The sequence below is a fragment of the Sceloporus occidentalis genome, unplaced genomic scaffold (assembly GCF_023333645.1).
Source record: "Sceloporus occidentalis isolate IW3139 unplaced genomic scaffold, rSceOcc1.0.p SCAF_1, whole genome shotgun sequence".
In the NCBI taxonomy this organism is placed as follows: Eukaryota; Metazoa; Chordata; class Lepidosauria; order Squamata; family Phrynosomatidae; genus Sceloporus; species Sceloporus occidentalis.
The window spans coordinates 19,082,901-19,154,117 of NW_028316981.1; the positions used below are offsets into that span (position 1 = coordinate 19,082,901).

The following is a 71,217-nucleotide window of genomic DNA, read 5'->3' on the forward strand; positions in this document are numbered from 1 at the left end:
AGCAGCCTTTAGGGCCATGGCGGAGATGATGAATAAGAGCCAGTGGCTGTGGGAAAGAAGCAGCAGCAAAAAGGAGCTTTCAAATTTGGGACCCTGTTTAACCCTTGTGAGCTTTGCCAGGACTTGACTGGCATGCTGGAGCTGCAGCACTGCTCCTGCTTTCTTTCAGAGAGGCCACAAGAAGAGGTATAAAATAAACAATGTTTGTGGTGGGGGGTGACATCTCTATGGATGGAGGGGAGGAGTATCTGAGGTCAATTCTTTGAAAGAGTCCTTCACTTCTCTTGCTTCTCTCAGATTGAGAGTCCTTCCTCACCAGGTAGAAAAGGGGAAAGCCAGCTGTACCCCTCTCCATCCTGGCAAAGAAGCTTTTCCTTTTGCACTGTCACCTTGGGAGCAGCAACCGAACAGCCCATCAAGCAGTGAAAGAGAACCTTTTCACCCACATTGGCATTTGGCAGTTGTTTGGTTCCTGCTCCCAGGGTGACCAGATGCAAGTCAACCAGCAACCAAGAATCCTTTTGCCCACATCAATCTTTGTCACAAGGTACAGGTGAGAAACCTCTTGGTTAATGCACAGCTAGCTGCTCAGTTGCTGCTCCCAGGATGACCACATGCAAAGAAAGCAGTGACCAGCAGCCAGTCAAGCAGTGATTGAGAAGCCTCTCACCCATGTCAGCCTTTGCCACAAGGCTGGCATGAATGAGAGGCTTCTTGGTGGCTGCTCAGCCAGCTGCCCAGTTGCTGCTCCAAAGGTAACTGCTCAGTGGGTGCTTAACTGGGAAGGGCCTGGTTCCATTGCTGCTGTAGTGGATTGCAAGGCTCAGCACATCAGATTGCCAGGACTTCTATTGTCAGGGATTATCATCTACCACCTTCTTCTGGTTATCAAGTTGGGACAGAATGTTTGAAAATGAGAATCAGATCAAAACCGAAATTAAAAGGTCATTATTTCCCTAGTCAGAATCAGTTCCTAGGCTGTGTGTATTTATCTATATGTTATTTCTTGAGTTTATACTCTGCCTTTCTCCTGAGATAGGATCCAAGGCAGCTACCTCATATGCTATGCACCATGTGAGATGCGGCTTTCTATTCAGCAGGCATCCAAAATGGAAAACAAGAGGCTGGAGGTAGTAGTCCTTTGGTTCTGTGTGTGACCCGGTTCTGGGTTATTGTTTGGCTGCTTGGCAGAAAGCAGACGAGGGGTAGTACAGTAGTGACTTCTCACCAAATACTAGCCATCATGGGATATGTTGGTGACAAGTTGGCAGCCAGTGACCTATATGTAGGTGGGGAGCCTCTGGCCTCAGGACCACATCTGGATCTCTGCTGGATCTCATGCAGTCCTTGAACCAATTCCAGAACCCACTGCCTCAACTGAACCCTCAGGTCAAGCCTTCAGTGTAGTTCCTCCCATTGCCACTTCATTATTTTCCTTCAAGGGTAAAACACAGAGATTACCAAAATCATGTTTTCCCACATATGAAGAAGTTTCAGAGGAAAGTGGAGTGATATTCACATAAGCATAGATCGGGAGAGAGGGTTTAAACAACAAATTCCCACAGCACCATGATTCATTTTCTCCATTTGGCAGCCTCTATTAAACCTGCTTTAAAAGCAGTAATAAATCTGGCCATCTACCTTCAATTGCCACTTTTCACATGCAATGAGACATGGATTGGGCAACTGTGCACTTTCCAAAACAAACCTTTTTTTAACTGCTCCTCCCATAATCCTTCAGCACTATGCTTCCTAGGGTGGGAAGGAAACTATAACCTGCAAAAGCATCTAGGGGGATCACAGTTGTACAGATCCCCTCCTCAAACAAGTCATGTAGTTCTAAATTAACATGGTGGCATTTGCAAAATGCACCAGAGCACTCTGACAGAGAAGGGTAAATATCTCACAAAACTACAAATTCCAGAACTCCATAGGCAGCGGAGCCATGGCAGTTAAAGCTGTGTCAACCTTGATTATTTCTGAAGCATGGATGGTGCCCTAACTTGACTCCTACCAAAGCAGGGCTGGGAAAAGGACAGCCATAGGGGCTCGACATGTTAAGGAAAAAGCAACATGGGACATACAGTGATTGAAATAAAACATGTATGTGAGAGTCAGAGTGACTCAGCAGAAGCAATTGGGAACCACACAGGTGTAGAAGGTAATACAATTAACAAGTCCTGTATGCCAAGGACAGAAATGCAAAGTGGATAATTGAAAACACCTGAGAATTGTTAAGTAGTCAAGGCTGAGATGATGAAATCATTAATTCTGGGTAGAAACAAGAGAGCCAATGAGAATGGTTGTACACGCCCACTGGGTGGAAACTGACAAGAGTGGGTGGTATGATCCAAGGACTATAATAATGACTATGAATCCCAATGTATTTTGTGGGTAGTAGTTGGGTAGTAGTGGATAGTAGTGAGGAGTTGTATTGGATAGTTTTGGAGCTGTATATAGTAGAATAAAGTAGATCTTTTATATAAGACTACTGAGTTGTCTGGTGTCTTGGGTGAAGATACAAGAGCCAGCTGGATCCTGAAGAAGTGGGAAGACTTCTGTGGACGCAAGAGTGAGAAGGCTTGGAGAGTTTGTCAGGGTCTTCAGCCTATTCTCTGTAACTCTGCTGCTTTAGAGCAAAGCTTTATCCACTGGCCAAAACTGGTCAGCGTCGGTGCGCAACAAGGTGGTGAGTTCGAGCCAGAGGTGAACAGCTACAACTCCCATCATCCCTGACACGACAGACCGGCAGTTTATGCCAACCTACATACACGGTAGGGTTGCGGTGAGACAGAGCGTTCACACGCTCCAAGCCCTTCTTTCTCCGCCAGGGCGCCATTATGGAGTACACCTGTCCAGACAGCACGTACTATGATGATGTCCCTTGTGCGCAGCACCCAAACAGCATTGGACACAAGGGGCATCATAACGCCATGCCGCAGTGCTTATGATGCCCCTTCTACGGTGCAAAAAGGAACCTCTTTTTGGGGTTTCTTTTTGCTCTGTGCGCAGGCCGCGGCGTGTGGACGCTACAGCCTGCTTCCGGGGCAAGAAGAGGTGGCTGGATGCCACCAAACTGTATAGCCCTGTCCATATATAGACTCTTTTTATGGTTCCTGGATACATCTTAAACCCACCCGACAAAAACTGGTAAAAAAAAAAGATTGCAATACTCCTTTGAAAGATGAAGACCTTCATCACCTTTCTCATATAGAACTTTCAAGAGAAGGTGACTTTTGGTTCCATGTTTGGAGTCTGCAAGGATTTGAGAGGGTTGTTTGCATTTTGTGTGTTGGTAGGTCCCAGTTGAAGTAGGTCCAACACATTCCAATAGCAGCAGGGTAGGAAAGCCTGGCCTAGAGCTTTAGGAAAGGCTTGGCAGGGTGGGAACCTCGCACTGGAATAATTCACAAAACAAGAGAAAGACACACTGGGGGAAAGAAAAAAAAAAGTGTTTTTCAAGGCTTTTGGGTGTGGTCCAGGATTGACTGACTCAGTGAAAAGCCAAGTATTTCCCTTGTCACAGCATTTCTGATCTGTTCTTGACATTCTCATACACTTGTGGCTTGTATTCTGATTTGGAAACATCTGCAATAGATAGATACAGGAGCATTAGTATGTCTGTTTTCCACCTGAGTAAACGTTGGGCTGTAAAATCAACAATTCTTCACTGAGCCAACAAAAACTCTGCATTAGAACGATAGGGATTTCATGCCTCTCAACATTTCCCAGATGAAATATGGGATATGTGGGGCCAAGCAATATCAGTGTGTGATCACAATGGTAAAAGTTATTAATGAGGAAGAACAAACAACCTAGGAGAGGCTGCAGCAGTTTGCTTTTGCCTGTGCTTACTAGGAAGGGCAAAATTCCACCTTCTGTTCTTTTCATCTTGCTGAGTTAACTGAATATAAACTACTTTTGCAGTTTCAACTCAGTTTGCAGCAAAATAAACAAGAAGAGGACAAAGGGGGGGAGTGGAAGGAGGAGAGGGAAACTGAGACATTCTAAAAGCCACAAAAAAGATGGGATGACAGGATTAACTGGGACTCCAGATTGAGACATTTGGAGAGTATGGGCTTCTATAAACAGAATCAATGAGGCTTGATGTTTGCCTGTTTTGCAAATCGTTCTCACAGTGACCCAAAACATGCTGCAGAAATCATCCAGTTTGAGACCACTTTAACTACCCTGGCTCAACACTAGGGACTTGTGGGAACTGTAGTTTTGTGAGACATTAGCCTCCTGTATCAGAGAGCTCTGGTGCCACAATAAACAATTCCCAGGATTTGTAGCACTGAGACAGGGCAGTTAAAGCAATCTCAAATTGGATTATTTCTGCAGTGTGTTTTGGACCAGTGTGAGCCAAAAGGTCTCTGAATCTATATTACTGAATTTCCCATCATCTAAAGATACTTCCAGACAAAACACTGCCCTGCCGTCCTGTGTCATCGACAGAATTGTACAAGGAGTCCGGATGACAGTATATTTCACCTGCAAGCATTCAATGTCCCCACAATTCTTTTGCCTTTTTGTTTTTGTTTTTTCTTATCACAGAAAAAATAAATTGCAGGAAGTACAGAGGAAGGAAGGAAGGAAGGAAGGAAGGAAGGAAAACTTCAGTAGAGAAAAGAGACAATAGGAGCTGGGTTGATATTTTTAGTATCTTTGCACAGTCCCACACAGGTTCACTTTTCCTCACTGTTGAGTTGGGGAGGGGTGATCTTCGTGTGTCCTAGGGCTAGTCTACATGTAAGTGTGGCATGTTACAGACCACCTAAAAGCGGCGGCCTGCCGGCGGTGCCAATTGCTGCGTCCGGGAACTGCAGTGGTCAAACTCTGCGATTCCTGGGCGCATCCGAAAAGAAGCACCAAAATGGCGCTTCTTTTTGCGCCCCAGAAGTGATGCTGTGAGGCGCTAGTTGCGCACTCGCGGCGTCACTTCCGGGTTGTGACGTCTGGACGCTATGCGTCTGCGATGTCAAGATGGCGGCCCCCGTGTGGACAGGCGCCGCCATTTTGTACGGACCCAGTCCGTACTAAGGTTGAGGGGCGTCAGGAAGTGACGCCCCTTTATAACACTAATACGCCCCTTCCTAACCCTAACACGTGCTTTCGGCACGTGTGTAATGCGCCCCAATTAAGCAAACTGATGCAGGCTTTAGCACACTAACATTGACATGAAATTGTCTTCATTTTCCTGTGCAAATTCGCATCTACCCGCCTTCCCTCTGCAGAAAATGTACAGCCATGTGAATCCATGTGAAACAGACAGCCACATGTTGAATAATGTGCATCCTCACAGATATTTGTGGATACTTTGGTAAAAGTCAAAAAGTTTCTTGGGAGAGAGGGTGCAAAAAGCCCAAATTTCTCCTAACTGCATGTGGAGGGATCACATTCTATTTGAATAGAATGTGGATATCTAAATCCTATAGATAAGGCCTTAAGTTTTTTCTCTTCCCCCTGTCCTTCCATTGTGACAAATATGCTGATTCAGGAGGCTCTAATATTGCCCATCCTGGCTGAAGAGTCATTTCCTGCCCCTCGTGGGGCAAAGATGAGGGGACAACAAAACAGCAACAGTGGTGCTGTACTGCCTGAGCCCCCCTCATCTTTTCCAAAGAAGGGGCTCCAAATCCACCCTGTCAATCCTCACACTTCCACACCTGGTAGCACATCTAGCAGATCTGCATAAGTGATGCAAGTCTTTTAGTCCACGTCTCAAGTCAAATCTCAACTATCTACATTCAAATCTCAAGTCATGCCTCAAGTCCTTCCAAGATAATTTCAAGTCAAGTCTGGGAGCCTCGAGTCTGGGAGCCAACTTTTAACTAGCAAAAAGGAGGAGGGTGCATTTCTTTGAGGGAACAGCAAATGCATTAGGCAATAGACTTGAGGTGGGGGCTGAGGTCTACTTATTAGACTGTCCCTGCTGGACATCAGAGGAGCCTTCTAAAGCTTTTCGAAAGTTTTAGGAGAATCCTTCAGCCTCAAGCCCATTGCCTAACATATTTGCTCTTCCCTTCCAAGAAATGCACCCTGCACTTTGGGGACAGGTCTTGCCTGCTGCTTGAAGTGAATGGCACTAGTAAGTTAGTCACTAAAAATATACAAGTCTAAAGTCAAGTCAGTGTGTCATTTTTGTCAAGTCAAGCCCAAGTCAAGTCATTGAAGTGACTTGAATCTGACCTAAGTCTAAGTCAATTGACTCAAGTTTACATCACTGCAATGCACGCTCTTATTGCCTGCAGCTGGAGAGGACTTCTTCCATGACCCTGTCCTTGGTATCTCACTGATGCAAAAGGTCTTTTAATGGGTGGACAAGACACTAACATGTTGGTGTTGAAGACAAGAAGACACCAACAGAAGCAATAATGCAGCTCCTGGGAGACCAAAATCAAAAATGCAGCTGGTGTATTTTTGAAGGAAAAGGAAGTAAAGTGCCAGGAGAGTGGCAGTAGATGAAAGAGCCAGGAAAGTGCAGCATGAGCCACTGAGGGGCGCACATGGGAAAAGCTTGGGATTTGTATTGGGCCCATGTGCCACAGACTGGCTCTCCAAGTACTATAGTGTCCTAGCTCAGCTCCATATCTTCACAGCTACCTGCATGCAACACAATATCCAGAGCTTAGTAATTTTCTTTTTTAAAGTAATTGGTTACAGTTCCAATACCTAGTTGTTGTTATAGGTGTGTGTTTCAAAGGGTAACTCTTTATTTTCTCATTTTTCAAAAGGAGCCAAAATTGTTACCTTACCTAATATCTCTTTAAAATAAACGTCAGTGCTTTTTTCCAAATCAGCAGTATATGGCACAACACACAAGCCAGTAGCTGAATCATCTGATATTCTTTCTCTCATTTAGTGAGGCTACACCCCCAAACTATAAAACTAATGTTAAAAATTACATTGCAGCAGAACTGACATTATTCTTTTTAATTTTACAGTTGTAGAATAATGTAATCAGACCTTTCCAAAGGCATCAACGTGTTAGTCTGGAATATCAATATGCAAAGAGATCTTGTTGAACATTTCAGACTGAGGACCTTATCACACATGGGGGGGGGTGTTGCAGCTCAGATCTGCAGTCACTCCTGTTCTAGCAATGCAAAGTGTGATGTTTTTTTACACCAGATCCAGAGTCACTCCTCTCTAGCAATACAGATTGAGGTTAAAACGTCATGTTTTCCCACCCCTGGTTGCCTTTCTGTTGTCCTTCCGAAGTGAGGGGCAAGCGAAGTCAGTTCGATTTCAAGCAAGTCACGTGATGCGGACTCAAGCAAAGGGGAGTGAGTGCACATTGTATTACCACACCAGAGCATACTTTGAGGGTTCAACGATTCGAATCGGCACCCTTGGGCATGCTCAGTGGGGCTCTGGCCTCCTTCCCTGCCCCCTCCTTAGCTGTCATCCTTCACTGAAGTGAAGGAGGAAGCAGGGGATGATGGGATCGGTAGCAGGTTGAAGGAGAGGAGCAGATCGGGGTCTAGGAGCAGTCAGGGGATGATGGGATAGGTCGCTGGGGGTCCCTGGGGCCAGGATCAGGATGCAGTCAGGGGATGATGAGATAGGTCACTGGGGGTCCCTGGGGCCAGGATCGGGATGCAGGAGCAGTCAGGTGATCATGGGATTGGTGGCAGGGTGAAGGAGTGGAGCAGACCAGGGTCTAGGAGAAGGCAAGGATGATGGGATTGGTGGGAGGCTGAAGGAGGGGAGCAGATCGGGGTCTAGGAGGACGCAGAGGATGATGGGATCGACTGGTTGGCAGAGAGGAGGAGATGGCATGAAGGAGGAGGAGGGGAATGACGGAGCAGGACGCAGGGGCCAAGGAGGGTGGCATCAGAGTGCTTTTCCACACCAGACCAAATCGCAGTGCAATCGAAGGCAGCCTGGAAGCGAATTCTCTGGAGTCACTTTTTTCCGTTTTTACCAAAATGAGGGGTGACTTCAGAAACACTGCTGAAGCAATTCGCAAGGGGCTCCCATAGAAATCAATGGTGTCTTATAAAACAGTCAGTTTATGACATGAAACCGCATCATTGGAAGTGCAATCACTTCGGAAGTGAGCTGGAACTGAGCCACAACACCACCAAAAAGCTCCGTGCAATATACTCCTGAGAGAAAGTAAGAAGTTGGCTGGTAGCATACATTTAAGTAAACTAAGGGGCTGTGCACACCAGCCATTAAGGCTGGCCTGGGATGGAGTCGGGTCATGGCGTCCATATGACACACACCCCGACTCCGCCCCCAAGGCAGTGTGACACCACACGCTGCTCCAAATGGCATGCAGTGTCACGGCGCTCCTCTGGCGCTGTGTCCACATGATGCAGTGCCAAAGTGCAAAAAGGAGCTGCTTTTTGTGGCTCTTTTTTGCACCCTGGAAAGGCCAGATTGGGGCCATGGTGTGTGGTTGCTGTGGCCCCAATCTGGATCTAAAAGGGGTGGCTGCAGACTGCCCCTTAGCTGCATCTACACTGCAAAATTAATACACTGTTTTAACTGCCATAGCTCAAATCTGGGATTTGTAGTGTAGTGAGATATTTAACCTTCTCTGTCAGAGAGCTCTGGTGCCACAACAAACTGCAGATCCCAGGATTCCATAGTACAGAGCCATGGCAGTTAACACAGTAAAACTGCATTAATTATGCAATGTGGCAGCAGCCCAAGTCTACTTTCTCAGATGCACCTATGAAAGTTTATACTGCCAACTTTTTTCTTTTTCTCAGTTAGCCTCAAAGGTGCTACAAGATCACTTTGTGCAATTACACCTTGTTTCACTTTCTTTCAGGCCAGCCAAGCCCTACTGCATTTGGGAGCCCACCTTCCTTTTCGGCTATGGTGGTCTTGGAAGTATATCCTAAAATCGAGCCGTGATGCCATCACTGCCTGAGACACACCTGTTCCAACATGTTAGAGCACTGGGTTCTGTGCACCCAGAGAACCTCAGCACCCTAAAGACACCCCATCACATTTCCCTGCACACATCTGATGGAGCTAATTAGGATCAGACCGGGTGAATACCTGGATGGGAGATTACCAGATAATTCTAGGGATCACCATTTAGGGTTAGGAAAGAATCTTGCCTGAAATCCTGCACAGCCATTGCTGCAAACTAGAGTGGTGAATACAGGGCTAGATGAGCCAAGAGTCTGGATCAATATCAGGCATCTTCCTATGCAAGGCAATGAAAATCTGGGCACCTACCTTTCTGGAGCCTTTTAAGATGGTTTTCCTTCTTCTCCCTACAAAGAAAGTAAAAAAAGAATCACACAGAAGACAATAAAATTGCAAATGTTGTGTATGGTGCCCTCCACTGGTCAGTTAGATGATGTGAACATGCTGATGCCCTAAGGAAATTACTACAGTACATAAAGCTTTTAAACTGCAATTACAGTTGGAAAAAAAAAGTACCTTTGGCGATACCTATTGTATGATGTCGCCACTCCAAGGTGTGGTTTTTCATTGATAGAGGACACACACCAATAAGCTCCCAAACATGCTACAGTCCCACAGCAGTTCCAATACTAGCAGTCATATGGTGTTAGGGGCTCAACTGAGTGTCCCTGCAGCTGCCTCTTTTGTTGCTGGATCAGGGCTGTGACAACTACATGCTGCGGCCCTGATCTAGCATTTCTGCAGCACAAAAAGGAGCCGCAAAAAGCGGCCTTTGCCGCCACAGCGACACTTGCTGGTGCTCCTTTTAGTGCTCCATCATCTGGATGAAGCACCAAAGGAGTGCTATGACAGCATGACAGCAGCGTCAGGGCAGCTTTGGGGCGTGCATTATGTGGACGTCATGCCCCTACTCTGCCCCAAGGCTGGCATATAACACTGGTCTGTACAGCCTGTTAGTTGTCTTCTCTACTCATCCTATCCCCCATCCCACTATTCCCAAGAAGGCTGATTTTCTTTATTATGATGATTTTCCTATTTCTTTGCTTTTATTTAAGTTAAATCTCATTAGCATAATTAAAAAGCGAAAATAAAAATACCCAAAAGGCATGCTAAGTAGGGTGTAGAGTAGAGATATGGTGTGTTAAGGAGGAGTGCAGAAAAGAGCACAATGGCAGAAATAGCCGCAGTCGCATGACTGCAAAGGTGTGCTAATGGCTATTTACAAACTAGTATGTTTCCATTTTCATTAAGTAATGTGAATGTGATGAGAATGGAGCCCATGTGATAATGTCCTAAGTTGCTTTAAATATTGGGAAGATGGAGAATATTGAATTGTAATAAATCAAGGCCAGCCCTATTACTATGCAGAATAAGGCAACTGCCTGGAATAGCAGGTTTTTAGCGTTTTAAACGGGAGCAATTTGTCCGCTTTTGAATTTCTTGCCATTGTTTTTTTAGTGCAAGAGATGGGGGAAAGTGTTTTGGAATCTTCTGCCTCACCAAAAAAACTTGCCTGACTTTGGCTACTATGTACATTTACATGGGAATGGACAAGGGGTGTTTTGGTATATCACCTCAAGCTACCAAATATATATATTGAGCCATCCTTGCAATAAATACATGTACAGGTATCTCTGTTGGTGCATAAAGAGAGAGAGGAAGAGAACTTCTCCATCTAACCTAACCAAAGCAGGATGATCAGACATCCTTCTTTTCCAGGACATGTCCTACATTTCAACCTCCAGGAGAAATTCCAAAATGTCCTCCATTTGAAATATCACTAAGAAGCATATTTCTATGAGTGGTTTTCACTTTTATTTGGTCATATCCCACATTTTTTTCTTGAATGGCCTAGATTTTGTGGTGCCTTGTCCTCCTTTTGGGTTAGGATATCTGGTCACCATGAACCAATGGAAGAAGAGAAGAGCACTGTCATCACCCCTCCATTTGATGTTTTCATTCAGTACATGGAGAGTAACTTTCTAGAAAGGAGAGCTTTTTTTCCTATGGAGTCTTTCCAAGTGTATCCACTTTGTACAATTATAGCAGTTTAATACCAATTTTAACTGACATAGATGGTTCCATCCTATAGAATAGTGGGACCTTATCACACTAGATGAATCCCATTCAGAAAGGGGATTTAAAAGTAGAAAAACCCCACAAATCTGGGATGATTTTCAGATGACGTTTCTCCCAAACAGCAATAACGTGTTTTTGTCCACTTTCTGTTCGCTTTATTTTCACATTGTTGCTGTTAGGGAGAAACATGTCTGATTTATCTAGTGTGATAAGGCTCCTGGAAATGGTAGTTTTGTGAAGTCCTTAGCGCTCCCTAGAAGAGAATTCTAATCTTGCAGCCTCTCCTGAAGCTAGAGTTCTTCATTGGAGGAGTTTAAGTTCTTAACCAAACTACCAATCTCAGGAGTCCTTAGAATTGACCCAAGACAGTTAATGTAGTATCAGACTGCTATAGTTGTGTAACACAGGTACACTTACAGAGTTGGGAAAAGTAAAAAAAAAAAAAAAAAAAAGACCATCCACTCCCAACCTTACACCACTACAGAAACTGAATGTAACTTCATGGCTTCATCATAAAGAATTCTGGGATTTGTAGTTTGGTGAGGGACTCCTCCACTTATAGAGTTCTGATTATTTCCCCTGAATTGCACAAGCAGACAATTCTAAGCACCTTACCATACTATGTATCTGCTTATGAAGTTTTTTGTTCTTGGACGCAAGAGTGAAAGAGGAGATTTACTTCTTCATTCGCCACACACAAATTGTAGGAATATAACTTACCTACAAGTCCTTCTCCAGAGTATCAGCCCCAGAGCAAATATGATAAGAAACTGCAATGCAACACAAACAGCCAATGGGATCCATGCCTCTCCATTTCCTCTGCTTTCTGGACACTGAGACAGCAAGCAATCTCAAGAGATAAGAGAAAAAACATGACATTCTAGGTTCTGGTTTCTCTCTAATGCAATATTTGTCCCACATTTTGGATTTCCAAAATCTTGATACCAGGGCAAAATCAGGTGCATATCAGGATGGAAAGTTAACAGCAAATGCACTCTATGAAATCCTGCAGCTCTTGGCACACTGGCAACACATGATGAATTGTGTCCATCCTTGCTCAGTAGCAATCTCAGGTGGAGGAACTATGCAGTCAAAGGGAGGATGGGTGGGTTGAGAGCAGGGCACACTAAACAGGGCACAATGATAAGAATGTATTACCTAAAGTCAGACAACAATGGTGTCCAACTCTTGACCTCAACTCAAGTTATGTACTATCTAAAACAAGCTGGGTTATGTTGGCACAGAGGGGTGGATCCTATAACACGTCTCTTTTTACCTAGAATTTAAAATACAGTAAGTTTTTTTTAAATGCCACCTGTTAAATAGGATTGGCCTAGTGGCTTGAGCTTTAGACTACGGGTTCTGGAGACCAGAGTTTGAATCTTGGCTTGGCCATGTAAACCCACTAGGTGACCTTGAGCAAGTCACACTCTCTCAACCTCAGAGAATGGCAATGGCAAACTCCCTCTGATGAATCTTGCAAAACAACAACAACAACAACAACAACACTCTGGTAAGTCAGAAATGACTTGAAGGCACACAACACACATACACACACAGGAACATAAGATGCTGTCTTACACATCTTAGGAAATCGGGTCCACTATTGTCAACTCTGGCAGTAGCAGTAGATTTCCAGAGTTCTCCAGGCTGGCTGTACCTAAGGATCCACAACCTTAAAAAAAAAGTCCAGATGTCTGGAAAATACCTTACCCTGTGAAATAGGCAGCAAATGGCTAGCAAGACAGAAATCCTGTTTGTGTACATTTAAAGTGAAGGTGATCTCAGTCTTCTGAGTAAACTGACATGTCACTCTCCTTTCCTTGGTCTCTGCTCTTGAAGTCATCTTTTTCAAGCAAATGTGAAGCTGTGTTGCTCTTTGCCCTCTGAAGATGCTGTATCCTCCCTCTTTCTGTTCCTCCTGGAGTAGTTTTCCAGCTTCCCACCAGCTGCCCACATCCCTAAGTAGCTCATTGCCTGAGATGGAGCAGCTCAAGACATAGCATACTGTATTGGCCTCACTGCTCTCCAAAATTAGCTTTCTGCCTGAAAAGAGAAAGAGAGAAAGAGAGCAATTTCTGATAATCTACCACATTCTGGCACCAGGGAGCTGGAACTATCTGGTCTAGAGGCAGGAAGGTGCACAAGAGTGGAACATATGGGGCAGGACAGAGGCTTCTGTAGTGGTGGTGCCACATTGGAGTTTATCAGACAAGGGAAATTGGAAGTATAATCCAATGGCAATCCAAATGCAATCATGGGGTTTAACATTATTGCATGATAGTCTACCACACGCAATTTCGGGCAATGGGAAGTCGGTCCGGACGCAATCATGAGGTTTCACGTTATTGCGTGAGAAGTGATCGCATGCAATTTCAGGCAATGGCAAGCTATTTTAGGGCAATGGGAAGTCAGTTCGAAAGCAATTCAAATTCACATAAATTCGTTGAACTAAGGAATTCTCATGAATGCATTCTGGCCCCACTTTCTTTTCATTCAAAATTAAGAGAAATTCCTCCTGTGTGATAAACTCCTCTGACTACTACTGGCTTTCCAATTTCAGAGAGAGAGGGTTACCCAACATGCAGGCTTAATCTGTGGGCAGTTCTTACTAACCAGAGTATTAAAAATGTTGTGTGCCTTCAAGTCATTTTTGACTTATGGCAAGGCAAACTATCAAGGGGCTTTTCTTGGGCTGAGAGTATGAAACCCAGTGGGTTTCCATAGCAGAGTGAGACAAGGCTTTTGACTACAAAAATCCCCTGGGATTTGGACGGAGTATATTGGCCACTCAGAATTATTGTTTTCCTTTACAATGTCAGTCCTTGGTTTGGTTTGGTTTGATTTAACTTTGACAGGATTGCTCAAGTCACAGGTGTCCCTGAAAACAACATATGCAATGAAAAGGAGCCCTGGTGGCACAGTGGTTAAATGCCTGTACAGCAGTCACTCACTCACAAGCCACAAGGTTGTGAGTTCAATACCAGCCAGTGGCTCAGGGTCGACTCAGCCTCGCATCCTTCCATAGACCACTAAAATGAGTACCCAGCTTGTTGGGGGCGATTAGCTTACACATTGTAAACTGCTTAGGGAGTGCTTAAGTGCACTGATAAACGATATAGAAATGTACTTGCTATTGCTATAAAACAAAAAACAGAAGCTTGGGATTTTTTTTTGGGGGGGGGGGACTGTAACTTCCAGAATCCCTCAGCCAATAGTGTCCTGGCCAAACAAAGAATGTTTCTAAACTGTATTTTGAGGTCTACTGTATACCTGATCTGAGCATTTTGGAGAAACCTCTGTCAGGAAGGCTCTATTGATCTCCGAGAGCCAATCCACATTGCAGAAATAATTCAGTTTGACACCATAGAATCATAGAATAATAGAGTTGGAAGAGACCGCAAGGGCCATCTAGTCCAACCCCCTGCCATGCAGGAATCCAAATCAAATCATCTCCAACAGATGGCCATCTAGTCTCTGTTTAAAGACCTCCAAGGAAGGAGACTCCACTACACTCCAAGGGAGTTTGTTCCACTTTCGGACAGCCCTTACTGTCAGGAAGTTCTTCCTAATGTTGAGGTGGAATCTCTTTTCTTGTAGCTTGCATCCATTGCTCCAGGTCCTAGTCTCTGGAGCAAGTGAAAACAAGTCAGCTCCCTCCTCAGTATGGCATCCCTTCAAGTATTTAAACAGGGCTATCATATCACCTCTTAACCTTCTCTTCTCCAGGCTAAACATCCCCAGCTCCTTAAGTCATTCCTCACAGGACATGGTTTCTAGACCTTTCACCATTTTACTTGCCCTCCTTTGGACACGTTCCAGTTTTTCAACATCCTTTTTGAATTGTGAATTTAACGACCATGGCTCCATCCTGTAGAATCCTGAGATTTGTAGTTTGGTGAAGTATTCAGCTTGGTGGGTCAGAGAGTTCTAATGCCTCATCAAACTACAAATCCCAGGATTCTGTAGGGTAGAGTCATGGCAGTTAAAGTAGTGCCAAACTGGATTGTTTCTGAAGCGTGACTACATGTTTAGATGCAAACAATTTTTCAGCATCCATCAAAGTTTATTTCACTTACCAGTGACAACCACAAGGTCATAGTAATTGCCCATTTCACACCAGTATCGGCCAGTATCACTGTCTGTTAGGTTGCGAAAGCGAAGGGCATAACTCTGAAGCACATCAAGGCGATCCCAGGAGGCAGGGAGACGCTTTATCACATGGCTATTCTCCTTTTTGTAAAAGAGAGGCGTTGCACTGCCTTGATGTTCAAAGTACCAGTACAGTTCTCTGGTAAGTTCTCCAGAGCAGGATGAACATGGACATGGCAACTCCGGCGATGATCCTTTCTCTGCATAGATTTCTTTGTGGAGGGGAAAGGATTAATTAGATCCTGAGAGGTTAGAAGGCAGGGTTAGGAATCATCAGCCTTCTGAATGTTATTGTTGTGCTGTAACTCCCAGCATTCTTCATCATGCTGGCTAAGGGTGCTGAGAGGTACATTCCAACAACACCTGGAAGGCCACATGATTCTCACTCCTGTTAGAGAAGAAGGGTTGGAATATTTCCTTTTGTGTACTAAAATTCCCCAATGTCTCCACTGGCAATACTCACTTAAAGATTTGTAGTTTGTTGTAGTACCAGTGCTCTCTGACAGAGAAAGCTACCTATCTCACAGAACTAAAAATCCCAGAATTCCATAGCATTGAGCCATGGCAGTTAAATTAGTGTCAAGCAACATTATTCCTGCAGTAGAGCCTAAGAGTTGTAGTCCATTCTCTGTGTGAGATATTAACAACTGGTATGCTGTCACCCTGTTTGTTGAAACTGTATTCAGACAACATCATAAGAATAGCAGGTTTAGAATCCAGAGAAGAAGGGGTAAAAAATAGGAGGGATCAACAATCTTAGGGTCATTCACTTTTTTGAATGAAGACAAAGGACAAAGATGAAAATGCAAAGGCAGGATTAATGCTGAACATAAAGAAAACAAAAATAATGATCATGGAAGAAATACATAAATTTAGAAGAGAAATCAATGGGTCATTTAACAGATCAAGCCTGAAATCTCTCTGGAAGCCAAGATGTTGAAATTGTCTTATTTGGTCACATCATGAGAAATCATGGCTCTTCAGAAAATACAATGATGCTTTGAAAAGGAGATGGCAGTAAAAAGAGAGGAAGACTCCGTGCCAGTTGAATGGACTCAGTTAGGGAAGTCACACAGGCCTGAATCAACAAGATTTAAGCAGAGTAGTGGAGGACAGGGGGGCTTGGAGATCACCTTGAGTCGGCACCAACTCCAGGGCAATTGACAAGAACAAATGCTGAACCAGTGGAAGAGCCACAACTAACAGAGAAACACACCTTTGCACCAGTTGATGCCATTCATCCATTCAAGCTCAGTATTGGTCCCACACTAGCTGCCGTCTCCCTGCAACTTGGTGCCCTTCATCCATTGGACTACAACCCCTGTCACCATGGCCAAAGATTGGAGTTGATGGGAACTGTCATCAACACATCTCCTGGGCATCCAGTTGCCTAGGCCTTGTCTACATTGACAGGCACTGATCTTTCCATTTATGTGACAAGATGTTTCTCCAGTTTTATCAGGGAATTTCCACATGCAACACTGTCCCCAAGTGATAGCAGCTAACTGCAATACCACACTGCACTGTTATAGTGCTATCATTCTGCTTTAACTGCTATGGCTGTGCAATATCAGTGTAGTATGATATTGAGCTGAATGATGCCCTTTTGCCAGGGAGTCTCCTCCAGCTTTCCCCCAAACCATTGCCCTCCAGGTGAGTAGATGAACTGCAGATCCCATCATCTTTTACAGCTAGCCATGCTGGCTAGAGTGATGGGAGCTGTAGTCCAGTACATCAGGAGGAGTCTGGTATGACAAGCGCTGTAATTAGGGTGGACAAGAAATTAGAGCGTCCACTGTTATAATGCTATTATTGCACTTTATCTGCTACGGCTGCCTCCTGTGAAATCCTGGGAGTTTGTGTTTACAATTCTCAGCCAGAGTGATCTTGGGTTGCGCTAAACTACAAGTCCGAGGAGTGCCATCCTTGAGGTTAAACCTCCCTGTTCCAAGCATGCTTCTGTAGCATGTCTAATATGAACAAATCCCCAGTGTATGGGTTTTTAAATGCAAAGAAAAACATGAGCAAATGCCCAGCTTTTCCATGTACCTATATTTTAGTTGTTCTCGTCAACACCTTTGTCAAACTTTGAGACCAATGAATTCCAAAAGGGAACAGATGAGCTCTTACCTTCTCCATCACAGACTCCCCAAAAGAAGAAGACGGCAACCAGATTCGCAACAGCAGCCACCAGGAATCTTTGAGGAACATCCTCACCCATCTTGAGAGGAGATTCCTCTGGTGGAAACAGGATAATGGGCTGGAGAGCTCTGTGCCGTGATCCAGACGGACTCTTCTGCTGTCTTCCTTCAACTGGGTTTCATCGCTTGGGCAATATTTGCTTGTTTTTTCAAGTATGACGCTGTGGCATCAAAGGAAGGCCAGGAATAGCGACCTCAAGCCCTATCTGAATCCCACACTTCCCGAGGAGCCTAGTTTGAGTGGCTTATCGAAAGGAACATGAATTGATATAATGAGAAGAGGATGAGAAATGTTTTATATATAGGCCAGAGTCTTGGATAGACTTATCCAATGGTCAGTGTAAGTACTGTACTTTAACTCCCTTTAAAATAAAATGAAAACCATCCCCTGGTGAAAGGCAAGAGCATAATCTGTCCTGGAAGCACTGACCCCCCTCTCCTCTCTCATCTATCCAGCTTTTAGTGTGAACCTAAACAATTATACCGGCTGGGTTTTTTAAAAGTTCTTTGGCTCTTCTTTGACTTAAGTATATTTTGTACTTAAGTCTCAAAGGTGCTACAAGATCTCTTTACATATTGATTTTACAGACTAACACGGCTATTCTAGCCCACATTATACAATGGACCCTTGGTATCCGCTGGGGTTTGGTTCCAGGACCCTTTTTGGATACCAAAATCTGTGGATGCTCAAGCCATATGAAATACAATGGCACAGTAAACCAGTGTCCCTTACATAAAATGGTAAAAATCAAGCTTTCCTTTTTGCAAGTTATATTTTTAAGAATACAGTGCACCCACATCATTTGCAGATGCCTTTTAAGTGACTTTCAGCTTAAGCTGAAAGCCACGCAATGGGGTTGCAATAGGGTGCATGCCTGCACTGTGCACACTGCGCTGCGCATCATGCACAAACCCAATTATTTTCAATGGGACTCGAGCATATGTGCTATTTGCCTTACGCGGAGGGGTCAGGAATGGCAAGGGCGGACTGTATTTTAAATCCATGGATAGTTGAATCCATGGATACAAAGGGCTAACTGTTACCAAACACACTGCAGAAATAATCCAGTTTGAGACCACTTTAACTGCCCTGGCTCAATGTTAGGGAATCCTGGGAAATGTTTGGTGAAACATTGAGGCTTCTCTGCCAGAGAGCTCTGGTACCACAATAAACTACAATTCCCAGGATTCCCTAGCACTGAGCCAGGCCAGTTAAAGAGGTCTCAAACTGGATTATTTCTGCAATGTGTTTTGGACCCATGTCAGCCGTGATTATAGCCTTTTAACGTGATAACTTTGCCTGATTTAAACCCAGGAAAAAAAGGTGACAAACGTGCCCACAAATGTTTCATTCAGTTCCTTCCTCTTCTTGGCCATCCTTTGGCCAGGCTGACCAGATGTCCTCTTTTTCCAGGACATGCCCTACATTTCAGCCTTCTTCTGTCCAAGAGGGATTTCAAAAGTGTCCTCCATTTTGAGCATGTCTAAAAAGCCTGGCTTTAGCTTTTATGGAGCCAATGCCCTCCATTTTTATTTTATTTTATTTTGTTTGAAAACAAAAAAGATAAAATACATTTTAGCTATACATTATTCCATCCATCGTTTTTCTTCCATCGAAGTCTCTTTCTTCTATTTTATGTTATATTTTATACATCTTTGTGTGTGTGTGTGTGTGTGTGTGTATATATATGTATATATATATATATATATATATATATGTATATATATACATATATAACTAGGGTAGATTTTTGTATTACTGTTTGTCTTCATCCCATAGTGCATTCTTTCCCATTTCTTTCTAAATGGCTGATCTGTTTTTCCCCCCATTAATAGTAATGTCAGTTTGTCCATTAAGGCCAGTTCATTTAATTTCATTACCCATTCTTCAATTGAAGGATTATCCTTTTCTTTCCAATGCTTTGCTAAAATTAGACCAGCTGCCATAATCTTATATATAATAAAACGACTATTTCTTCTTGGTTGAATTTTATCTTTAACCTCCTTGTGTTTCATTCATTCATTCATAGTTATTATATATTTTTATAATATATTATTATAGTATATATATTTAATTTATTATATTATTATTATTATTATTATTATTAACCTTTATTTATGAAGCGCTGTAAATTTACACAGCGCTGTACATACAATCTTTTTAGTTAGACGGTTCCCTGCCCTCAGGCTTACAATCTAAATATATTTATATTTGTTTTTATTTATTTATATTCATATTTATTATATATTATTATATATTATATTATTATATATTATTTATCATATATTTATTATATATATTTATTTATATTTGTATTCATATTTATTATATATTTTATACATTACATTATATACATTATTCTTATATATTTATAAGCCTGAGGGCAGGGAACCATTTAATTAAAAATAATAACAAGCCACTCTGAGAACCTTTATATATATATATATATTCCTTTTTGCATTCTTATATATATATATATTATTTATATTTGTTATATATTTTTGTGAACTGTTTCACAACGCCCTCCCTTTTGCTTGAATGTCCTACCTACATTTGCCCCTGAGGCTGAGAGAGTGTGACTTGCCCAAGGTCACCAAATGGCAGAGGTAGGAATCGAACCCTGGTCGCCGTAGTCATAGTCCAGCACTCAGCCCACTGCGCTACGAGGCTTCCGTGCTTCTAAGCATTAGAATGTTTGTATCACCCGCCAGTGGAATCTCAAGTCAGAAGCGACGATGACGACAGCGTTTCGTAAAAAACAGAGCCTAGTTTTGTCCCTTCCGCCTCCCTGTAAGAAACCCGGAAGTAGAGCTCCTCCTTTCATTTCCCCTCCTCTCCTCTCCCCTCCCCTCGGCTTGCCCGGCTTCAGTCCGTCCCAAGATGGCGAAGTTATTGAGCTGCGTTTTGGGGCCGCGGCTGTACCGAGTCTACCGGGACCGAGGCCCGTCCAGAATACGCCGCATCCGGGACGTGGCAGAAGACACCACGCAGCCGACCCCCCTGGAACCCTCTTGGGTGAGTCCATTATTTTATTTCCTCCCCTCCAGCGAAGGCTTGGTATGTCCCACGTCACTCTTTCTATAGGAGCTGGAGGGCTAAACCATTCCAGGAATGGGGGGGAGGAGGAGGACTATACTGTGAATGGTGGGGAGGCAGAGGACATCACTTTCTTTCTCCTCCTTGCTCCCCCCGGGAAGGCTTGGTATTTCCCACGTCACTCTTTGTATAGAAGCTGGTGGGCTAAACCATTCTAGTAAATGGGGGGAGAACAAAGCTGCTGTTGGCTGCCTTGAGTGGTGATATTATGAAGGTGATGCTGAGAGAAGTGAAGAAGTAGGATCTTGCACCAGTTAAATGGGGAACACACCCACCATCATGGAGAGTGCCTTCATTTCCCCAGGGCCAGGCCATTAGGACACATAGGCAAAGGAAATAATAATAACAAGAATAAGAAGAATAAGAATAAATTATATTATATTATATTATATCTATATTATATATAATATAGATATATAGTAATATTACATATATACTGGGGGGACTGAAAGGAAAGGGAGCGGATGCCCATCACAAAGAACAGTGGCTTTTTAGTCTCTCCCTCTATTGTACAAGACTATTGTATAATATAATTATTATTATAATCATTAATATATATGTATGTGTGTGTGTATATATATATGTATATAATATTGTAATATATACATTATAGTAATATATAATATACATATTATAATAATATATAATATTATATATATGTATTATAGTAGTATATATTATAATATGTGTGTGTGTGTATATAATTATTATATAGCTGGCAAAACAGGAGGGATTTGCAAAATGGGCAGAACTGGGGGGAATGAAAAGGAGGGAGGGGATGCCCTTCACAAAGAACAGTGGCTCTTCAGTCTCTCTCTCTCTATTGTACAAGGCTTCCTTCCTCTTCCCCTCCCTTAAATTTGGTTGCCACCCTACTTTAAATAAGGACAAACACAGACACACTCACACCCAACAGGTGTCAACATGACAGTGCTGAATTGGAGAGGGCTGCCCCTGTTGAATGCCTGCCTGCTGTGAATCTGTTGAATTTTTATCACCTTTCTCAAATTTGCCCCCCCATCTCTACATATTATTATTGCTATTGTTGAAAGGTATGGTGGCCATGTGAGTCTGGAATACCAGTCTGCAAAGGGGATTTTGTGGCACCTCTGAGGGGAGAAGTTAGCAGCATGAACTTTCATAGACAGCTTCCTCAGAGTCATGTTTTACTATCACTATTCTGTGTAGAGAGCTCTTGTAGCACCTTTGAGACTAACGGAAAGAAAGAAATTGGCAGCATTAACTTTAATAGACTTAGGTCTACTTCCTCAGATGCTTTTGGTGGCCTCTAAAGAAACTTGCCGAGAAAAACCCATTATATGTTCACCTTAGGGTTGCCATGAGTTGGAAATGACTTGAAGGCACACAACAACAGAATTAAAAGTAATTTAAAGGCATACATACAGAGCCAGCATGGTGCAGTGGTTTGAGCAATGGACTATGACTCTGGAGATCAAGGTTTGCTTCTCCCACTTTGCCATAAAACCCACTGGGTGATCTTGAGCGAGTTACACACACTCAGCCCCAGAAAACACTGGTAGTTTGCCTTTGGGTTGCTATAAGTCAGAAACAACTTGAAAACACGCAAACACAACAATTTAAACAATTTAAAAACATTAAAAAAGAAGAAGAAGATGCCTTCAAGGCACCTCAAAGCAGTACAAGAACAAGGCAGATCACCATTAAAAACAGCAGTGGAGAAGCAGAGAAAATGAAAGCAAAATTAAAAGCAGTCAGGGGGAAAATTAGAATAAAAATCCTCAGGAAAATGCCTGTGGAAATAAAAAGTGTGTTCTTGACACTAGAGAAAGCCTGTGGTCCAAGCTAGGGAGCAGCCCCTGCAAATGCCTAAACGATCCCCAATTCACCCCAACGCAAACTGATCGTACTTGGTATCAGGCTGGTGAAGATGACAATTTTCATTATCTTCATTTAGGAAGAATTCCAGTCCCAGCCTCTACATAACTAAAATCAGAAGGCAAGGTGTCTGGAGGCAGGCGGGTAAAGTGGATTTCAAAGACTGGGCAGTTAGAAGCATAGAAGATGATTTAGATGACATTAGACCACAGCTGTGTATGTGTATGTAGGATCTGTTGCCTTCTAGGATATTTAAGCCCTTATAGGTCATTGTATACGTATGTGCCTTGAAGTCACCTGTCAACTTATGGCAACCCCATCAATTTCATAGGGTTTTCTTAAGCAAGGAATACTCAGAGGTAGTTTTGCAAGTTTCTTCCTCTAATAAAACATACCCTACATGACCTGGTATTCGTTGGCAGTCTCCCATCCGAGTACTAACCAGCGCTTACTCTGCTTAGCTTCCAAGATCAGATGGGATCTGGTGCCTTCAGTGTATTTAAGCTTATTTATTTATCTGTTCTGACAATAGCTCTTGGGGTTTCAGGCCAGCCACACCTGAGAGTATAAACTTACAACCTTCTGCATTCAGAGGATATACTCTGCCACTGAACAGTGGCCCTTCCCTGAGTCTGTATGTTTAAGGCTTTTATTGGCAAGGTGATTCAATTAATCACCTGGTAATTCACTAAGTAATTCCATTAAATAACACTCAGAATCATGTTCAGTTGCAAACTGGAAGCTGGTGGAGATCTACTAGTTCCAGAGAATGTTATTCTGAATTATATTAATCTAAGCAGCCAGAAATGATAGCCAAAAGAAGCTTCCAGGCAGCCTCTGGAAGCAACCCTTTGTGCTGCAATAACTTGCTCCCAATCAGTTTGAATTGCCAGAGTCAGAAATGGATGGCTGAGTGGCTGTGGAACTACATCTCCCACATTCCTTTACTTTAGACCATGCAGGGTGGGTCTGATGGGAGTTGTAGACCAAAACCTCTAAAAAGCCACAGGTTCCCTATCCCTTTATTTTGTTGTTGCTGCTGCTGCTCTGTGGCTTCAAGTTGTTTCTGACTTATGGCGAACCTAAGGCGACTCTATAGTGGGGTTTTCTAGGGCTGAAAGTGTGTGACTCACTCAAGGTCACCCGGCAGGTTTCCATGGCCAAACAAATAATTGAACCCTTGTCTCTGGACTCTTAGTCAGGCTCTCTGTTCAGGAGGGAACCATGGCTTCGGCACTTGCGGCGTCTCTTCCGGGGCGCAGGAAGGAGCGCGATTTTCGCGCTCCTTCTTTGCAGCGTCCGGGAACCGCGCCATTTGGCTGCTGTGGTTCCCGGACGCTGCAACCGGCGGTGGCAGCAGACCGCCTCTTTTTGGTGGTCTGTAACCCGCCTTAATCATGCCTAGAGAAGACCCATTGAAAACTGGGGTTTAAATACAATATACCTGTCCTACAAATTGTTCTACTTTTATGTTTGGCTAGTCTCAGTCTAAACTAATACAATATATTTGAAAGGGGAGATTAGTAGTGTCATATAAACTGTTGTGTTTGTCGGTTTGTTTGTTTGTTTTTGCAGATGCCTGTTTGCTAGTACAGATCTTCTCTCTGATCCTTGATCATCAAATGCCTGATAAACTTACAAGGAACCCTTGTGTATCCCCAAAACATGGTTGAGAAATCACTGTCCTGGTTCATTAATGATGCCATTCTAGGAAAGCCAGTTAGGAGGACAAGGCAGTCACAGTTGCATTCTCTGCTAGGATATGCTGCTTGCTACACAAGAAATGGGAGGGTCAGGTTGCTTTGTTTCTTGTTATCAGTGGCATCTTGTGTGTATCTCTACTGGCTTGACCAGAGATAACATGGTGAAATAAGTGGAGGCAGGAACTCCTCCTGAAGCTAATTTAATTTCCACATATAATACAGTACATTCTTCCCAGTCTATGCTAATATCAATCAATACTTTCCAAACATTATGTATTAATGACTACTTAGCTTCACAAGGAAAAGAAACAGGAGCTTTAATGAGGCTCTTCTAATGCTCCCCATGGTAAGGCAGGGCCCAGAGTATATTGGTTAGAGTGCTGTTTCACAAGTGCAGGGTTGCAGATTCAGTCTCTTGGATCCTAGATAACAATATTACCCCAATCACAAATCTCAAATTACAGTTTTTCTTTCCCTGGCTCTTAATATTAGCTTGGTTTTAAAATATTTTCTTTCATATTTCTTTCAACCAGAGACCTAAGAAGATAGTGGAGCTTTTTTTTATGTTTCAGTTTAAGATACATTTCTGTTTCTTAATATGATCAAAACTTTAGCAGGGAGCTGGAACCAATAATACAATTAAAAGAACCACCTCCTTTCTTTAACCTTACTCTAGAAAAGGAAGGGAGAATATGTAGGCTGTGTGCCCTTTTTGATGGCCTCCATTGACCTCTGCCATCACAGAATTGGCAGGAGCAGTCCCTGCTGCCATCTGCAGTCTGCTGAAATTGCAGTGGCTTTGTCCAGATTCTTCCATTCCTGTCACAATCTGTCCTGGCAACCTTTGCAGACTCTGTGGTGCAGGAGGGTGCAATAGAAAGGGCTGCAACAGTTATAGCACATTTGATGTTAACAGAGATGGGGTAAATAGAGCCTACATGGGTCATTTTGATGGATCCCCCAGATCCTCTTTTTTTTTTTAAGAGAGTGGAATTTTATTTTGCCCCTGAATGCTCTCTAGCAGTTATGAGGGACAGTTTTGCCACTTCCTAGCCTCCCCAGGCCATTTTGGTCCAGAAGAGGCTTTTCCCCCTAACATGAAGTGACTCGATTACTCCTCCTTCCCCAAACCTCAGGAAGCTGCCCAGTGCAGCTTCCTAACCCCCTGACAGTTGTCTGTTGTTGTTGTTGTTGTTGTTGTTGTGTGCCTTCAAATCATTTTGACCCCAAGACAAACCCCTGTCATGGGGTTTTCGTGGCAAGATTTGTTCACAGGAGGTTTGCTTTTGCCTTCCCTGAGGCTGAGAGAGTGTGACTTGCCCAAGGTCACCCAGTGAGTTTCATGACTGAGCTGGGAATCGAACCCTGGTCTCCAAAGTTGTAGGTCCAAAACACACTGCAGAAATAATTGAGTTTGAGACTGCTTCAACTGCCTTGGCTCAATGCTAGGGAATTCTGAGAACTGTAGTTTTGTGACACATTTAGCCTTCTCTGTCAGAGAGCTCTGATGCCGCAATAAACTACATTTCCCAGGAACTGAGCCAGAGCAGTTCCAGTGGTCTCAGACTGCATTATTTCTGCAGTGTGTTTTGGGCTGTCACCCAACACTCAGACCACTGTGCCACACTGGCCCTCTGTCGTCCTTTGCAAAAAAGTAAAATGTGGTATGCCTTCAAAGGATTTGATGCCATTTCCCCAACTCCAGGAAGAAACTCCCCTTTAGTTAGGGCTGACAGTAAAAATAGAAGACAATTCTGTTCTTCCACACAATTGTAAAATGTCATCAGGCTGGTACCTGTTTTCTTAATGGGTAAAAATCAGGTGTGCAGTATCTATCCCATCCATTTTACTTGCCTGCTTTGTATCAAACAGCAGGAGTGGAGGATATCTGGATCCCCAGATGTTCTTCAACGGCAGTTCCCATCCACTCTAGCCAACATCTCTATTGGTGATGGAGGATGGGAGCTGCAGTCCAAGACAGCTGGACTGCTGTTCTCTAGCCCAGTGATACTATTTGCCATGAGAAGTGTGTCTAGCATGTTGTGCATTTGGAAACTGAACTCTCCAGTGTTGTGTAACTAAGGTGTTGTGCAGTAGTGAGGCTGAATAACTTTACAATATATGCCCATAAGAATGAGCTTTGTGAAGGAAATGTGTTAATCACTCTCATGCCCTACCTTCACCCCAAGGAGCAACGGGTAGCATGCATGAAATTGATTTGAAGATAATTAGTAGAAGATAATGTTTTGCATGCTCTTCAAGGCTTGATGCTGAAAAAATATCTGCCTTGATTGCTTTCATCACAGCCCATGCAGATCATGGTGATGTATGTGAGCCATCTCACACTGGTAATAGCTGCATGGAGTTTGTGGTCTGCTTTCCATTATGGTGTCGCCAAAAGGTTTGTCAGTCGTTTAGGATAGCTAAATTCTCAGATGCATGCTATATCCCTAAGGCAGGGATTCCCAAACTTGGGAATCCCCAATGTTGTCATACTTCAGCTCCCAGAAGCCCCAGCCAGCATGGCCAGTGCCCACAGATTATGGGAACTGTAATTCATCCAGGGATGCAAGGTTGGGAATAACTGCTCTAAGGTTACATTATAAACTAAAGACAAATTCAGGACCAGTCTGCAACATATGAAAGGGAAACATCAACCACATGTTTTAAGTTGCACAGCAACTGAGCTGCGTGGAAGGAGGATTGGGGTCTACAACTAGATCTTGGGGTGACTTGCAATAGATCAGCATGACTCACCAGCTATTTAGTAATACAGTGGGCTCTTGGTGTCTGCTGGAGTTTGGTTCTAGGAGGCCCCATGGAGATCAATATCCATGGATCCTCAAGTCCCATTAAATACAGTGACACAGTAAAATGGTATCCCTTATATAAAATGGCAAAGTCAAGGTTTGCTTTTGGGGAATATATATATTTAAAATATTTTCATGCAGTGGATGATGGAATCTGTGGATGTAGAGGGCCAATTTTAGTTCTAGTGTAATTTATACTGCTGATATATTTGATTTGTAACAATGTAGATGTAGATTTTTATTTGTACATCTCAATGTATGGTGGTTCATGCAGTTTAGAACATCAGAGTGACAGATGCTAGGCTTGTAGAATTTTCTTTGTTTTTCCGTAGAATCCGAAAATCCACCAAACAGAATTTGTTGCAAAAGACATAAACATAGAATTCTGAACCCATGATTGATAAAGTTGGAAGGAACACCAAGAGCCATATAATCCAACCCCTTGCCAGTGCAGGAACCATAAAGATCCTCTGAGAGATAGCCAGCAAGGAGAGTCCACCACCTTTTAAGGTAGTCTATTCTGTAACATTTTTTTCTGACTACCAGCAGGTTAACTTAGGCCTTCTTCATTTCAGGGTTAATAGGGGAGTCATTTTTGCTGCTGCTATGTTGAACAGTGGAAAGTCTGAAATCTATGTAGGTCTACTCCAGACCATCAGTCAGAGAGCTACCAACCAATCCAAGCCTACTTTCTTCCCATCTCAGCAATAAACTACATCAAGCCAACATTTGCATTTGATTCAGATTTGTTCTGAACTTTGACAGTCTACTAAAATGCAAATGAGATGCCTGCTTACCACATGAGTCTAAGACTGAGAACAGTCCTTTCTGAGTGATGTTGCTTTCAGAAGGATGCTCCAGTTTAAAATAGTCTCTTTTTTCTTTCCTTGTCTATTTGGGGCTAGTGACACATCAGCAGAGAGGACCTGTAGTTCATAAGTGGGGAGTGTGTGGCCCTAATGGGAGTAGATGTGCCACTCCCATCAGCCTTAACCAGCATAGCTACTGGTGAAGGATGATGAGAGTCCAACCACATTTGAAAGGTCCTATGATCCCCTTCCCCACTGTTGTTCTTGCAGACAGTTTTCAAGTCAACATGAGCCATCAGGATGGATGTATTGGTGCAAACCTTTCCAGTGTGTTATGCTTGCAATGTGGCACCAAAAATGTAGCATCCTTTTATGTTTTTAGAGGACTAAAATATTGTTGCCTACAGATCAAAATGCAGGATTAACTGATTAACTTCTTTAGGTCATGCAAATCCTTTGAAGTCAGAAGAAAAACATTTACCAGCTCTTCTGAAAGAGAGTTCCTTTCTCCCTCACCTTCCTCTTAATGTTGTTCCCCCTAGCCTTTCTTCCAAGATATAAAACTCAAACTCAGCAAATGCTCCCTTTCGTTCCACAGGAATCATATTACCAGCCACGGACCCTTGAAAAACATGCAGACAGCATTCTTGCACTGGTAGGTATCTATTCCATTCCTTCCCCCTCATCCTGTATATTGTTGCTCTTCTGCAAGTACTAGTGATGATGTGCTCATTCAGAGAAATGGAGGTGGTGGAGTGGACTGTAACACATTGGCTGTGGTTGGGGATTCTTTCATTGTATAATTGTCCTATAGAATGTAACACAGTCAAAAATCAGCTAGTTAGCTGGTCAAGCAGAATGATAGTCCAGTATGCAAAGGGATCTTGTAGTGTCTTCGGCACTAATTGAGCAAAAGAAGTTGTACCATAAGCTTTCACAGACCTAGGTTGCATCTGCACTGTAGAAATAATGCAGTTTGACACTGTTTTAGCAGCCATGGCTCAGTGCTATGGAATCCTGGAACTGGTAGTTTGTTATGGCACCAGAGTGCTCTGACAAAGAAGGCTAAATATCTAACAAAACTACAAATCCTAGAATTCCATATCATCGAGCCATGGCAGTTAAAGTGGTGTCAAACTGCATTATTTCTGCAGTGCAGGTGCACCTTTAGTCTACTCTCTGAGATGTATGGGATACAGTGTTATTCAGAGTGGTGGTCCATGGACCAATGACAGTCCCCAAAGCATTGGCTGCCAAACCCTAGCGGATTTCTAGGAAAGAAAGAATTGTAGCCAATAGGCACAAATATGGTACTGTCCCTGGCACAGAAGATGGGGAAGGAAGTGGCAGGAGAAGGTTGCTGCCTTCAAGCTGCTTATTCCTCTAGTGCTTGACCTGGTGGGTTCTCTGTGGAGCTGATCTATGGTGCTCTGGGAGGAGCACCTTTGACAGTCACCTGTGCCACAGGACAGGTGATTGTTGAAACCACCCATCCTAGAGCACTCTGGCTCCTAGGACCCCTGAATCACTTCAAATGGAGAGGGAATGTATTTTTAAATGCTCTCATTGAGTGGAGTGTATGTGTATTTTGTTTAAACTTTCTTGCCTCCCATGTGATTCAGCTAGCACAGAGACAAATCTTTTCATCTTATATGTGAGTATATCACAGACACTCAGTTCTTTACATGTGCAAGCATTCAGACATGTGATCCACACATGTCAGGCTTTTGTACTGAAATGATCCGAATTTCTATGCCCTGATTCTTCATGAACAGCTAGTGCCTCTCTCCTTTTCTTAGGAGCTCAAATTTCAGCCTCTCCCTCACCTGGTCCATTGCCTATTTTTAAGAGGTTGTTGAAAAAAGCAAGAACTCATTAGGTGCACAATGAAAGCATGTTTACTTGTAACATCTGTCCCCTGGGGCTCTTACTTTTCACCTGTAGCTATGGATACATCCTCCCCCTCACCATGTGTCTCAGTTTGCAGCCTTGATTCCCTGTTTGCTGTAATCATTAAACTCAGCCTAGTGCCCTTGGCTTCCTCTTTTTTGCAGCTCTTAACATAGGATATCTACCAGAAGCCTCTCCACACTCCCTGTTTTTGCTTTAAAAAGTCTCAAAAACATCAGTTCTTTTTGTAACATATACCCATCCTTTACTTTGTCCTTGCAGGCTTCTGTACTGTGGTCCATTTCCTATTACTCTTCCCCACTTGCTGTGTTTTACCTGTACAGAAAAGGTATGGACAGTTTCTCTGTGTGACTCTCACCAAGCTTTTCTGCCTCCAGTGTTACACTGTTATTTGGGGACTCTGTGGGAAAGGGACCGTAACTCAATATAGGTTGAGTCTCCCTTATCCAGAATTCCGAAATCCAAAATGTTCCAAAATCCAAAACATTTTTCATGGGTGGCTGAGATAGTGCTTTGTTATGATTCAGTGTGCACAAACTTTGTTTCATGCACAATTTTAAAAAAATACTGTATAAAATTACCCTCAGGCTATGTGTATAAGGTATTTATGAAACATAAATGAGTTTTGTGTTTAGCCCTGGATCCCATCTCCAAGATATCTCATTATATACATATATGCAAATACAGATATTCCAAAATCCAAAACACTTATCCTGAGCATTGCAGATAAGGGAGATTCAATCTGTACCAGAGCATCCATTTTACATGCCAAAGGCCCCAGGTTTAGTCTTTGTCATACCCAAATCTGACTAAGTAAGATTTTTCTCTAGATAATTAAATACCAGTAACTGCTATCAGTTGATTAAAACAATCTGTAATAAAACCAAGAGTGACTTCCTTTTGTTAGGATGCTCCCCAGCCCCACTAAGGGGTGAACCTCCATCAAAAATAGCAGAAAAACTGCTACAGCTTTCTCTGGTACAGAAGAGTGCCACAAATATCTTCCAGTACCATAGAGTCCTGCAGAACAGCAAGGCTAAGTATTTTCTTTTTCATTTGGAATGGAAAGAAATGAGGAAGAGAGATGGATTTTATGATGATAATTCTGGTCTTTTCTGACACATGAGGGGGTGGAGTTTGCAAAAATAATTTTGAGGAGAGATAGATTGCATCCTACCATTGTATTCCCCATCATCGTGTACGGTTATGAGAGCTGAACAGTGAAAAAGGTAGATAAGAACAAAATCAGCTCATTTGAGATGTAGTGCTGGAGAAGAGTGCTGAGAATGCCATAGACAAAACAAACAAATGGATCCTTCAACAGATCAAGCCTGAAAAATCCTTAGAAGCCAAGATAATCAGACTGAGGCTGTTATACTTTGGTCACATCATGAGAAGGCCGGCCTCAGTAGAAAAAAACAATAATGATAGGAAAGGTAGAGAGTAGCAGAAAGAGAGGAAGACTGCACATCAATTGGATGGACTCATTCAGGGAGGTTATGGGACAATACAGGATCTGAGCTGAGGAGTGGAAGATGGGATTCTGGAGATATATCATCTACAGGGTTGCTATGAGTCAGGGTCGACTCGAGAGCAGTTAGCAACAACAACAACGAAAACAAGGTTGCATCCTATCTACCCTTGGGCCTGACATACCAGCAGCCTGAGAGTCTTATATTTAGGACAGAAAGTCACAAAATCTGTACTGAACCAAACAGATATGACACAAAACAAATGCCACAGTGCTGTAAGAAAAGTCACTGTTGAGCCCAAAAGGGATGTGCATAGCATCTGTATGATATATTGTTTGAGCCATGCCTTCTCTCAGCACCTTCTGCTCTGATTTCTCAGCCAGTCCTGATTCAGAGGCATTCGCCCTCCATGACAGCCAGGTAGCTGACCATCACATCTCTGTGAGACCTCCTCTGAGCTTCTCTCCTTCCATACAGGAGACATAGCCAGAACAGGAACCCCCTTGAGTATGGATGGTTCTTATTTCCAAAGAAAGGGAAGTTTTTCTCCAACTTGAATGCAGTGGAGGAAGGGGGTTAATAAAGCTTATAGAAGAGTAAGCTTCTTATGTTGTTTTGTGCCTTCAAGTCACTTCTGATTTATGGTGAACCTGTTGTGGGATTTTCTTGGCAAATTTCATCAGAGGGGATTTGCCATTGCCTTCCCCCGAGGCTGAGAGAGGATGACTTGCCCAAGGTCACCCAGTGGGTTTACATGGCCATACTGAGATTCGAACCCTGCTCTCCAGAGTCATAGTCCTATGCTCAAACCACCATGCTGGCTCCCAAATGTCTCATAGAAGTGTGTTATTCTTTGGCGGTGGGGGTAAGGGTGGTGCCTTGCATCACGAGGCAGCTGTAGCACAGCACCAAATAAAGAATTCTTTGTGAGTGTTGTGTGACAAATGTAACAGAGCTTTTGGAAAGCTAGCTTCAGCCCTATAAATATTTCCTCAGAATTCTCATTGTTTCACAAAAGCTCTTCCCCAACCTGGTACTTTCCAGATGCATTGGCATACAGCGCCATTCGGGGCGGCCTTTGGTACAATTTTCTCATGAATGGAAATGGGAAAACATCCTGTGTGCAGTAGACTTTGAGTTTAAAAGTACTGTGCTGATCACCTCTCACTCTCTCTCTCTGTCTCTCATCCTCTCTTTTTAGGGTATTTAACAATGTCAAAAGTGGTTGCTATCTCTCACTATGTTGGGACCCTGATGCTCTTGCTGGCAGGGATTGCCTGCCTCAGAGGTGAGTATTTCCTGGGATGCAAAAGGTACAATGTCAGTTGACTGAGCCAGGGAGCCATGACTTCCCTGGAAGCAAACGTGCATGGGGTGGGTAGATCTGTATGTTTTGTTTTATGATGTAGTATCATGATTTATACATGTACTTTACAAAGTAATATAAGCAAGTAAATAAATGACAGCTCTGTCACAAGGAGGTTTCAATGCAAGCCTCGACAGAGGGCCAGGAAGAGAGAACTAATACAGAGTAGTAAAGATGTTGATAGCAAGAGCGATAAGGGAGGGATAGGTGAGTGAGCAGGGAGATAAATAGTGTCTGTCTATCTATCTATCTATCTATCTATCTATCTGGATTTGTGAGTGTGGGGACTGAGAAATGGAAAGAGGTGGGCTTAAAGGTGAGTAAGTGTTCCAAGCAGAAGGGACAGCCTGTGTTAGGTCTTCAGTCTCTTGATGTTCTGACTCTTCCCTGCAGGTATTGGCCGCTGGACAAACCCTCAGTACATCCAGTTCATCACCATCCTCGAGGATGCACACCGGTTTGGCACACCTGAGCACAAGGTAAGGGAGCTTACTTCTGCTAGACGTCATTCTGATTGGCTTCTTAGCCAAACAGCTGGCTCCTACTTTGAGCTAGAGTTTTGGAGTGTTATGTTGGGGAGGGCTACTTCTCCCAGGAACACCCAGCTAGTGTGACCAGGCTGGCTGGGGGATTCTGGGAATTGTAATCCAAAACAGGAACTTTTTGTTGAAAACTCATGTATATTAGCCAAGGTTCATGTATGGTGGCGGCTGCAGCTCTAAGTATACAATATACATAGTATACTGTATACTCCAAGTATACAATCCAACATAGAATTAAAAGGTCTGGTATATCTGATCTAGGAAAGATCCCCAGCAAGGTGCAGGTACTCTGGGTAGTTAATATAAAAGGCAGCTCCTCTATAGCCATCAGTAATGCTTATGGTGTCCTTCCAATCCATTGTATCCAGAGCATCCTAAGATGTACTGCTTGCTCTTTTCTATCGCTTTGGAATGGCTTCCGATTTTTGAACTGTTTTTGCTTACACTATGTACTGCACTTGTCTTGCTCTGCTAGGAGTTTCTTTGATCCCAGGAGAAAATATTGTGTTTGAGCTTAAACAGTTTATTTTGTGTATAGCCTCCACCTGGAAGCAGGGGTGCAGAACATATATATAGTCCTCCAGATATTATTGGACTGCAGCTCCAAATATCCTCACTATTGACTGTGTTGGCTAGGGCTGATGGGAGTTGCAGTCCAACAGTGCCTGAGACTGTTCATTCCCCAGTTCTTGCCTTGGTCAAAAAAGACCAGGAAGTTGTATTGATCTGTTTTCTACTTTCTCTCCTTTTTTGCTTTGCAGAAGAAACTTGCCAGCTACAATTTTGACTTTAGGAGTTGGCCTGTGGACTTTCGGTGGGACGAGGCTACAAGCCGGTGGGTAGGGAGCCAAAAATAATAAGAATCCTTATCTTCTAAACTGTCCAGCTCCTTCTTCTCACACTGCCTGCCCTCACCCATCCTTCCATAATTAAGCCAATTCTTTCTAAGAAATGTAGGTATCAGATTTCCTTGCTGAAGTGATTTGAATATGCATAAAGGCCAGCCATTGTGCATGTTCACATCTTTAGCAATGCACATATAAATGGCACTGGTTGGGTATTTCAATAATAACCAGTCAGTGTGCATAATTTCATACCATCCACCCTGACTTTTGCCTACATTTCACAGTTCTCTAGTATATGAATATGATCGTGTTTTCTTTTCTCTCCAAGGACCATATACTGTGTTTGTTTTTTTATGAACTTTCTCTATCCATTTCACTGTAGATATCTCTGCTGCTGAGAGAGAAGCAGAGAAGCATAGAGCTGGAATGGACTGCAAGGGCCAGCCCATTGCCAGTGTAGGAATCTGCATCTTAAAATACCCTGAGAATTAAACATCCAATCTCTGTTTTAAAACCTTCAATGAAGGAGAGTCCATCACCCTCCAACAGAGTGTATTCTGCTATCAAACAGCTCATACACTCAGGAAGTTCTTCCTAATATTTAAGTGGAAGCTCCTTTATTGTACTTTGCATCCATTGGTATCAGTCCTAAACTTTGGAAGAGCAGGAAACAGACAGAGACTGAGGAGCCTTTATTCAGAAATCTGAAGTGCTCCAAAATCCAAAGCTTTTTGAGCATTGACATGAAGATGCAAGACTTTGATTTTGGAGTGCTTTAGATTTTGGAATACACAAGTAGCATAATATGTAGCTTTATTTTATAATGGAGGGGGAGTCTTTTTTTCTCTCCCTCTCCGCTGCACCCGGTCACCCTTGCACTCCTTCATTCCTCCTCACCTCAACACACCTCCATTTCAAAGCGCCACCAGCAGACAGCGCTGGTATGGCCATTTCCTGTCATCCCCACCATGAAGAAAGTTACTGGCAAGCTCCAAATGACACACACACACACACACACACACACACACACCGCCCAATCATCATCATCTTCCCCATCTGTTTTGATTTTGGCATTGAGCTGCTGGTTGATACTGCCATTGCCTATCTTCATGTCAAATTTCAAAACCAAGGCTGGAGAGAGACATGACTAGAGAAAGATGTAAGGAACTGTGACGTGGCAGGAGGTGTGGATTTGTGCCAAGCACTATATTTGGATTTCTGCCATTTCACAGATCCTCTCATCTCTCTCAAGCCTTGTGAATACAGCACAGCTATGTACTGTACTACTTGTATTCTAAAATGCAGAAAAATCCCATCTCCAAAGTGCTTCTGGACCCAAACATTTCAGATAAGGGATCTTTAACCTGTATTTGAAGATGACTGTCACACTAGCTTTTTGTCTTCTGGGTGTGATAGTTTTGAGCATTCTCCTGGTCTCTAATCCCTGCAGGTCAGATTCTCGCAATGTTCCCCTATTACGGTCAGAACCAAAGCACCGAAGTGCCGTTAATGGCTTCCTGCATGCCATCAAGAAGCTGCCCTGCCAGATTGCAAGGTACCTTTCTTGCCCATGCTTTTTGTTTTGTGAGGAGGCAAGAGGTGGGGGAAAAGTTTGGCTCCCTGCAGACAACGAAAAAATGTTGGGCAGGGATAAAGAACATATGGCCCTCCAGTTTTTGGTTACAACTCCCATCATCCTTAGCTAGTATAGTTAGTGGTGAGGGATTATGGGAGCTCCAATAAAACCTGGAGGTCCTCGTCGTCCCTGTCTCTGACATAAGGAATGGTTAGGAAGTAGGGAAGCCAACATGTTAGTGCATCATTAGCAGCTACACTTTGAAAAGTTATTTTGGGGACTTCACGTCCCAAAATCCCACAGTCATAATCCAGTGGTCATGCTGGCTGTGGGAGTCTGGGAGTTGGCCAAATATGTTCCCAGCTCTGGTTGGCCCACCATATGTGGTGCACAGACTTTGGTATATTAGGAATAAACGTTAAATACTAAAAGTCTTTGCTGTTTCAAAATCTTTTTTGTTAATTAGCTAATGCATAATTTGTGCATAAAAAGAGCTGGATATGGAAAAGGAGAAGTGCTGGATTGTTGGCTGACAAGGAATTTGAAATGCTGGCACACAAAAATTGCTGACTGTTCAGCAGCCAAAGGATATATACAGTAGCAAGGAAAATCTAAGATGCTTGTTGATTAGACATCGGCCTGAAACACAAGTCTTAGCAAGGAAGATTTGTTGCAGCGACACTGTTGCCAGTATGCTGCAGTGGTCTGTATTGAACTTAGACTTGGGAGATTACTGAGTCACAAAATTCATTGGGTGTTTTTTGGCCAGTAACTTTTTCTTGGCTTGACCTACCTCAAAGGATTGTTGTGAGCACAAAGTAGAGAGAAGAAATACAATGTAACTTTCCTTGAGATCACTGAAGGAAGAGTGGGGTGTACATGCAGCCCACCATATCCGCAGATTTTTTTTTATCCACAGATTCAACCTTCCATGCCTTGAAAATATTCCGATAAGCAAACCTTGATATTGCCATTTTATATAAGGGACACCATTTTACTATGCCATAGATACCAAGGGCCCACTGTAAGTGTAACCTAACTAATGTGGGATGTAAGTGTTACTAACAAATTCCCTGTTAACTATTTAGCATTGACTCTAGGAACTGTTTGGCTGGTGGTGGGTTGACTTCATGGAATTCTATATGAATGCGAAAGAGAGGTTGTATGTGACTTGAATTATGAAGGAGGAGGGTGTCAAAGTTGAGATCAGTCGAGGCTGTCACACATGAAAAAGAAAGGCTGTTGGTTGACTGGAGCAACTGGAAAGCTGCTGTCGGTTAGACAATGTGAGAAACTGTCAAGAACTGCATTAACTCCCCCAGTAGTTCTGTGAACAATACTTTTGTGTAGCAAACAGGCAACTTATTCCAGAAAATACTAAAGGTATTTAGCAGGGAGACATGTGAAATCAGAAGTGTCATAATCCACAAACATTGCCGTAACCTTAACCCCACCCATAAACTTCTTGGGCCTTTCCTTAATTTGCTTAACAACCGAAAGGTATTAGCCCTCTCTCTTCACAGCAGCTTATTCCACCCAGCCCCCAATGCTTTATTAGGCTCTTCACCCTTATTTGCTTTTCTTCAGCAACTATAGGACAACTTTCCCACACACATCTGCAAATTCGAGCCTCAAAGACTAGACCATTTGAATCAGCCCCCCTTACATGCCATTAGTACTACACTTCCCATCATTCCCTTTCCACTCTAACAATTTTGTGCTCACTATAATACCCATGAAGACAAACACACATGACAGAAAATCTCAGATTCTGACAGAAATGTGGAATTTCAAAATCCTGGGTTAGAGTTGTAGTGGAGAGCCCATTTGGGGGTCAAAAATTATGGAATTTGGTATGACCCATGGGATAAGTCAAGGGTAAAACTTAACGGCATGTAACAAAGGATGTAAAGGAGGAAGCAAAAGGAAATAATGCCCAAGAATTTTACTATATTCCAGCAGGTTTAAATGTCTATAGAGGGAGGCAACCAGACACAGGTGAAGCAATAAATAAATAAATAACATACACATGTCAAAAAGGAAGTACAGTGGGCCCTTGTTATCTGCTGAGGTATGGTTCCAGGCCCCCATGGATAACAAAATCCATAAATGCTCAAATCCCATTAAATACAATGCAAAAGGAAAATGGTGTCTCTAATATAAAATGGAAAATCAAGGATTGCTATTTGGAATTTATACATTTTTGGATATTTTCAAGCCATGGATGCTTGAATCCATGGATAAAAAGTCCGTGGATAAGGAGGGTTGACTGTGAATAATTGAGACAAGTAAAACAGATAAAGTTCCAGAATCCAAAAGGAACAGGAATGTGTGTGTTTGTTATTGTTATAAAGTGTTTTTATCATGTTGTATTGTGATATATAGAGGTTTTGTTTGTATGTTTAATCTTGTTTAGTCTTGTACTTGTACTTGATTTTAAAGAAAATTAAATGATTATATTTTTAAAAAAGGAAGTAAAGGCAATAGCATTCATTGTTGTTGTTGTTTTTAAAAAAGGAGCTATCCCCTTCTTTGAGTAGAGTTGTAAAAGTTGAGCGCTTAGTCCATCCTGGCGGAACCTAAAAGAAGCACCACTATCCTATACTCTGTCAGCACTTCTTTGAAAGGAAAAACCAAAGAGCTCCTGCCACCACTATTTTGCCTCCCAGTCACTGAAAAAGGCCAGAAGCAGCAGTGTGACAGAGAGAGTAGAGGAGGCCTCTGCATCTTTTAGGTTTTCCTAGGACAGACTAAGCTCTCATCTTTTGCTACTCTACTCAGAGAAGGGGATGGTTCCTTTCTTGATAAGAGTTAAAAATACTGTACTTACATTGACTTGTGGATACCCCAGGTTTTTGCATCAATTTTTTGACTAAAATTTCTAGATTCACTTGAGTATACATGAGTATATACAGTATTTTCACTTCCTGTTCATGGCTGGGGGTGAGAGCCATGCAACCTGCCACTAACTGGATTTTCCACCCATGGTTGGGTAGTCTCTTGGGTGGAGTTAGCCAGGATAATCCTGTGTTGCTAAGACTCCAGCCTTTTGTTTTCCCATCCTTTCTTGGTAGCTTCATAGTGGCTCATACTTTTGGACGGCGCATGCTGTATCCAGGCTCCGTATATCTTCTACAGAAGGCCCTCATGCCCATGTTGCTTCAAGGACAGGCCCGGCTGGTTGAGGAGGTGAGTGAATGCTAGCCAAGAATGCAATAGTCCTGTCTCCCAGATTTTTCTCTAACTTCTTCATCGCCAAATAATGCAGATGTTGTACTTCTCTGCTTTTTTCTTCCTATACTGTGCTTCACCTTGAGCCATTTAGGAAGCTCAAAAAAGGACAAAGAAAAAGTGTAATTCAGTACCAGTCTAATTCTGTCTCTCCTTATAGTGCAATGGGAAAAGAGCAAAGCTGCAGGCTTGTGATGGAAATGAAATTGACACTATGTTCATGGATCGGAGAGAGACCTCAGAACGACAAGGCCAGAAGCTGGTGAGTTGGCACTAAATTATTGTTGTTGTGTTGTGTGCCTTAAAGTCATTTCCGACTTACGGAACCCCTAAGGCAAACCTATCTCGGGGGTTTCTTGGCAGATTATTTCAAGAATCTGTACTCCTGGGGCCAAGTGTTAACTTCACTCCATGCATCTGAGGAAGCAGACCAGGGTCCAAAACACACTGCAGAAATAATCCAGTTTGAGACTGCATTAACTGCCCTGGCTCAAAGGTAGGGAATTCTGGGAACTGTAGGTTTGTGAGGCATTTAGACTTCTTTGTCAGAGAGCTCTAGTGCCACAATAAACTACAGTTCCCAGAATTCCCTAGCACTAAGCCAGGGCAATTAAAGGGGTCTCAAACTGGATTATTTCTGCAGTGTGTTTTGAACCCAGGTGTATGAAAACTTATGTTACAACTGCTACAACTTCTTTTGTACAGTTAGTCTCAAAGGTCCCTTTGCATCTTGATATTGCAAACTTAACACAGCTGTGGCTTTGAATTCTACCTTTAAGTTAGACTGTAATGGATAAGTTGTCAAAGGCAGTGTAGGGTAACCTAGATTCAAATCTTCCAAAGCTCACTGGATGACCCTGGGCTGAACTTGTTTTTATTAAAATATTTATAAGCTACCTTTCTCTGAGTCTGACAGTACCAAGATTGTTGTAAGGATAATGCTGGATACTCCTTATGTGTATTCCTCTGTGCTCCTTGAGGGGAAAAGGGGAGTTTAGTGTGTGTGTATCATAGAGTTTGGAAAAATGATTTGTTAGGCCCCCACATCTCCCAGAAACCTCCAGCATAGTTTTTCTAAGCCAAATACACAGCAGCAAAGAAGTAGCAAACCTGCCCACAATACTGCACATCAGAAGGAAACAAAGGAAGATTATCTGGATTCTGATTTGTTGCTGTGCAATCTCCTGCTGGCTTTCAAAGTGATCGCTTTCCCGCATTTGTTCCTGTAGGTGATCTGTTGTGAAGGAAATGCAGGCTTCTATGAAGTTGGCTGCCTCTCCACCCCCTTGGATGGTATGGATCATCTCTTGAATTTATTTTCTTTTTAAATGTTTGCTTCATAATAAAAAGTACCACTGGAACATTCCATTATACTGTTTTCTAGGGGAGAATGTATTTTTAGATTAATCCATTCTACTTTCTCAGTCCAACTTGGTTTGCATACTGTTTATTATTGTTGTTTACCATCAAGTCGATCTTGACGTATGTCAGCCCCATGTATGATTGCGGGATATCAACAGCCCTGCTCAGTTCTTGCAAACTCAGGGCTGTAGCCTCCTTGATTAAATCAGCCCACTGTAGTGCAGTCTCCCTCCTCCTACTGCCTTCTACCTTACCAAGCATTATTGTCTTTTCTCATGAGGCAAAATACAACAGACTCAGGCCCTATCTGCACTGACCATAGGAGCCAGTTATCCTGCCTCTGGAGCTGCCTCAGTCCTCCCCTGTTGCAAAGCCCTCTGTTCTAACACAAGGCAACTGAATACACATATATCCCACTAAGCCACTCAGCACATCCACCTCCATCACAGGTTGCTTTACTCTGAGGTCAGAACAAAGTGCCCAGCAACAGACGTATGGTTAAATACTTTGTTCTGGCCTTGGACCAAGGAACCGGTGGTAACAGCAGACGTACTGAGCTGTACGGTGGGGTGCATTTCAAACAGCTGCCCAGCATCAGAATGGAGGGCTTCAGATCTTCCCAGAAGATCCAGAGCAACTGGTGAGTTTTTAAAATCTAGAGCAAAAGGGTTAAAACCATGTTTTGATGCTCAGTGGGCTGGTTGTTGTCTGCTAGCCTGAGAACTGGGTTTTGGGCTGCGTGTCATCCAGTCTCCCTGCTAAAGGAACAGCGGGGCAGCCATTGTATTTGGCCCATGTAGACAGGGCCTCAGTTGAGCCATCTTCACTTGTAATGTGAGTTCATACTTGGTTTGCTCTAGCTGAGATTGAATCAGGAATTTTTAAAAAGTGCTTCAATGAAGCTTCCCTATCAGTCCCTGCCTCCCCCCCTTTCCCAAGTGTCTTATCTGGGAATTTGCCAGGAAGTGGAGTGCTTTGTCATCAGTGGATCCCACTGATCCCAAGCTGTGCTTTATCTTGGGGTACAGTAATACAAGCACTGATACTTGTGTCAGTGAGTGAGGTGAACTCGCTTTTCCCTCTGCTCTGCTACAGACTTGTCTTCCATCCAGCTGGCCCCCTTCAATCTGAGATGATAAACAACTGTTCTTTGTTGATTGATGTTAGAGGCAGCACTGCAAGAACAAACCATCCTTTTTTAACCAGAGAGAGATGGCTTTACCAGGCTGCAAATAAAAATGGCAAGATTGTGCCTTTGCAGAGTTTATGGTTGGTGGCAAAGTGAGTTACTGTTGAGTTTTCCAGCACTGAAGCTGAAGGAGTCTCCCTCCAATTTTCCTTGATATAACCAGTAGTGTAGTGGAAACAGGGCTTGCAGCAGGAGTAGGGTAAGAGCAGCCCTCCCAGTGTTGTTGGACTGCAACATGCAGCATCCCTCACCATTTACTAATAATAATAATTTGGACTATCCTAACTACTTCTGATGGGAATTGAAGTAAAGTCAAAGTGCTGTGACTGATTAGCACAGGTTATGTGATCTGATGCTCTCCTATTTCCCTCTAAACTTAGCTTCAGCCCTCATAGTAGTTGTGGGCAGAGTTGGATGAGAAATGGATTTTCTCAGTGATATATGAGCTATGCCTGTTGTAATCCACAGTGTTTCTGGATATCCTGGCCTCAAATGAAAAATTAAGACCCATTAACTATACAAAAGACCTGTTCCTGGTGATGATGAAAATTGCTAGAACTGATTTGTTGATGTGGATCAACACAACTGGCAGCATGTTTAGACTCCCCATGCAAAGTATTTTGGGGATGGACTTGTCTTGAATGGGGATCAGTGAAGAAATGTGCTGTATGTACCATCATGATGAGCACCCACACTTCAGAATGTGCCACTGTGCCATTTGTAATATCCATAGAAAAGGGATTTCCAACAGCATGTTTCCTCAAGCCTCACTTCACACATGTCTGCAATAGGTATCCTATTTTTGTTGCTGGAAATATCAAGGATTTTTCTGGGATAGAAATGGTGTGAATCGTCCCTTTGTACCTAACCATTTCTTTTTGTATTAGATCTGAATGAGATTATGAAAAAGGATGCAGCTGGCCAAATCATTCCTGAACCTATGCTGTGTATTAACCTATCCCTTCTTTTCCAATTCTTCTTTCTTTCTTTCTTTCTTTCTTTCTTTCTTTCTTGCAGCTGGATATTCTGTGCTAGGATGGAATCACCCTGGATTTGCAGGCAGCACGGTGAGCTATACGAAGACTTTAATTCATATTAATTTTGGACATCTGGTAGAAGTCATTAAGTAGAGCTAAAGGCATCTTATCTCTCAGTAGTAGTAAAGGGGTTTTTCTCCCCCTCTGCTCTATAAACTGATGGAATGGCTAACAACTAGGAAATTTAGAGCCTATTGCTGCTGTGTCAATTTTTCCCCTTTCCTGAAGATGTTTCTTTTACCCACAAGGTCTCATACTCCACATGGTACATGCTGATAAGCAAAACTGCTGCCTAAACAAAATAAATACTTGGTCTATATTTGGAATGCCAGGGATATTTGCTTTCTTACAAATCCTCGTGTGCTAACAGAGGGCAGGTGGTAAACATCACATTGTTCAAAGGCACAAAACTCCAAATCTTGTAAAATGAAATCTGGTGTTTCTAATAACTGCATTGCTTCCTATTCTGTGTTCAATAAAAGCACGGAGAGGAAGGAAGAGACTTTGACCTAATACAGCATTGTACAAATCATCTCTATGTTTTCCTTTCAACCAAGGGCAGTGCTGTTTATTATTTAACACATGCTGTGGGAAATGCTGTTTTTTACTGCAGCAGCTGGAGCATATAGTGCTGTCCTGCCTCCTCTTTTCAAGAGATCCCAAAGTGTTAGGGATGTAAGTCATCTATACAGTGGTCCCTCCACATTCGCTGGAGTTAGAGGTGAAGGACCCCCATGAATGTGGAAAAACAGCAAATAAAAAAAACAATATTCTTTTTAGCTGAGAGAACACCTCTCTAGGACTCTTCAGGTCATCTAGTGCAACTCTGTGGTTAACATCTGTCAGACATTAATTATAGAATTGTACTGGACAACCTACAGATGCCTAGAGAAGTATTTTCTCTAGGAACATCTAGGTTCTCCAGCACAACTGTATGGTCAGCTTCTGGTAGAGTTGTGCTCGAGGACCTAAAGTTTCCTAGAGAGAACATAATCAAAACTGCAAATAATCAAATCTGCAAAACTCAAAGCCGCAAATGTGGAAGGCCAACAGTAGTTATTGAGTTTCATAGCTGAGAATCCAGTAACAGTATAGTGATGGCAGATCTCTGCTTAACAAGACCTGGTCTGCAAAATTGTATGTGTGTGTGTATGCCTTCAAGTCACCTATTGACTTATAGCAACCCCATGAATTTTTTCATAGGATTCTCTTAGGCAAGGAATCCTCATAAGTGGTTTTACCAGTTCCTGCCTCTGAAATATAGCCTAGAGTACCTGGGGTTCATTGGCAGTCTCCCATCCAAGTATTAAGCAGGGCTGTGTAAATTTACAGCGCTTTATAAATGAAGGTTAATAATAATAATAATAATAGCTGCCAAGTTCAGATGGAACCTGGTACCCATAGCGCAGTGGTTCTCAAATGGTGGGGCAGGATCACTGTGGGGGGATCATGAGAGTTGCTCAAGAGATGCTTGGAGGCCCTGATCCTTCCTCTTCCTCCTTTTCTCAAACTTTTTAATGTGCAAAATTTACACATGTGTTGAATTAAATATTGAATTTACTTAAATAAAGCTGTTTTAATTTGAATGATGTTATTTCTTCATAAAACGTTAAAATACGAATATCCATGAATGTGCAAATGAAAATACAATCGTCCCTCCCGATTTGCGGACTTCAAGTCTGCGATGTTGCCTGTTCACGGACAGCAGGTGGGGAGGGACAAAATAGTGCACGTGTGGAAGCTCGCCGCCATTGAAATCAATGGCAACTCTAGTATTGGTGTTTTTCCAGATTCACGGGGGGCGTCTGGAACGGCTCCCCCGCAAATCAGGAGGGACAACTGTACACACACTAAAGAACAAAATATATTTATTCATATACTATGTCGAGTTGGTGGAGGAGCACGACGTCAGCATGTAGATTGTAAAGTGAGGAACCAAGGGTAAAAAGGTTGAGTACCGCTGCCTTAGGATGTTTAGGCTCATAAGACGTTGAAATTACACCCAGGAAGGGAATTTGTGTAAAAAAGGAGGACAAGATTCTTCCTTCAAGATGTTATCTATCCCTCATCTTCTTCCAAGAGTCTTTGCTCCCAGTCTTTTTGTACACTAACCACTTTCTTCCTCCTGCCCCAGGGAGTTCCACTGCCACAGAATGAGGCCAATGCCATGGATGTGGTGATACAGTATGCCATCCATCACTTGGGCTTTCTTCCTGAGGACATCATCCTCTATGCCTGGTCCATTGGAGGCTTTACAGGTACGAAGCATGGCATCAGTGCAGAATGGTGCCAGTGTGGTTTAATAGTTTTGGGAGATCCAGGTTCAAGTCTCTAATAAGCCTTAAAAAGGTCATCTTGTGCCAGTCTCTTTCACTGTGACATATTTTACAGGAATATATGTGTCTTTAATTCTGTGATTGTTGTGAGGGAGAGTAACAACCATGTATGTTACCTTGAGATCATTGGTCAGACAAATGTAACAAATACATAAGAACCTCGCAGTTTGTGGATGTGGTAGAAGTAGGAGAGAGAGTTTGGCAGTGATGAGCGAGAGCAGGAGAGTACATGGCAGTGATTTATAGTCGGTGATACATAAAACTGGGTATATCCACTGTTAGAGAAGTTCTTATTGAAGGATACTAAGCGCTTTATTGCTGAAACTACATATTTGGAAGTAGGGACAGACACTGGCATAGCAGAAACACAGGTTGTGGTTTGTAGAAGTCTCCACAAACCATGTTTTTTTAGCCAATCACAAACTATGAAGGGTTGGATTTTATTGCTTGGAACGATGCAACTTTTGGAAGTGAGAAAGCTCAGCTTGGGATGGGACCTTTGAGGTGGCTGAGCAGCGTCAGGTGACAGGCAGTTTTCTGCTTCCTAGATGCCTCTTCTCTTTCCAACTTGTTAAAATTGCTTCTAGTAACGTCTTTTCTCCCCTTTTCTTTTTTCTTCTCCACAGCCACTTGGGCAGCCATGTCATACCCAGACATCAGTGCCCTTATTCTGGATGCCTCCTTTGATGACCTCGTTCCTCTTGCCCTCAAGGTCATGCCGGAAAGCTGGAGTAAGGGGAAGGAACAAAAATGTGCATCCCTTTAATGGTCAAATGGTTTACACTCTCTTTAAAAATACCCAGCATCCTGAATGATGCAACCCATGAGAGAGTTATTCATTGATATATAGCACATTTTTAAATGAAATTTTCAAACCATTTCTGACTCACAGTATAAATAAAGCAGAGCCAGCATGGTGTAGTGGTTTGAGTGTTAGACTACAACTATGGAGACCAGGGTTCAATTCTCATTCAGCTGGGTGACCTTGGGCAAGTCATATGCTCTCAGCCTCAGGGGAAAGAAATGGCAAACGTCCTCTGAGCAAATCTTGCCAAGAAAACCCCATGCCTTAAAGTCACTAGAAGTTGGAAATAACTTGAAGACACACCACACACACACACACACACACACACACACACACACACGGAATGCTATAGCAGACGTTTGGGGGGTTGAAGTGTATCCCTAGATTTGAAATAGAGACTTTCTATTAACAATAACTGTAATTTCCTATTCCACTAGCAGACCCTCATAGGAATAGTCCTCCTTTTATGGTTTAGAAGACTTAGTCTCATAAGGACATTTTGCTATGAGATTTTTCTCAGCCCTTGTTCTTGGTTTTTAATCACATAGTGTGTCCTGTCAGCTCAGGATTAAGGGGAAGGATAAGCTATTTTTCTGCTTGTCCTGTCAACTTCCATTTTACCACAAATGTGTTCAATGTATCCTAGAAATCATTCTGCTAGGATAAATCCCCTTTCCTGCTTCCTCATTATATTGACCAAAAGATTTAGCTCAGGCTTCCATTTTTGTCTTCTCATAATTCAACCCATGAGGTCAACTGTGACCCTGTAGGCATTTTTGGCTTGAAACTCCCATCATCCCTAACCATCATACCCAGCTGTGAGAGATTTTGGGGGTTGTAAACATAGGTGAAAGTTGCCTACTGGTTTAACTTATGAGGCAGCTAAGTGTGTAATTCTCCAGGTTCTTGCTGAGAGTTTTGTTTTTTATTTTTTTTCACTTTTTCCTTGTACGTGGAGGGCTGAGGGAGACATTGTTGGTTGTAAACAGACTTTTTTGTTTGAAAGGGATAACACTTGAGGGCATATGGTATACTTCCTAGTTGCTTGCTTACATATGTACAGGTTGAACATTTCTTTGTGTTTGAACCATCTCAAACTCACAGTATTCATAAGGTAGAAATAGTGGAGTGTAAAAAAAGCATCCATTCTGAAACTGAACCATGATCCCCTGTCCTTTACTGCTGGGCCCTTACAGTTAGGATTGGGCTACCTTGGGCAAGTCACATGCTCTCAGCCTCCTGGGAAGGCAGTGGCAAATCCCCTCTGAACAAATCTTGCTAAGAAAACCACTTTAGGTGTCATCATAAGTTGGAAATGGCTTGAACACACACAACAACAGTATTGGACAGCTGTCAGAGGGTTAGAGAATTGGTTTTCTATATGTCGGAAAGAACTTGAAGGCACATAACAACATGCTCTTCGCAACCCTTACCATTAATGTATTTCCAAACTAGGCTAGGCAGAATTCTCCACCATTGTCTTCCATTTACTTGCAACTTGACTCTAATCCAAATCAACTGATGAGCCAAATAAACCACAGTAATCTCTTGTCCTGATTGACCAGTTAGTGTCTACTGCTTTCCCCAGTGGCCAGCCCTTTTCCCATATCTGTTTCCCAACACTTTATTTGAAAAAAAAACATGTTGTTATGGAGTTTGAGGGTGAATATACACTGTAGAAATAATGAGGTTTGACACCACTGTAAGTGTTATAGCTCCATCCTATGGAATCCTGGGATTTATAGTTTTACAAGGTCTTTAGCCTTCTCTGCCAAAGAGAGCTGGTGCCTTGTAAAACTACAAAAACCAGGATTCTGTAGGATGGAGCCATGGCAGTTAAAGTGGTGCCAAACTGCATTATTTCTACAGTGTAGTTGCCTCTTGAGAGGGTGATTGTTCTTATGATGTGTGAGTTCAGCTTCAGTTAGACGTACATCTACTGGAGGTCAAGGCTTATAATATAACATCTTCCCTTCTTTCTGCAGGGGGCTTGGTCACCCGAACAGTGAGACAACATCTGAACCTGAACAACGGAGAACAGCTTTGCAGGTAGGTAGCTAGGAGAATTGCAAAGCAGTGAAGGGCATTTGCAAGAATAAGAAGAAAGTCACAAGCATTTCAACAGCTAATCTTTTAAATTAGCAAGATTGACTTTTTGTTTCCTTTGTTTAAATAAATATTAGTGACAGGTAGACATGGAGCATGACAGATTGACTCTGACGGTCTCTCTGTCTCTATCTCTCTCAATTGGAATCATTTATGCCTGGTCCTTTAGGCAAAAAGGCTCAAAGAGTATCTTATAAATTGTTAATTTAACCATCCCTACCCTCAGATTTACAATGTGAAGCTGCATCTGCACTGCAGAAATAAAGCAATTTGACACCACTTTAAATGCCATGGCTTATTGTTATGGAGTTCTTGGATTTGTAATTTTGAGAGATATTTAGCCTTCTCTGTCAGATTGCTGTGGGAAACCACTTTAACTGCCATGGTTCCATCCTATGAAATCCTGGGATTTCAAGTTTGTTGGGCACTAGAGCGCTCTGACAGAGAAGGCTACATATCTCACAAAACTACAAATGAAATATCAGCATTCCATAGCATTTAACCATGGAAATTAAAACAGTGTCAAGTTGCATTATTTCTGTAGTGCAGATTCAGCCTAAGTGAAGGGCTAAGGAGGGAGAAGTGGAAAGAGGTTTAGCACCAGTTAAGGCCTGGCACAGTGGAGCTAACCTTGACTGCTCTTCTCCCTCTGTAGCCTAGGAAGAGCCACTCAATTTGAAAAGTGGGCAGATTCTCCAGCTCTTTTGGAGACTTTTGCCTGGTGTGCATGACAAGAAAGAAGGAAATGGAACAAAGACGGTCTGCAACATTTTAATTACAATTTGGAAACATTTCACCAAGAATACCTTGTGGTACAATTTTGGAAATAGGGCTTCGGTGAGGTCTGATTAATTTCAGAGTAGAGAATTGCTGTACATTTTGGTCTTTGGATCAAGGCCAAGCTAATAAAAGTAGCAAGAAAGGATGAGCTGGCATTAGATGGTTTCCATAATGTGTTCCAGAAACAGGGAGCCTATGTCCCACTGGCAGTTGTTGGGCCCCAGCTCCCATCATTTCTTAGTATGGGCCATGCTCAATGCAGCTTATAGAAGTGGGGCTAAGCAGTATTTGGAAAGCCACACATTTCCCACTGTGTACTCTGAAGGGTGGGAATGGTATGGCCCTTAGTTATCTCCCTGTGTCCCCTTCCCCAAGTCACCTTTTGAAAAAACAGCTCAGAAACATCAAGAATCCCTCCACAGAGCTTTACAATGCTGCTGCGGAAAGCACCCCACCCCAAAACAGCCAACCCTACCACCATATGCACACATGTAAACAGCATAGCAGTCCTCTCAGGCTTTGCTATTTGGCACCTCTGTACTGGATTCTGTAAAGAATGAGGAGTGCGAGAGACCTCCCCCATTCAGATTAAATTCCTTCTTTTCTACTGGAAGTTCTCCCGTCTCTAGCCAGGTGGTAGGCAATGTATATTCATGGACTGCAGATCCCAGCAGCAAACCCTAGCCTGTAAAGAAGGATGGTGGGAATTGCAACCCAACAATAGCTCGGCTTTGGTAGGTAATACTTACAGTTATTTATGTTTTCTGTCTGAGTCATCGGAGACTCAAAATGTGGTCCTCTTCCAAGTAAAGGTTGTGCATGCTGAGGAAAGTGCCAGACAGCATGTGCATTTAGATACAAGATCTGGCCATTTTCCTCAGTTACTGTTTGCATATACAGCAACATTCTAAACTTTTTCATTGGAACCCAGCCTGAACCTTCCAGAGAGAGTAAATGAGCAATCCTCTTAGCAGAATTATTTTAAATTAAACAAACTCAGCTACATTTGGACAACAGTATTGCTACTTATTCAGCCAACATACGTATGTGTCTTTTGCCACTACATCCAGTTGCTTACCACAACTAAACCATTAGATCTCCCAGTTAACCTCAGTTTCCTTGGTTAGATGAAACAGGAAACATATAGTTACCAGCTTCTGAACAATCCAGGGTCTTAAACCATGATTTGACGCTAGTTTATATTGCTTTCTTATTCTGAAGCTGATAATGTTGTTTCCAAATTTTGCAAATAAGTTCATCAGAGACATCCTGGCTTAATTGGGGTTTGTGCAAATGATAGAAGTCTAATCTGCACTGCAGAAATAATGCAGTTTGACACCACTTGAACTGCCTTGGCTCCATCCTCTGTGGAATCTTGGATTTGTAGTTTTCTGTGACACCAAAGCGCTCTGATAGAAGGCTAAATATCTCACAAAACTACAAATCCCAAAAATCCACAGCTTTGAGCTATGGCACTTAAAGCAGTGACAAACTGCATTATTTATGCAGTGAATATTAGATCAGAATGACAGATTCAGGCATATCTCAGCTTTTATGGGGAGAGACATCCATACTAGGCAGATGTCTAGCTGTGGTGGATATTTACTCTTATTTGCACTTCCTTCATGGAATTGCCGTGCAACTTAATTATGGTTTCTAGCCAGTCTGCCATCCAGAACTTCATGGATGCAAATGTGTTTTATTAGTAGCAAAGAGCCATTTGCCCTCAGGCCAACCACACGGCTTAATGTTGTCTCCTATCCAGATACCAGGGGCCCGTGTTGCTGGTGCGCAGAACCAAAGATGAGATCATCACCACAACGTGAGTAGAATGTCATTTGAGAAAAATATTTTGATTGCCCAGCCTGCATTGCAAAGATGCATCTGTTCTGGATGATCCCTTAAAGGTGAGATAATCAGAATGTAAAGTCTGTGTCTTTTGTATAATAGTTGTGCATGAGAGGAGGGATCCCAGGGAAGCTCTTGTGTCTGACAGAATGCATATAGCAACATGGCTTTAACTCTGTCCTCTCCTGCATTTCAAGGGTTCCTGAAGATATAATGTCCAATAGAGGGAATGACTTGCTTCTGAAATTGCTACAGCACCGGTGAGTGAATTATTCATAGTATTATTGCTTTAACATATTTATGAATCACTCCTCCACTCAGCAAATGCTTTAGGCAAAGTACAGTTTTTGGGTGTTTTTTAAAAAATATATATATATCCATCATCAGCATCAGACAGAAACCTAATGGAAATAAACAAACAGAACCAGAAAGTAACAACAAAATCAGGGTGACATTAACTATTTACAGCACAAGTGGGAAGCCTACATCCTTCCAGATATTGTTAGATTATTAGCCCCCAAATTCCTATGGCATCATCGTCAATGATGAGAAATGCTGGGTTGATCAAAAGTCAGGGGAACTGGGCAACACCTGGAAAACCACATGATTCTCATCCCTGACTTAAAGCCTCAGTGGAACAATGGGAAATAAGGAAGATGCTTACCTAACCTCTGTAGGGAGCCATCTGCATGATTGGGGTGCCATTACACAGAATGCCATAGAGCCTAAATACCCTAAAGGCACCAGATACTGGTTGACCTTGGAAGCTAAGCAGGGTCAGCACTGGTTAAGGCTTAGGTGGATGACTGCCAGTGAATACAAGGCCCTGTAAGCTATATTTCAGAGGAATGAAGTAGCAAAACCACTTCTAAGTATTCATTGCCTAAGATAACCTATGAAATTCATGGGGTCACCAAAAGTCACCAGGCAACTTGAAGGCACACATGCACACACACACACACAGAAAGCCCTGACTCCAGTATCCCTCCAACCTTCTCCTCGAGTTGATGGAATCTGTAAGAACAAATCAGATTATGAACACTAATAAGCAGGTTTACAGAGGAAGAAGTAATCTTTTGGACATTTTGAGACATTTGGTGCTTTCTATATACAAAACAAAAGTTTACCATTATAAGTCAAGAATAGATATAAGGTGCACAACACATCCTGTTTTCTTACAAAGGAAACAGAAGCTTTTGCTTCATCCATGTCATTTACATCATGTTATGGCAGTGAACAGCAAAACAGATTGAAATGATCCTGCATGTGATATCTTGGCTTTATTATAAAGAAGCTGAGTTCAGATGAACTGGAATCACTTTCAGTTAATTTGAAACCGTGAATATTTCAACCATGTCCAGCGAAATGTGGATTTGATAGCCATCCATTACTACTTCTAACGAACTATAAATTTCAGTTCTGTTGTAATACTGCTGTGCTTTCAGCAGTAACAATGAGATTGGTTTAGAAGTCAGACCTTAAATTCAGAAGTATGTTAATAAACCAAAGTGGCTTTAAAGTGGTCATTTTTGTTTTTTCTAAAACAAATCGTTATATACAGTTTAGCATGGAGACCTCTCTTATCTATTTCCAGAAAAGGAAACTATCACTTTGAAACAAGAACAAAAATGTTCAGAGATTATATGTATTGAAATTTCCATTATGGTGTCAGGGTTTTGTGTGTGCGTGCGTGTGTGCGCAATCTAAAAACAGATCTGTTTCTTTAGTTAATAGTATTCAGTTAAAGTAAATGTTTAAAGAAGGCTTGTATTAAAGTTCTTACCTTGACCAAAAAATTGCTGTAGATTTAAATCATTTGATACACTTTATTACATTTATTTAATGTATTATGAATTTTTAAATTTGGGATTCGTCTTGAATGGAGGTAAAGGAACTCAGCAAAAGGTTGGCTGGGCAAAGTCAAGGAGATAGAAGATAAAATTTTGATTGCAACTCTGTAGAGATATGGCAACATCTTAGTTCTGACCACAGATCTTTTGATTAAAGTACCTTGAATGGGCATTTTAGAACCCAGTTCCAGTGGGACACATTTGGGTGTTACCTGGCTTATATTAGTGAAAGGGTGGATCAGTGTCTGTACTATCATCTAGACTAACTCAAAAACTTAGTAGGTTAAGGTAGTGACCAGAAGAGTTCAGACTCTGTTTTAACTAGCTTTTCCTTAATCCAGGTATCCCAAAGTTATGGGAGAAGAGGGTGTGCGAGTTGTACGGGAATGGCTAGAAGCTTCTACACCTATGGAGGAAAGTAAGTTGTGAAACAATAGTCCCTATGTCTGTCTCAGTGATGACAGCTATGGTAATATGTTAGTTAAAAAACAATTGGCTGTAATTTTGACATACCACTGATAGAAAACAAGTAGATTTGTTTTTTAAAATATATTTATTATATTTATGTCCCACCTTTTCTCCACTGAGCTCAGTGTGGTTCTTCTAGAGATGTGAAGGCCCCAGGAAAGAAAAGGAAAAAAAATGGAAAAAGCAGAAAACAAATGGGAAAAAAGGAAGAAAATCAATTATGGAATGTTTTATTTTAGCATGATTCAAGGGGGAAAAATGAGGGGGGGGGGGTGTCAGATTTTTTTCCCCTGGGCCTTCACATCTCTAGGTTTTGCTCTTCTTTGCTTTATCTTTGTTATATGCTGTATTTGCAAGACTGTTGCAAGGTATCTGCAACAATCTTGCAGATACCCTATACTTCCAAAAAGACAAATAAATGGGTCTTGTCTAATTAATATGCTATTATTCTATTTTAAATTTATTTTAAAGCTTGCTGTACCTAGCTCCCATGAAAAGGGTGGGCTATAAATGGTTTAATAAATAATTTGAGATGTGAGAGTGAGGCAACTGAACCAGAACCAATAGCCCATGTGATAAAATTGTGAAAAATTCTTCCAAAATGAGCCAGAATGCTTAGGTGCATCACAATAACAGCTATACTTGAGGTAACTTGCTGCTGGCTACCAGAGCAACACCTAATGTTGCAGAGCAACATCCTCTTAGTGCTATGTGGAAGCCTACATTATGATATGCATACAGAGTACTTTTATTGGCTATGTGCAACAGCAGAGATTGAAATGGAGATTGGCATCTGCAAGATCTACTGATAAACACTTGGCGAGTGTATCTAGTCTGCAGTGGACCTCTGCTGCTTTCATAATAGGATCTGAGGCCTCACTGCAGAGTGTACAGAGGCCCAGCATGGAACACATACCAATGTGTGCCGTATTGCACATTGCAGTTGTGCTGTGGGGTGTCAACCAGGTGCATTTAGTAGAGATCCCTATACATTGTGCTACAGTCGTGTCAAGAACAGGGATTGCACAATGCAAACAAAATGTAACTGCACTGGTGGCTGTTTGCACCGCAATGCAACAATGGATGATCTCAGCTGATCTCTGCAGCCTACTGAAATTGAGACCCTGAGACACACACTCACCCTGTTTGCTTTTTTTAATTCTTTAATTGTAATATGTCTTTAATGTATTTTTGTTTGTGAGCCACCTTGGGTCCCTTTCTGGGAGAAAGATGGCATACAAAAATAAATAAATAAATAAATTTGTCTCCATAGCCTCTGTTTATAGCCGCTATGAAGTGGAAGATGACTGGTGTCTGTCTGTCCTAAAGTCATACGAAGCTGAAAATGGAGGCGAATTTCCCTGGAGTGTTGGTGAGGCCTATGATAGAGAGAAAACGAGAAATCAGGGGGTGGAGGGAGAAATAGGATTTGAGACAGGAATGAAAATGGGTTGTAGAATTATTGGAAGTCAGGCTTGAACTGGGCAAGGGCAACTTTAAAGGATTATTACTCCCTGTTAAGAGCCAGAATGAGTCAGCTGCCTTAGGCAGTTCGTTTCAGGTGTCTAGAAACAAAAGCATGATACATGAATTAGCCAGTAACAGTTGTCATTTACTGCCTGTCATCACCATCCCAATAACTTAACTGACCAGTCATGGGACTGGACTTCACAACAGACCAACTGGCAAGAAAGGGGAATGGATGATACAGGCTGCATCTGCACTGCAGAAATAATCCAGTTTGACCCCACTTTAACTGCCATGGCTCCATGCTATCGAATTCTGGGAATCCTGTAGTTCGTTGTGGCTCCAGAGCTCTCTGATCAAGAAGACAAAATATTGCACAAAACTACATATCCCAGAATTGCACAGCATTGAGCCAGGGCAGTTAAGGTGGTGTCATACTGCATTATTTCAGCAGTGCAGATATATACCCAGAAACTGACAGGTGACCATCCTAGAAGAGTTTATGTGAGAGTGGCCAACCAATGAAAATTATTTGACGGGGGAAATTAGAATGTTAAATATTTTGCACAAAGCTGCAGGCTTGGGGCAAATTTATCTAGGTAAATAAGATCCTAAAGAACGGCTGTGATAATAGAGGATTGATCAGCTTGTACATTTTAAGGAGTTGAGAGTTGGATTTTAGGGATTTAATCTATAATATATTGGGGATGTGCAGGAGATAGCATGAGCCAGAGTTAATAAAGACTAGCTAATGTCCTGACAAGTATTAAGAGATTGAAATTGGGAGGTGTCAATTAAAACAAAGATTGGAGAAGAGACATATTGTAGGATCAGCCACAGTTCTTCTACTGTAGAGTAGTGCATCTCATGAAATAGACTCAGAGTGCATCTACACTGTAGAAATAATACAGTTTGACATCAGTTTTAACTGCCATGGCTCCATCCTACACAATCCTGGGATTTCTAATTTTGTAAGACACCTCACCTCTTTGGTGGAGAAGGCTAAAAACTTTGTAAAATTACAAATCTTAGGATTCCATAGGTTGGAGTTGCAGCACATAAAGTGGTCTCAGACTGCAGTATTTCTACATTGTAGATGCATCCCAAGTCTGTAAAAGCTTATGCTATAAACTTCTTTCTTCGAGTTAATCTCAAAGATATCACATGATTCCAGCTCTACAGCAGGGTTATTGTATATACTCATGTACTGTATAAGTCTAGAAAATTTAGTCAAATAATTGACCCAAAAAACCTGAGTCGACTTATCCACAGCTCAGTGTAAATACTGCATTTTAACTCATATTGAACTATTCCCTACTGAAAAGCAAAATTGAAATCTGTCCTGGAATCACTGACCCTCCCTCTACTCTCTTCTCCATTCAGGTTTTAGTGTGAACACAAACAGTTATGCCTGCTGGAATCTTGTACATTCTTTGGCATTCTTTTCCTGGCTTCATCCTTTAGATTCATTGTTTTACCCTCAACTTATCCATGGGTCATATCAAAATCCATAATTTTGGCCCCCAAACCTGCCCTTGACATATACATGAGGTCGACCTATAGTCGAGTATTTACAGTTGTCAAGTGTGGCCCTCCATACATTTTTGCACTGCCTCTTCCAGCATTCCTCACCACTGACCATGATGCCTAGGACTAATGTGAGTAACAGTCCTACCATATCTGGAGGACCATTGTTATCCACCCCCACTATAAAGGAAACAGATTTGGCTGTCTTGGTAAAGAAATGCCAGGATCATATCCCTTGTTCCTTGCTGCCTGTCTCTTTGAATTCTCTTAACCCAAGGCTTCCATTTATTTGTTCAAACTAGGTGAGGACATGACACCTGAAGGGAGACGGCAACTTGCACTATTCTTGGTAAGTTCCATTTGCTTGTTGGGGCTCACAAATGCTACATGCATTTGCCATGCATGTTTGTCTCATATATCCCTCATTTTCTTTATGAAACAACCTGGTAATTTTAGGGCCAGGGTAGTGACATTCATCAGAATCCTGTTATCACCTTTTAATTAACGTAGCTTTATATATACCTAGCTAAATAGTAGAGGCACTGCGAAACCCTGTTAGTGTGTGTACATGGGTGATTGCAAAGATGTCATTATGGTGTAGTTGTTTGAGTGTTGGACTAGGAATCTGGAGAGCAGGGGTTCATATGCTTACTCGGCCATGAAAATCCACTAGGTGCCCCTTGGGCAGGTCATACTCTCAGCCTCAGAGGATGACAATGGCAAACCCCCTGTGAAGAAACTTGCTAAGAAAATGGTGATAGGGCTATCATAAGTCTGAACCGCTTGAAGGCACAAACCACACACACATATCAGGACATCGGCAAGAGTGCCCAGTGTGCCTCGGGACCAATGTATATTGGTGCAATGATGCTCACCGAGCATTTTGCTGCTTCTGCTACATAGTAATGTAACAATAGCCCTCTACTGGATAGGGTGTGGGAAGCTGAAGCTGAAATCGGGCAAGAAGCCTTGGTGGCACAGTGGTTAAATGCCTGTACTGCAGCCACTCACTCACAAACCATAAGGTTGCGAGTTCAATACCAGCAAAAGGGCTCAAGCTCGACGCAGGCTTGCATCCTTCCAAAGTGGCTAAAATGAGTACCCAGATTGTTGAGAGCAATTAGCTTACAATTTGTTAACCGCTTAGGGAGTGCTTAAATGCACTGATAAACGGTATAGAAATGTATTTGCTATTGCTACTTGCTAAGTCGCAATTCATGGCAATAATGTCAAAATTGTGACTAAGCTGCAATTGTGAATATGGAACAGTTTACCTAACCATAACTGTTTCACAGTCATGATCACAACCTAGTCACAATTTTGACACTATTGCCATGACCATAACTCAACACCATCACCCAATGTACTCTACCAGGCATCAGCTGCATGGGGATAAGGAAGGCCATTCTGCCAACAATTAGAGCACAATTGAATTAAGTTTGTGTTAGGATTTGGTGTGGTTGGGCCAGTTAGATCAGCTGCATGGAGAGAAGTAGGACCATGTTTAACACAACAAATTCCTGACTGACCCTAATGAATTGACTCCATCTGTCACACCTAATCCTAAATGAACTGAGTCTAGCTAATCTTGCTCATTGACCCTGACTAACTCACTCAACATTTCTTTCTCACGTTCCTAATTCTGACAGACTCATATCTTTCTTACACATACCAGCCTTTTAAAAATCACATCAGATACTCAGCCAATCACCAGTGACTCCCAACATTGCATACTCTCATCAACAGATCCTTACCTTATGAGAGATTCTGACAGCCATAACCATATTTTACCTTAAAGTCTCTAGGAAACACACTAATACTTTATTTTTTTCAGCAGTCTGTAACTTCACAGCTCCTTCAAGTTTCTAACATTTTTCTTTTCCTTTTAACCCTGCAGGCCCGGAAACATCTACAAAACTTTGAAGCGACACACTGCACTCCGCTCCCTCCGCAAGATTTTCACCTCCCATGGAGCTTATAGCACCCCCTTTACTACGACACTGATGGCTTCCTGTTTTGATGTCTTCCCAGCTCACCTGCTGAGTGCTTTTCTTGCGTGTGTGTTATATGTCTGATTGTCACTGTTATCCTCCCATGTGCACGCTGTAAATCTGCCTCCCCTCCTCTGTAATATTTATCCTCTAACCCCCAAACCCTTGTACCATAAAGGGTTCACAATAAAGATGGTATTTTTTATACTTGCTGGCTCTTTTTCCCCCTCACCATCTCATGATATATATTAGAAAGGGTATGTTCTGCTGCCAGAAAGTTACAGGCTGAAAACCTTTTTTTTTTTTTTTTTTGGGGGGGGGGGGTAGTTGCAAAGGTAGAAATGCACTACCTCACACAATAACCCCTACCCACTTATAACCCACCTGTCTGTTGTATACATCTCAACACAGCCATGTAGTGACCAGTGAACAGAAAGTGGCTATGAAATGTCTGGCTGTGTCTCCATAGTCAAACACACAATGATGAGGGCATCTCAGGACTTTCTAGGTGTCTTCCAGAAGTCCCAGAAGATGACATGATCATTGTGCATCTGACTCTAGGCACATACCCAGATGCTTCTCCACTCTCCACTTGCCACCACATGGCTGTGTCAGGGAGGGAACAGCAAAAGATAGGTGTGTTTTAAGAGCAAGGAGAGGGAGATGGGATATAGTTGCACCTGGGTCAAACATTACATCACATCTGATGCAAAATTGTGGCCACAGTATTCAATTCTCTAGGAAAGGGGTACAAATTGTATAGCCCTCCAGTTATGGACTGCATCCTCCAGCATGCCTTACTTTTTGGCTATATTGACGAGGGTTGTTGGGAGTTGGATTAAAGGAGCTTCAGTGATTTGACTTGGACTTGCCTCGGCAAGAAATGATACCCTGACTTGACTCAACGTGCGACTCGTATATTTTTAGCGATTGATTTGCCAGTATCGTTGACTTTGAACGTCATGGCAGTTAAAGCGGTGTCAAGCTGCATTAATTCTACAGTATAGATGCAGCTCAAGTGTCCTTAGTGGAGCCCTGCATACTCCTTCCCCCAGTCAAGGAAATCCTCCATCCAGTTCCTCTCTGACTGGTTGGAACCGATTAAACATTGCTATTTCCTTTCCTTAAATGAGAGGCATCCAAGCCCAGCACAGGAAGTGATAACTTTTCTGGATGAATAATTTTAGCTTCATCCTCAAAACACTTCCTTTTTGCCCCAGGATTATCATTATTCCAAAATAAATTGCAAGGCACTGTGAAGGGAGAGCAGAGGACTATGGAGCATCGGCTGCTGTGCATACTGATGGAATTATTCTTCCTGACGAAAGGGCATGGTAACATCTGTTTGAGGGTATCTGAGAGCTGGGAGAGGTTGGCGGGTGTATGGCAGAAGGGAAATTGAGTGTAACAGAAATTTCAGGAAACTTAAAAATCTAGGCCTGACAGAGCAAAAGAATTGGCAAGAGGACCTAGGAACTGAAAATCCGTAAGTTTATTTCCAATTGTCGACAAAGGAAAACATTGAACTCAGTGGAATTCAAGTTCCAAAAAGCTGAGGTCCTGAACAAGACAAAATGGCTCTTTTTATATTATTGAAGACAAAGAAGCTTCTTCAATATACCTACCTGATTGGCTAATTACAATTTAAACATACAGAATTCTTACAATCAGAACAGAAATACACGCATACATTAAAACTGCATCATCACTCCTTATCCCCTCCTTTAGGAATTCAGTAGTCTCCTAACCTTGCTTCTGAATGTCAACTATGTATCCTTATCTCAGTAGTTTATGTTATGTCTTTTTTACTGGTGCCAGCTTCCATTTAGGTCAAGATGCACTCATTATTCCTTTGCTCTAGTTTTTCTCAACTCCAAGCCTCTATTTTAAAAACTATCTCTCTGGCTGACAAAGGTGACTCCATCTTTCTATAGCTTTTTTTATTTCAACACGGAATTTCCACCACATGAGAAAACATTTATTGGGCTTAGAGCATTTATTTCCAGTCAGCTGAAGTACCCCTAGGCCTCCTTTCCCACTACTTTTCAAACTGGATCGCAAATCGGTTTTAACTGGTTTAAATGACTCCTTTTCATCCTGGAAAGAAGTGACCAGTGGGGTCCCACAGGGCTCTGTCCTGGGCCCAGTGCTATTCAACATCTTTATCAATGACTTGGAGGACAAAATTGGGGGCATACTTATCAAATTTGCAGATGACACCAAATTAGGGGGAATAGCTAATACTCCAGAGGACAGGATCAAGATTCAAAATGATCTGAACAGACTAGAAAACTGGGTCATAGCTAACAAAATGAAATTCAACACAGAGAAATGTAAGGTACTGCACTTAGGGCGGAAAAACGAAAAGCACAGATATAGGATGGAGGACACCTGGCTGAGTGAAACTACGTGTGAAAGGGATCTAGGAGTCCAAGTGGACCACAAGTTGAACATGAGTCAACAGTGTGATGCAGCAGCTAACAAGGCCAATGCGATTTTAGGCTGCATCAATAGAAGTATAGTGTCTAGATCAAGGGAAGTCATAGTGCCACTATATTCTGCTCTGGTCAGGCCCCACCTGGAATATTGTGTCCAGTTCTGGGCACCACAATTCAACAAGGACATTGAGAAACTGGAGCGTGTCCAAAGGAGGGCGACTAAAATGGTGAAAGGTCTGGAAACCATGCCCTACGAGGAACGACTGAGGGAGCTGGGGATGTTTAGCCTGGAGAAGAGAAGATTAAGAGGTGATATGATAGCCCTGTTCAAATATTTGAAGGGATGTCATATTGAGGAGGGAGCAAGCTTGTTTTCTGCTGCTCCAGAGACTAGGACCCGAAGCAATGGATGCAAACTGCAGGAAAAGAGATTCCACCTCAACATTAGGAGGAACTTCCTGAGAGTAAGGGCTGTTCGACAGTGGAACACACTCTTTCCTCGGAGTGTAGTGGAGTCTCCTTCCTTGGAGGTCTTCAAGCAGAGGCTGGATGGCCATCTGTCGGGGATGCTTTGATTGTGATTTCCTGCATGGCAGGGGGTTGGACTGGATGGCCCCGTGGTCTCTTCCAACTCTATGATTCTATGATTCTGTGATTCTATGGTTCACACTTGAACTGAATTGCTGAAGTGATTCAGAGAGGGGGGCCATGCGCTAGACCCATTTAACCCGCATCTTTTTGAGGCTGCTTTTTCTGTGTCTTTTTGGATAAATTGATTCTGCGCAAGTGTGAACCAGATGCGGATCGGAATCGATTTAAATTTGCCCTTTGGCCGGCTGAAGTGGATCCATTTTGAATCAATTCATTCGTCAGTGTGAACCACAAGTGGGTTATTTTATTTTATTTTGCAGCAAAAAAATGCGATCAGGGCAAATGTAGTGTGAATAACGCTCTGCTGCTGAACCAATCCATCGATTCGGATTGCAAAGCGATTTATTTGTAAGTGGGAATGCAGCCCTGGTAATGTCTAGGTCTTCACCTAATACTCCTAAAGGGGTTCATGGGCCTCCTTTCTGCATCCCATGAATCTTTCTATCAGTCCTTCACACAGCCTTCTGTTCTTTTTTCAAAAGCTTGGGGAAAGCATTTCTATGCTTAGTATTAATGACAGTGGTATCACTAAAGGGGTGTGGAGGATGTGGATGGCACCAGGCAATGACATCAGAAGGGGTGACACAAGGCAGCAGCTAGGTGTCCCACGTTCCCTCCCTCGGAAAGAAAGGAGGGACTCTTGGTGTTCCGATCCCCTTTGGTGAGGTGAGAATGGGAGTGAAGCCAGGGACCTTTCTTTCTGCTCTTCCTTTCCATAGCCTTCTCCTGATCTGTTTGGGTCCTTTCTGCCATTGTCCTCAAGGGGGGCTGTGACATCCTCTTTTCTTGAGGGTAAGATCTTTTGTAATGAAAGAGGTCCTCCAGTGTGAGACTCTCCTCCCCATCTGCGCCCCCATCCCAGGAGGTCTAGGGGGGTGACACCATGAGTTACCGCATTGTGTGACACCAATCCTAGTGATGCCACTGACCCATGCTACACACACACACCCATGGGTCAGTGGCATCACTAGGATTGGTGTCACACAATGCGGTAACTCATGGTGTCACCCTCCCCCTAGACCTCCTGGGATGGGGGCGCAGATGGGGAGGAGAGTCTCACACTGGAGGACCTCTTTCATTACAAAAGATCTTACCCTCAAGAAAAGAGAGGATGTCACAGCCCCCCTTGAGGGTTGGTCAGGTTTTTTGCAAGCAGAAGACTGGTTAGGCTGGGAGAGAGACAGGAAAAAATTACAGTCATACTGTACTTGTTATTTGACATCAAGTTGACATTAACTTAGGGTCACCCTGTGAATGAGAGACCGCCATGAACCCTGCTGAATCTTGCAGGCTCAGGGCCTTGGATTCCTTGATTGAATTTATCCACCTGTAATATAGTTTTTTCTCTTTTCTGCTCTCTCATGAAGCATTATCACCGTTTCCAATGAGTTAAGTCAGCTCATGATATATTAAAGTAAGAACAAATCTACAGTCAAGTAACAGAAAGAGCCTTCTCCATGGTTGCCCCCAAACTCCAGAATTCCCTTCCCAGCAAGACCAGACAAAGCATCCCTTACCAGACAAAGAATTTCTTATTCTGAAGGCCCTTAGAATCATAGAATCATAGAATAATAGAGTTGGAAGAGACCACAAGGGCAAGTTGTTGTTGTTGTTGTTGTTGTTGTTTGTATGTTTCCCCCCAAAACTGGGACTCAAAGCAGTCTACAGTACAATTAAAAACATACAAAGGTGATACATTAAAATAGAAATAAATTATTACAATATTAAAACAGATTGCTCGTTAAAAGAATAAAATACAGTTTAAACAAAATGAAAGTGTTTAAAGCTGTACATTTTAAAACAATACAACACCCCAGCCCATTCTTTAAAAACTTTCTGTTGTGAGGAGGATGCTGTACTGTTTTAGACCAAACTGTTTTAATTGTATGTTATCTTTTAATAGTATTTGATCATTTTTAGTGTAGTTTTAAATCATTTTAATATTGTCAAAAGTTTAATCCTATTTAAATGTTTACTTTTTTGTATGTTTTAGCTGTATTTTTTTAATTGTAAGTCACCCTCAGTCCCAGTTTTGTAACAAAAGCAAGTTATAAATATAATAATAATAATAATAATAATAATACAGATTAAGTATCTCACATCCAGAATTCCAAAATCCAAAATACTTCAAAATCCAAAATGGTCCACATGAGCAGATGAGATAGTGACACATTTGCCTTCTGATGGTTCAGTACACATTTTGTTTCATGCACAAAACTATGAAAAATATTGTGTATAAAATTACTTTCAGGCTATATGTGTAAGGTGTATACAATACATAAACGATTTTCATGTTTAGACTTGAGTCCCATCCCGAAGATATCACATTATGTATGAGCAAATAGTCCAAAATCTGCAAAAATCTTAAATCCAAAACACTTCAGGTCACAAGCATTTTGGATAAGAGAGGCTCAACCTGTCATAACAAAAATAATGACCATAGAATCTTAGAGCTGGAAGAGACCGATGCAGGAACTCACAATCAAAGCACCCCTGACAGATGGTAATCTAGTCTCTCTTTAAAAACCTCCAAGGAAGAAGACTCCACCACTCTCCGAGGCAGCGTGTTCAATGATGATGAAGATGATGATGATGATGATGATGAAGATGATGACGATGACGATGACGATGATGATGATGATATTCAGTCTTGGACTGAAATTTTAACTTCTGTTTCTGTTCTTCCTCAGCTATCATCCACACAATCGGGGAACAGGTCTTACTTCCCTGTGATGCCATAAGCCCTCATACACGTTGGTTCTGGTTCCCTCTGAATTTTAGATGTGCCAACATCAGTGGAAGCAGTGTGGAAATTATCTGGAATCATACCACACATGAGGTGACTCCCCTTCGGTTCAACCCCCGGTTGATATACTACCCTCCAAGGACATTACTCCTCAGGAATCTGGTCATGAGTGATGCAGGTACCTATATCTGCCGCCTTCCCAATGGCTCAGAAACCCGCACTGTCCTTCAGCTGACTCCAGGTAAGTACCTTAAAAATAATCTTCTCAGTAACACATGCTGTTGCATGCCTTCAAGTCACTTCTTAATTATGGCAATCCTCAGGTGAATCATGGGGGTTTTCTTGGTGAATTTCCTCAGAGGGGTTTGCCATTGCCATCCTCTGAGGCTGAGAGAGTGTGACTTGCCCAAGGCCACCCAGTGGGTTTCCATGGCTGAGGAGGGATTTGAACTCTGGTCTCCAGACTCATAAACCAACATTCAAACCACTACAACACACTTAAAGTATAATAATAATAATAATAATAATAATAATAATAATAACTTTTTAAAAATGTTCCGGATTCATCAAGTGTGGCACCTCATCAAAGGTATGGATCTCTCAGGTAGTAAGTTTGATATGTGAAGCTACTTGGGTGGAGATGATTAAATTTTTGATATGCTAATATTTATTTGTTGAAATATTTATTTATTAATTATTTATCTCCTACCCTATATCTAGAGGTCACAGGGTGAGTTACTGACAGTAAAATAGCATTACAAGATGATGGTAATAATAATGATGATGATGATGATGATGATGATGATGATGATGATGATAATAATAATAATAATAATACTTTATTATTGTCAAACTGTGGCTGCAATCCTGTATGGCTCAGTGTAACGTGGAAAAGAAAGCTAAGAGGTGACAAAATAGCCATTGAAGGGATATCCAAATATTCCTTAAATATTTGAAGGGATATCATATTGGAGATGGAGCAAGCTTGTTTTCTGCTGCTCCAGAGACAAAGACATGGGGCAATGGATTCAAACTACAGGGAAAGAGTTGCCACCTCAGCATTAGGAAAAACTTCTTGATGGCAAGAGCTGTTCAACAGTGAAAGATGCTGCCTTGGAGTGTGGTGGACTCTCTTTTGGAGATTTTTAAAGAGAGACTGGATGGACATCTGTCGGGATGCTTTGATTGTGTCTTCCTGCTCAGCAGATTGGACTGGATGACCCTTGGGGTCTCTTCCAACTCAATGATTTTATGATTCCAAGACATTTATCATCACCACCACACCAGACATACAGCCGCTGAACACACACACACACACACACACACACACACACACACACACACCACAACCATTCTGTGCTTCATGGGGAGTCAACAGGATTGGAGAAGCATCTGTGATCAGAAACAAAGTGATAACTGTACTGAGTGGACCACTGATGTCTGGAGTTTCTCCAGACATCAGAGTGGTGTTATAATCATTTTGTGTCTGGCTACAGGGACATAACCAAGGGCATCTTCAATCCTGCCTGTTCCTCATGAGGCACAGAATGGTCCCAAGTCCCATTTCTATTTCTCCAGTTTTAAAAAAGATCAGATAGCAGGCATCATGAGAGATCTCTGCCTGAAACTGTGAAAAACAGCTGCCAGTCAGAGGAGATAAAGTTGAGCTAACAGGCCTATGGGCTGAACTTCCTCAAAGAGGTTTGCATTGTATTTCCTTGGTTTGCATTGTATTTTTTTACCATCCTTCATATCTTGATATCCAGATGATAGATGCATTTTTATTATAAAATCCTAGCAATGTAATATGCCATATATAACAACATGAAATACAGCAATAAATACCAGCAATAAACACCAGGAAATACATAAAAGATACTCTGTTTGTTGCTGCATTCAATGATCTATCTTTACACTTCTGGATCTTGTCTAGATCCTTCATAGCTGCCCTTCCAAGCCCTAGACTTCTTTTGATTTCCTGACAGCAGCCTCCATATTGATAGATAACTGAGTTATAGGAAATCATTTACTATGTCTTCATTGCCAGTTATGTAAATGATCTTTGCTTATTATTTTTGTTTTCTTAATTTTCTTAATTGTTTCCTCAATTGCAAATCTGCCTTTGCACTTTCTTCCTTGACTTTTTCCAACTATCATTCCAAGTCTTTGTTCTTTTCTGCTAGCGATATGGTGTCATCTGCATATCTTAAAATTGCTGATGTTCCTCCTTCCAATTTTCATGCCTCCTTTCTCTGAACCTAATCCACCTTTAAGTATGGTATATTCAGCATACAAGTTAAACTCTCTGGCTTTGCTTCATGAACGAAGATTCAGGAAGGACTCATCCTGCGCTTTGTACAAGCGTGTTGGTGACTAAAAAGGCCAATCCGGGACAAACAGGTCTGGTTGCAGAAAGCACAGCGGAAAGTCTCTTTGGGTGATGTTTCTGGGTTGCAGTTCTTTCTGCGTTGTTGTTTCTCTTCAAGACTTGTTCGGCGTGAGCTTTCGAAAAAGGCTGTAGCATCATGGATAGTGTGTCTCCATGCCTCCTGATGCGAGGCCAGGGAGGACCATTGTTGGTGGTCAATTTGGCCAAGCCTGAGATGTTGTTTCAGGGAGTCCTTATATCTCTTCTTTGGGGCACCCCTCTTACGCTGACCCGTGGCGAGTTCACCATAGAATACTATTTTTGGGAGGTGATGGTCCTTCATCCTAGAAACATGTCCAGCCCAGCGCAGCTGCGTCCTCAATAGCATGGCCTCAATGCTGGTGATCCCTGCTTGCTCAAGGACAGCAACATTTGTCACATAGTCAGTCCAGTGTATATTTAGAATTGTGAGTAAACGGCACTGATGAAAGCGTTCAAGGAGTCGTTGGTGTTGGCGATAGGTGACCCATGTTTCAGACCCATAGAGGAGAATAGACAGTACAATGGCTCTATACACACTGATTTTTGTGCTTCGCCTCAAATGTTTGTTACTCCAGACTCTTTTGTGAAGCCTTCTAAATGCGCTATATGCCTTTGCCAGTCTGTGATCGATCTCTTTATCAATCTTGGCGTCTGAGGAGATGATGCTTCCCTGGTAGGTGAACTGCTGGACGGACTTAAGCACAGATGTACCTACGGTGATGTGGGGATGGTAGTGTTCTTCCTGTGGTGCCGGCTGGTAAAGAACTTCCGTTTTCTTCAGACTGACTTCCAGCCCAAAGAACTCTGCAGCTGTAGCAAAGAAAGATGTTTGGCGCTGCAGAGCTGCTTCTGTATGGGCAACAAGGGCAGCATCGTCAGCAAAAAGCAGTTCACGGACTAGATAGTTTAGAGTCTTAGTGCGGGCCCTCAGGCGGCTTAAGTTAAACAGGCTACCATCAGTATAGTAGCGTATATAAATGCCGTCTTCTTCTTTGAGATCTGCCGTAGCCCTTTGGAGCATCATGTTAAACAGGTTACAAGTTAAACAGATACGTGATAAAATGCAGCCTTACCTGACCTGCTTGCCAATGGGAAACCATTTTGTTTCTCCATGTTTTGTCTTGACCATGCCGTCTTGCCCCGAGTACAGGTTACATATTAGGATAATCAAATATTGTGTGGCACATGCATTTATTTAACAGAGATCCGTAGTTTTTAATGTTCTACACAATCAAAGGCTTTGCTACTTAATAATAATAATAATAACAACAACAACAACAACAACAACAGCTACGGTCTAAAGCACTGAGTTTCTTTTGAAATTCTTTGCTGTGCATTATTCATTATCCAACATACATTTGAAATATGATTCTTAGTGCCCCTTCCTATTCTGAGCCCAACTTGGACACCAGTCATTTCTTGCTCCACAGATGGTAAAAGTCTTTGTTGTAGAATTTTAAACATGACTTTGTTTGCATGGGAAATCAATGCAATGGACCTGTGGCTACTGCAATCTCTGATGACCCTTTTCTTGGTAGTCGGAATCCATATTGAGCATTTCCAACCTTTGGGCCATCGATTTGTTTTCCATATTTATTGACAGATTTTAGTTAGACTTTGAGTAGAAAATGTCTCTGTAAGGTTGAAACAGCTCTATTGATAAGCCACCTGTTCCTGGTGATTTATCTCCTCAAAGTGCTTTGAGTGTGTAAAAGACAGCTAATTTAAACTGACCAGCGAAGCAGAAGTGAAAAGTCCTAGGTAATGCTGAAAGTTCCCAGGAAATACTTGGAGATTAAGAAAATGTCATGTGGATCACCAAAATAAAATTGATTTGTACAGGAACAAAACTTGGGATGCCAGAGGCTCCCCCCCCTTTTCTGGAGGGCTCTTTGTCCTTTTGCCTGCTACAGATTAAAACCATCAAGCCCCCCCCCCCAACATTTTGTGGCAAATGGCAAATGTGCCCCAAAATATTGTGTGGCAAATGGCAAAGAGTGGCAAATGGCACTCACTACATAGTTAAGTCAAAGTGCTTAGTACCTGAAGTCAAAAATCTCATAAGCACCTCTACCTATAGAATCATAGAATCATAGAATCATAGAGTTGGAAGAGACCACAAGGGCCATCCAGTCCAACCCCCTGCCATGCAGGAAATCCAAATCAAAGCATCGCCGACAGATGGCCATCCAGCCTCCGTTTGAAGACCTCCAAGGAGGGAGCCTCCACTACACTTTGAGGGAGTTTGTTCCACTGTCGAACAGTCCTTACTGTCAGGAAATTCCTCCTAATGTTGAGGTGGAATCTCTTTTCCTGCAGCTTGCATCCATTGCTCCGGGTCCTAGTCTCTGGAGCAGCAGAAAACAAGCTTGCTCCCTCCTCAATATGACATCCCTTCAAGTATTTAAATAGGGCTATCATATCACCTCTTAACCTTCTTTTCTCCAGGCTAAACATCCCCAGCTCCCTAAGGCGTTCCTCATAGGGCATGGTTTCCAGACCTTTCACCATTTTAGTCGCCCTCCTTTGGACACGCTCCAGTTTCTCAATGTCCTTTTTGAAATGTGGTGCCCAGAACTGGACACAATATTCCAGGTGGGGCCTGACCAGAGCAGAATATAGTGGCACTATTACTTCCCTGGATCTAGATACGATACTTCTATTGATGCAGCCTAAAATCACATTGGCCTTGTTAGCTGCTGCATCGCACTGTTGACTCATGTTCAGCTTGTGGTCTACTTGGACTCCTAGATCCCTTTCACATGTTGTCTCCTTAAGCCAGGTGTCCCCCATGCTATATCTGTGCATTTCATTTTTTCGCCCTAAGTGCAGTACCTTACATTTCTCCCTGTTGAAGTTCATTCTGTTAGCTGTGGCCCAGCTTTCTAGTCTATTCAGGTCATTTTGAATTTTGATCCTGTCCTCTGGAGTATTAGCTATTCCTCCTAATTTGGTGTCATCTGCAAATTTGATAAGTATTCCTCCAATTTTTTCCTCCAAGTCATTGATAAAGATGTTGAACAGTACTGGGCCCAGTGGAACACCACTGGTTACTTCTCTCCAGGATGAAAAGGTGCCATTGTTGAGCACCCTTTGAGTTCAGCCAGTCAACCAATTACAAATCCTCTTAACAGTTGCCTTGTCCAGCCCACATTTTACAAGCTTGTTTGCGAGAATGTCATGGGGAACCCTGTCAAAGGCCTTACTGAAATCAAGATATACTATATCCACAGCATTCCCTTCATCTACCAAGCTGGTAATTTTATCAAAGAAAGAGATTAGATTTGTCTGACATGACTTGTTTCTCTGAAACCCATGTTGACTTTTTGTGATTATGGCATTGCCATCTAGATGTTCACAGATTCTCTGTTTAATGATCTACTCTAGAATCTTTCCTGGTATTGATGTCAGACTAACTGGACGATAATTGTTGGGATCCTCTTTCTTCCCCTTTTTGAAGATGGGGACAACGTTTGCCTTCCTCCAGTTTACTGGGACTATCTCGGCCTTTAAAATAAAATAAAATAACAACAAATTAAATAGCACTGTGCCTTTGTTTGATGACATCCCAGATCTGCTACCTAAAATAATTCTGCTGGTAGGGCCAGCCCTGAACACAGCTATCCCTCCAGAAATGGATAAAAACTAAGAAACCTCACATCATGTAACTCAATAATCTTCCTCTGAACATATGCTGCTTCTCAACCCCCTTCCTTTACTGTTCCTTTCTCTTGCTTCAGCCAGAGAAAATTAACCAAGTGCCCTGCAGCCAAGGATCTGAGATTAGTCATTTATCTGTTTTCCCCAGATGGAGCTGCTGGGGGAGAAGGCATCAGCAAGTAAGGGACTGCAGAGGGAGAGACAACTGGCATTTGCAACCTACACTTGCTTTTGCTGAAATGCTTGTCTGCAACCAAATGGGCTGGAAGGAAGGCCACATACAGATTTGCAGGGCTTGGTCCCCTCAGGTTCTGCTCTATGAGAAATAGATGGAAACAAGATGCAGTATCACAGGTATAAACAAAGAAACTGTTTGCACATCCCTTCAGACACACACTGACACAGTCTCAAATATAAATGGTGTGCAGATCTGTACCGCTGGATGTTCTATTGTCCTCAGCTCCAAATGGGCTTTTCAGATTCTCAAACAAAGCACTAGTGTTCCTCTTCTTGAGTCCGGGACAAAGGAAAGCTTTCTCAGGTGGAGATTATGGACCTGAACAGGACAGGCTTTATAGCTTCAGGAGTGTTTGGAATAGCAACTCAGTAGTTGCTCGTTTGCATCTCTCTAAGAACTGTATCAACCAGCCTGGCTTGCCCCCACAACAATCAGAATAGTAAAATGTCCAGAATCACACTTTTCTACAGTCGCGTGAGTGTGCTGCAAGTGTGCTGCTTTGGCAATCTATGGTCCTTTCCACACCAGCTCCATAACTTTGTCTCCCTACATGTGAATGCCCTACTCAGCGCATGCATGCCTTCCAATTTTTTTAATTTTCAATTTTGCCACAATTCCATAATTATAGGAAAATATTTTTATTTTATTATTTAGTTGTAATTATGTGATCACAGCAAAATAAAAATAAACTTCCCCAAAAGCATGAAGTAAAGCCAGCCTGCTTGGGAATAGTAATGCGGGAATGAGGAGTAGAATTACATCCTCTCATGCCACATGACTGACATCATCATATCATCACTGCAGTGGAAAGGACCTATTTCACCAGGGATTTACATACAAAGGAGTGGCAGGAGAGACATGATGCCATGGGATGGTTTTATCCTATTGAAATTCTGGTTTGTTAGCCACCTGTGATGGAGTCCCAAGGGTTTAGGCACAGCATGTATTTGTGTCATTTCTGGCTTGTTGATTGTGGTCTCACCCTCTCTTTTCCTGCATCAGCTAGTATACAGTTAGTCTCAGTTTGTTTGTTTTCCATGTTTGAGGAGCACATGTGAAGTTATGAAACCTTTAATACAGTATTTGTTTTTACAAAGAAGAATAAGCTTGCTTTATTTCTAGACCCTGTGAAGGGGGACTTATTGTTCGTCTCCTGATTACAAATATGAATTTGTTTGAAACACTACTATCTCTCACATTCCCCAACAGGGAGGAGTATAGATCCTTCTTCTCTCCCCATGTGCAGGTCAGGAGGGAGTGAGATTTCTTGCTCTTAGAGAGCTGCTTGAGATTGGCAAAATCACAGTAGCTACACATCTGTTTATATTGATACTTAAGGCCTCTTTATTGAGTACACAAAAGTCAAGCAGAGAGCAATAAAAGCCATGAAACTGTTAAAGTTATATTAAGCATGGTGAATCTCATCAAGAGGGCTTTAAACTAAATCCTTTGGGAATTGAAGATGATAGCTTAAGCATCTGTCCAAAAGCAAGCTCTAAACAAAAAAAAATGTGAATTCTAATGGAGAAGCTGAGGGAGAGAATGGGAGCCACAGTAAAACTTACAGTAGAATAAAATTTAAGAACAAACAATGCTTTAACTGTCTAAACACCAATGTGCAGAGTTTGGGAAACAAACAAGATGAGCTTGAAGTCCTAGTGTAAGAAGATGATTTTAGAGCAGTGGTTCCCAACCTGTGGGTCAGGACCCTTTTGGGGGTCGAATGACCCTTTCATGGGGGTCGCCTAAGACCGCTGGAAAA

The 71,217-nt window shown here is 42.3% G+C and overlaps 3 protein-coding genes across 8 annotated transcripts in view; 2 read left to right on the forward strand and 1 right to left on the reverse strand.

The window, feature by feature from the left end:
* Positions 1–3,263: 3,263 nt before the first annotated feature.
* On the reverse strand, positions 3,264–17,476 carry LY6G6F (lymphocyte antigen 6 family member G6F). Its single transcript, XM_089489561.1, has 6 exons — positions 17,257–17,476; positions 15,054–15,338; positions 12,688–13,020; positions 11,695–11,824; positions 9,205–9,242; positions 3,264–3,588 (listed from the first exon to the last, which is right to left on the reverse strand). Exons 1-6 carry the CDS (start codon positions 17,345–17,347, stop codon positions 3,521–3,523), a joined length of 945 nt encoding a protein of 314 aa, XP_089345687.1. The 5' UTR covers positions 17,348–17,476; the 3' UTR covers positions 3,264–3,520.
* Positions 17,477–20,175: 2,699 nt separating this feature from the next.
* Positions 20,176–57,519, forward strand: ABHD16A (abhydrolase domain containing 16A, phospholipase). 6 transcript variants are annotated; one of them, XM_089514792.1, is made up of 20 exons: positions 20,176–20,343; positions 28,202–28,258; positions 29,776–29,842; positions 32,188–32,274; positions 32,746–32,831; positions 33,656–33,729; positions 35,190–35,294; positions 38,390–38,504; positions 38,707–38,808; positions 39,776–39,839; positions 42,115–42,164; positions 44,269–44,392; positions 45,097–45,222; positions 47,261–47,324; positions 49,927–49,983; positions 50,207–50,269; positions 52,201–52,277; positions 53,601–53,699; positions 55,624–55,670; positions 57,219–57,519. In XM_089514792.1, exons 1-20 carry the CDS (start codon positions 20,209–20,211, stop codon positions 57,300–57,302), a joined length of 1,683 nt encoding a protein of 560 aa, XP_089370918.1. In that variant the 5' UTR covers positions 20,176–20,208; the 3' UTR covers positions 57,303–57,519. The 6 variants fall into 6 exon arrangements, with proteins under 6 accessions (XP_089370918.1, XP_089370936.1, XP_089370927.1 ...); XM_089514810.1 differs by having other exon boundaries at positions 45,097–45,201; XM_089514821.1 differs by lacking the exon at positions 20,176–20,343 and adding an exon at positions 27,082–27,304.
* A 5,717-nt stretch (positions 57,520–63,236) lies between these two features.
* The window catches only part of LOC149321038 (uncharacterized), a 22,310-nt gene continuing 14,329 nt past the window's right edge, over positions 63,237–71,217 (forward strand). The window contains exon 1 of the mRNA XM_089514921.1: positions 63,237–63,388. Coding sequence (XP_089371047.1) covers positions 63,313–63,388 — 76 coding nt within the window. The 5' untranslated portion in view covers positions 63,237–63,312. The remainder of the gene's footprint in view (positions 63,389–71,217) is intronic.

Coding starts and splice junctions, on each gene's coding strand:
- LY6G6F (XM_089489561.1), bottom strand. CDS start 17,347: ATGGGTGAGGATGTTCCTCAAAGATTCCTGGTGGCTGCTGTTGCGAAT. Junction 13,021..15,053: donor TGACCTTGTGGTTGTCACTG/GTAAGTGAAATA, acceptor TTCTCTTTTCAG/GCAGAAAGCTAATTTTGGAG. Junction 11,825..12,687: donor TTTGCTGCCTATTTCACAGG/GTAAGGTATTTT, acceptor TTATCTCTTGAG/ATTGCTTGCTGTCTCAGTGT.
- ABHD16A (XM_089514792.1), top strand. CDS start 20,209: ATGGCGAAGTTATTGAGCTGCGTTTTGGGGCCGCGGCTGTACCGAGTC. Junction 38,809..39,775: donor AACGACAAGGCCAGAAGCTG/GTGAGTTGGCAC, acceptor TTGTTCCTGTAG/GTGATCTGTTGTGAAGGAAA. Junction 55,671..57,218: donor GGCAACTTGCACTATTCTTG/GTAAGTTCCATT, acceptor TTAACCCTGCAG/GCCCGGAAACATCTACAAAA.